Here is a 72,089-nt window from a genome sequence, read left to right as displayed (position 1 = left end):
ATCAGAAACATTTGTTTCTTCTTCTATTTCATGTGCGTCCGCGAACCGCATAACCTTGACTCTTGAGCACTCATAGCAACTGGCGAGTAACCGGAATCCGATGCTGCAAACTGAATACGTCTGATACTGAAAATTGCCGTTCAGATGAGTAGTAGAGAACAATCACCACACGATCTGCAAACAAGTTGCCGTTGTCTGTCTCCTCGTTTTTCCACTTTTGTCTCCTTGCGCCTATTTTTCCCCCTGTGGAATTTCAATTCGTTTTCGTCACCTGCAAAGTTTCAGAGCGGCACGTTCGGTTCAGAACCACTATGCTGCGTACTCTTTCACCGGCTCGAGGCGTGATCTCTAGTGTCCCCCACCCGTTTATGCCCTGCTGTCGCCGCCCTCGCACTTTTGCTCAGCGAGCACATGTAACACCTTGTGTTTTCTCTAATTCAGAATAGTAATAAGTCTACTTTAGAACCTTCGATTATGTCCTAAGTCAGTTTATCAACCTCAACTTTTAATCCATTCACATTTCAACCCTCAACATAAAAATCGTTCACTTCCCAACCCTCAACTATGAATACCGTTCACTTTTCAACATTGAGCTAAATTTAGAGTAGATTTGGATGATGTGGCACTGATGTGGTGGCACTAAAATAGTTCTAAAATTTTGAAAATTCGCAAATGACTTCAAATTACTCTATGGGATATTTATAACTTAAACAAATTTTGTACAAGTGAAGTGAAGTATAACCAGCCTGCAAAAAAACTTAGCGTTTAAAACTAAATCAAACCATTTTTGGCATGCCCAATCAAACTTTAATTCCACCCATATCAAATTGATTTATATTCTTAACATTTTCAGCTACACACGGAGTATTTAGAACATAAATCAATTTTTTCCGAAGGAAACAAAGTTTAATCAACACAAAAATATTTTATTTAGTTTTACACACTTTTTTTTTGCATTTCGATTATACTTTATTTCAATCATACAAAAAAATATTTACTTTACAAACACTCTACAATGCGAGTGATTTTTTTTCAAGAATTTTTGTAAGTCATTTACCAATTTTAAAACTGAAAAAAAATTAGACTTAGGTCACGTCGTCATGTGAGCGTCATATCACCCAAAAACCACTCTAAATTCGAGTTGAGGTTGAAAGGTGAACTGTTTTAATAGTTCAGGGTTGAAAAGAGAGCGGTTTCACGGTTGAAGGTTGAAAACCAGACTTAGCTCATACTCCCTCTAGTCTAAAATAAGTGTCGTTTTGGGTTGTGTATAATTAACTATTTTAATTTTTTGCTACAAATTACTTTTTATGTATTCCGTTTGGATGCTATGTTTTATCAATATATTACAACAAAAAGTAGTAGTTAAAGTTGTATTTTAGGGAACGTGCAGATGGCCAAAACGACACTTATTTCAGACTGGAGGGAATAGTTGAAGGTTGTAAAGTGGACCTTTTCCTTTAGAATAATAATTTAGTCTATTTTCAGCCCCTCAACTATAGCTCTGTTTGATCTTCGTCCCTCAACTTCAAAACCAGAAATCTTACATTCCTGATCTATCAAAACTGTTTACAGCTTGTCTTGGGGCACTTTGGATAGTTGTTTTGCACACATGTTTAGGTTGACTAGGCGCTGACTCAGCACCCCCTCCCTCTCTCTCTCACCCTCTCTATCGGCCAAAGCACAAAACACAGAGTAGCACAGCACACGCCACCACTGTCCAAATCCACCGCGCCCAAGCCTTGTTCCTCCATAGCCCGGTCATGTGAAACCTCGGAGAGGACTACCCGACGCTCTCCACTATTTCCCCAGCCTGATTTTGTCCTCTTCACCACTGGGCTGAGCCTCTTCCCCAACTTCGGCCACCACCCGATCCAGTCGCACGTCGAGCCGCCGCTGTAGTGCACCTTCTGGCCAAACGAGCACACGATGAGCTTCCCCTGGCCCTCCTCCTTCTTTTACACACACTGCTTTTCTTTCAGCCCGACGTCGATGTACCTGTCTACATGACCACCAGCCGCTAAGTCAGCGTATTAAATGGGTGCTGAATCATCGCCTAGTTAGCCTAACAACGTGTGCAAAAGGCATGGCAACGGGTCGAGTTGGGGCCGGATGCTGCAAAAACGCACTCAACCCAAAACCCAAAACTAAAAACTCACCCCGAACCGGAACATGCGATGAGCATAAAACCACCCCCGAACCTGAACCCGACAGGGACCTGAAACCCGACAGGGACCTACGGGTTATAGGATTTTGAAGTTTGAACAAGCAGAACATCAAACAATTTGAGTATATTACCATTGAAGAACAGCATAATAGAACAGCAGAATAGCAAATAATGAAGAACAAATAATACTTCAGTAATATAATTTGACAAACAGTGAAGAACTCATATTACCATTGAACCAGCAAACAGTGAAAGAGTTCTTCTCAGTTCTCATCTTCTGTACTACAGCAGCACTCATATTCACATAGTTCTAATAGCAAACAATCTGACCATATGCCCATATTATCAGACAAACAAACGATCATCAATAGGCCTGGCAGACTGGTAGTGTAGCAACATGCCAACATGGGTACATGAAAATATAACAACATCCACTAATCAAACCTGATCCATAATTCCAATTTCCACACATGACTCGACACATGACAGACAAAGCTGGGAGGCAACAATAGAAGTACAGAATGAGTAATATATTCCTAGTTTATTACAACTCATGTCTTGCAATCTTGCCCAAAGATCAAATAACAGATTGAAAGAAAAGCAAGTAGCCACAAGCAAATTATAGAGCCTTCAATTCATCATCCAATCATATATGCATCCAACATTGATAATCATTGTTCAATGTTTATCAATCAACAATAGTTGAATCAGGTTCCTCCTAAAGATAGTGAGCACAATTAGCACACTCATGTGTTAAGTAGTAAGTCATAATTTACAAGAATAATATAATTATATTACCATTTCTTTCTCTTCATCCTCAAGGCAAGTCATCAATGCACTTGAAAAGGTGGATTGATGCCCTAATAACACAATGTTCACAAGTTAGTGCATACACGTGTCAGTTTGTCAAAAGTATAGAAATATAGAATTGCATGTACACTATTTTGACCTAACATATCAGCTCGAGACCAAGTTTGTATACACATAAGTGCTTCTACTATTTGTGGTGCAATACTACTTTAAGATGGACTAATTACCCTCCCGCCGGTTCTAAAAACTGACTCGGATGCTACTATTGTCATGGTAATTGTCATAACATCTCGTGCAATCTTTCGCAAAATAGGACATTTGAGCCCTGCATATTGCAACTAGTGTATGATGTCCAAATATTGTGTTCTAGGTAGTAGTGGCTCCTCCAAATACAAATTCAACTCTGTGTGTACATAAGAAGACGTCAAAACTGGTTGCTTTGCTATGTATTCATCGAACGTGCCAATCCAGTCATCATCTTCGGTCTGAGCAGCAATAATAACTCCAGTATCAGCACCATCTGTTGTTGCAATACCATCCATGGTATCTTGGTATTGCAACAACAAGTTGTACAACAAATCTCTAACTTTTTCAAAAGAAATTAGGTGCACTTTCTATCCCATTAATTTTGAGGAAAAGAGCATTCAATAATTGTAGTTTGTACCTAGGATCTAGGACAACAACAACATCCATCAAATTATGAATATCTAACCAATATTTTTTAAATTTCTCTTTCATCAACTTTGCCATTTCTTCTACCTTAGGGTTGCTGCTAGCTTGCCATTTCCTAATAGCCAAATAAACATTACATATTTTGGGAAAGAAAAAATTTGCTATGACATATCTAGTGCATAACAATAAATCAGTGACATCGTAGGACATTTAATCTATCATAAAGCTCTTTAGCAAATTTTCAATCATCCTTAGTTGGACAACAAGGAGTAAATAATTTATCATGCTGAGCAAGACATTCAAAAATACCTTGGTACCCTATTGCAATGCTAAGCATCAGATAAGTAGAATCCCATCTAGTTTTACAATCAAGAGTAATTTTTTTTTTCATATTTTATGTTCATTTGGGAAGCCATTTTTTCAAACCACTCATGCCTTTTTGGTGTGGCTTCCCAAAATCCAACACTATCTCGAACCCTTTCAATCTCCTTATCCAAGACAGACATTCTATCTTTCACAATCAGATTTAATATTTGTGCAACACAATGCATATACAACAATTTGACCTTCAACATACAAGTGGCAAGTGACAACTTATCTATCATTTTCTCTATGAGACTATCGTTGGTGCTGCAATTATCAAGGGTTATGGTGGACAAATTCCTCTCAATATGCCAAATTTAGGAGAACTTCATGAAAAACATTTATCACTTCAGTAGTATGAGGGGCTGTAACATAAATGAACCTACAAATTACAAAATAGGTAACTTTAGTTGCTGTGATTGACTATTGGAACATGTACTAGTGTCTCCAATTGCGCTGCTAAGCCATATGGCTGTGCAACAATGGTAGCATGTCACACCCAGTTTTAACGAACAGAACCAGGTGCGGCTTATGTGTGCTCAGGAGGTTTAACATGCACAAGGATGTCACAGGTGAAGTAACAAAAGTAATACTTTAAAGAAATAAACGTTTAACTCTTACAATAATTGACATATATTATTTTTTATGTAGATATATGCAGCGGAACAGAAGCACTGGTGCCCAACAACACCGCAGACAACCGACCAGAAGACACACATTCTAGAACGTCACAACCTCATATTGATAGTCTTCAACATCTTCACTCACTGAGCAACACCACACATGTCGCATGACATAGAGAAAATAGCAAGTGTGAGCACATGGCACACTCAGCAAGTATACAGGAGAATAGTGATATGCACGCTTATAACAATGACAGACTAACACAAGGTTTATTTGCATAAATACGAGCAAAGAAAATAGTAGTGTAATTGAAAAGCGTTTAAATAGTTATTAAGTGAATGTATCCCAAACGACCCAACAACTAAATACAAGACTCCCCACCTTGCAAACGTAACTATTTAGTACCATCAGTATTGTCATACCATAACCATAACCATTCCACCACTATATCCAAAACCAACTAATCATGTGAGTATCCAAGTCTCTCATGACCATGAGCACGGCTGATATAGCAGATTTTACACTCTGCAGTGGTTGTTCGGTTTTCCCCACGAGTTAGTGAAGTCCATGTTGCCATTTTCGCAAAACACTTAACACACATCAGTGGTGCGCTGCCAAGAAATCATCGTACAATATTTTTCCACTAACCAGAGCCTAATCCAGCATGCACATGCCCACTAGGTTTCACCGTCAGGGATTACAGAAAGACCGCAGCGTTTCCAAACCAGAAATCCACTTTTGTGCCAACCCGACACACACTGGATAAAACTCTAACCAGTATATCACGCCTTAGCCATATCAGTCTTGTGGTTGGTACGTTAATTCTTGGTTTGTCGCTCCACGAATCGATCCTTAATTAGGTCACTTGAGCAAATACTAAATCAATAATATAATCATGATCACCATCCCAAACAGAACCCACTTTGCTCAAGGCCTAAGATTCCATGTTGTTATACCATTATCAAATTAACCATCATCATTGCATCTGTTCATTAATCAAGTATATGACACTTTCCAACATTTTGATAACATGGATAAGCGAATCTACCCACAAAAGACACCTAACCATAAACCACTGAGGTTCCAAGGGATGATAAGGAAAAATCTAGGTAAACTCTAACATAGGTGACTACCCATCAAATTGATATTGCATGTAATTTGTAAGACAAAATAGTTTAATATAGGAGCAATATGATCAAGAAGTACATTTGCCTTTTACCTAATGCTGCTTAGTGTTGTTAAAATCTTGGTCTTGAAATCCCTCGTACAGATCTGAAGCGTTGTTGATGAATCACGAATTCTATCGACAAACAAAAGCAACATCGAATAAACTCCAAATTATGGGAATAACAGGAATAGAATGATGGACTGAGATCTTTGATTGGGCTGGACAAGAAAACATGATTGACTGGACTTCTTTTGAAGAAAGGGATAGGAACTAGGACACCATGAAATGATAGAAAGGATTAATTGAAGCATTAACATGTGTGACCTAAAAAATAATATATTATTTTAATATAATAAACTCATGTTTGTGATACAATGACATGTAGTTCATGACCTATATGGCATTGTGTCAACCACAAATTTACTAATCAAAATAATATCCTCATGTTGTAGGGATCTATGTGTTAATGAGGAAAAATTACTATAAAGATGTGAGAATTCATACTTGAAATTGGCATGGTTGGATAGATCATGATTTTAGAAAAATTTGAGCGCAAGAATCACTTAAATCGGAGCTAAAACGAAGAAGTTATGGCTAAAATAATTTTAGGGTTAAATCTGAAAAAGAAAATGACTTATTTGGAATAAAATGGAAGTTTAGGAAACTTTTTGTAAAAATAGAGGGACCTATTTGCAAATATGGAAAAGTTTAAGGCTGATCTATAAAAGGACAAGGGCTTTTATTTAAAAATAGAAAAAGTTCAAGGGCTGATTCCAAAATTGCCTTTTCCTGGATTTTCCAGATTATTTTTATACTGAAATCCTCATTTATTGTGTTGGTGTTGACTGGGCATGACACGTGAGCGAAATTGCTATTGTGGCACTGATGTGGCAAGATGACGTGGCAAGACTGCTGAGGGATTAAAGGGGTGACACGTGTTAACTATCGGTTGGCTACCCAAGGGGTATGTTTCTGATCTAATATGGGCGGCGCACTTAAGATCGGACGGCATAGAAGAGGAGGGGTGGCTGGAGGGGAACAGGACAGCAGCGATCGAGGGGAATGCGGCGGCGCACGGCCGGAGAACATGCCGGACGGCACTTCGGTGCATGGCGAGCGACGGAACACTACAAGGGTGGCACATGGAACTCGATTTGGGGCTTACCAAGGTCGGCGAGGCTCGGGAAGGGGGTTAGCGATGACAAAGGCGAATAGGGAGGGGGCCTTGGGTTATATAGGCAGTGGAAATGCTATCGAGGTAGGTCGGGACTCCTTGGCGATGGCGGCTCGTGTCCAACTCAGACTCGGTAGCATAGGCGCATTTGACTTAGAGACGAATACGTGGCGCGAGGGTGAAGGCGGGTTGGTGCCGAGGCGTGTTCGGCAGGCGACAGGCGAAGCGGGCGCAGGAGCATGGCTGGTAGAGGCGTGCAGGCAGGCTGACGCTGGGCCAAGAATGCGGGGCGCGGCCTAGGCGGGTGGTGGGTTGAGCGAGAGGGAGAGGTGGCGGTAGGCCGGGCTTGGCTGGACCGAAAGGTGGGAGGGAGGTCTGGTAGCTATAGGTTTTCTTTTTTTTTTCCTTTTCTTGTCTAATTCTTTTGAAATTCAAATCGAAGCAAACCAAATTCAAATAAAAGCTACAAACCAAATCCAACAAAAACAAAGGAAAACCTAGATGACTAATTCCAGCAAGCTTGAAATCATTTAGAAGCCAATAAAAATATTTTGTGCTCACAAACATTTTGGCATTTTAGAAATAAGATTTAACTCAAATAAATTCTAATAAACTCCAAAAGAGCTCAAATAAAATCCAAAGAAAACCTATATGTCTATATTCAACATGAATACATTCAAACAGTTAATAACCTAATTCAAATTTGAATTTGAATATAGAAATAGGCTTTTCCCTATTCTAATTATTGAAGCTACAATCAAATCTTGGAAAGATTTTAGAAAATTGAAAATTAGGGTGTGACATAGCACCACCAGCGTGAGATCCACTAGTACCAGGAGTTGACATTTCGAATCAAACTGACAAAAATAAAACAAACACAACCAGAGATCAATTGCATTATGACCAAATGAGCAGCAGACACAAGACAACAGCTAAAACAATGTTATCATAATATGTGCGTGTGAGTTCTGGACATACAAAAGAAGATTTTTCTTTTTCAGGATGCAGTGTATGAAGTAGAAACAAAGGATGACAATGAATAAACTAAAATTACCATGAAGCTACATATCCAAAGAATGAAATGGGATAACATAAGTACATGACACTGAATACTTATGCATATCCCATTGCCTCACTTTGAAGTCTAGCCCAGCATGTCAATGAGAGTATGAGATAATGAGTTGCATGTAGAGGACAAGACAAACAACAAAACACACAGGCATGCCAATCAGAAATATGTACATCTCCATTGCTACAACTTCAATAACATGATTTTCCATGAATTTTGAACTCTGCAGGTTTAATCCTAGTATGAACAAAGCAAAAGACAAACAACAGAACACACTTACACACAGGTACAACTTCAACTAAAACAGCAGGTAGAAAGAACATCTAAGTTTAGTGGCAGAGCTTGGTCCCAAAATTAGAAGGAATGAACACTCGATAACTCGAAGCCTCTAACAGGCAACAGAGAAATGAAGTGGACAGGTGGTGGACTCACTGGTCACTGGCACCGACGGGTAGGATCTGAGGTGGGCGACGACAAGGGAGTGGCGCCCTGGAGTGGGCATGGGCATGCCGTGTGCGGTTTGATGGCTCGTGCTATCTGCACAAAGGAATGAACACTTGATTACTCAAAGTCTCCAATAAAGAAAACCAAAGTATTGAACTGGATCTGAGGCGGACATGTGGTGGACTACTGGACTCACCGGTCACTGGCGTCGACGAGCAAGATTCGAGGTGGGCGGCGTGCAGGGGGTGGTGACCTAGCGCAGGCGTGCGGTTCGACGGCTCGTGCTGACTACCGAGACGGGTGGCACCAGGGCGAGCCGTGGTCTGGTGAGCGGAGGCTGTACCGACGGACCTTCTGGGCGCCGGAGGGAGGCTGGTGCCATGGCACCTGGTTTGGAAGGTGGCGGTGGGTGTGGAGCGGATTGTTGGAATGCTGGAGGGAGGTTGGCGCCATGGCGCAAGCCTGCGGGCGCCTGGTTTGGAGGGTGGCGATGGGTCTAGAGGCGGGTCTTAGCAACTCAGCGTCTAGGGGCGTGGTGGGACTTGGGAGTGCCCGAGTGGGACTTGGGTTAGCACTTAGCACTGTGCTGCGCCGATGTAATGGGCTACTGGGCTCTTGGGCCGTCGGGCGCCCGTGGTCCGGCGTGGGTGCATTCTTGCCCCCGAACTTGACCCAACTCCATCTCGGGGCCTCGACCCCCGCACGGGTAATTTTTGCACTGCCCCCTCCCCCGCCAAGTGCAAAACCTGCAGAGACCTGACCTGTTGCCAGGCCTATGCGCAAAACAGCCGTTTAGAGTGACCATGGATGAGTTGTAAATGGTTTTGATAGACCAAGGACATAAAATTTCTGGTTTTGTAGTTGAGGAATGAAAATTGAATGGAGGCCATAGTTGAGGGACTGAAAATAGACTAATTTTCTTAGAATAATAGCTGTACTTTTTATAAATCAAGGCAAATCCAAAGGGAAGTAGTTTAAATTGAGCTAGGTATCTCAAACTCACCTCAAATTTAAAATTTAAAATCAAATATGCATTAAATTGGCTCATGTGCATTCTGGTTTTCTTGGAATTTTTTTGTGAAGGCTTGAATTTGAACAAAGTTCATAATTCAAACTGTGGTCTAAATCCCTCTCAAAAGTAATTCCAAATTCTGGAATCCAATAGGCCCAGTGTCTCTTTCAATCCCTCTTTCTCAAACCTTTCGGCCTAGCCTGTTAACTCTCAATCTCCCTCCCTTTTTTTTTTATCCTTTTTACCTCGGGCCAGATCTCCCTCTCCTCTCTCTTTCGGCCTAGCAATGGCCCCACAACACTTTTTCTATTCTCCCGCCATGATGACACAGTCAACTACTGGGCTAGCACATCTCCACTCCACTGCATCGCCTCGGCCTTTTGGCCCGACCTTACCGCGCTGTCTCTCTCTTGTGGACACATGGGCCACACTCTATACCTCCCATTTCCCCAATCTCACGTCGCCTCTCTCTCTCTCTCTCTCTCTCTCTCTCTCTCTCTCTCTCTCTCCTCTACTTTGTCTCCAACCCAAGCGAGAGCGCGAGGTCCGCGCCTCGGGTGCCCTGGTCACAACCGCATGGGCACCTCCTGTGCAAAGTTGAGCCTTTGTGCATGGCTGTATCGTCGCGTGTCCCGACAACCGAGCCGCTACAAAGCCTCGGCACCTCTCCGTACTGAGCACTAGGGTGACCTCCTCGCCCTGTCCGATTGCCACGTACTCGAAGCCCCATTTTTCCATGCTACCGACCTTGCCTGCCATCGCTCTGTCGCGCCGTGTGTGTGCTCGATGGTCTGACACAGCCAAATGGTCAACTCGCCAGCCGAGCATGCTGAGCGCCCATCGACACCCCACCCTGAGCCATGTCATTGAGCTATACCACGCCAAATCCTCGTTCCATCTCTGCTCCCCGTCTGTCATCGCTTTGACCGTGTGTCGCTTGAGCTCTTGAGCATCCTGGCACCTTTGCGTGCTCACTCAAGCCCTCTCAGCCCCACGCCGTGTGCACTCGGTTGCCGCACCTCATGCACACCAACATTGTGCCATGCACGCTTATGACCCGGCCACCACCAAAGAGCACCCGAGCCTCCCTTGGCCTATAAATAGTCTTGACATGCTCCCCTCTCCCCATCCCAAGTCCGAGAGCAGCAAACTGCCCACTAGAACCTCTCTTTCACCTTTCTCCTCCTCCTACGGTAAACTTTGCCACCAGTGGCCCTCGTTGTTAGTGAGCTCTTCACCTCGGCTTTCCCCTCCCTGTGTGTGCCTCGATGAGATAAGCCTAATGATGTGCTCGTCTTGGGCTTGCAGGGAATAGAAGGGTGGGAAGTTGAGCTCAACCGAAGGCTGGCAACCACCTTTCGCAGCTCCAATGATCACCGTTGGAATAGTTTTGTCAATTGGTTCTTCTTTCGTGAGACCTTTTCGACAATGAAGAACATTGTCTCCCTCCTTGTACGGTAAACCAGAGCCCAGAGGCATAACTTCATCCTTAGGACCAAGCCGTTGTCGCCGCAAACATTCACTTCCTCTTCTTCAACCACCTCTGGCCATGCTTCTTCACTTCGTCTAACTTGGGGAGCACCGCATGCCTCCATTCAACTCTCTAGAGCTCTAGATCCCTCTCTCTAAGGTCACACTCCACACCATGCACACTTAGAGCTCCTCTATTTTCATCGTCGCTCTCATCGTCGGCCATCCTCTGGTGGTCATTGCAGGCTAAGAGCGCTGTCTCTAGCTTTATAGCTTCATCGCAGAGCCCATGTGCACTGTAGTTGAGTGTGCCATCACCCAGTTCATTTTGTTTTCACGCCGAAGTTGATCCGTCGCCACCGTTCCTCTTCGCTGGCTGCCATTGCGACAATTCCCAAGCCACGTGCTGTGTAGGGTAGCTTGTATCCATCGTAGAGATCCATAGAGCTTTCACGTGCTGCTCCTTGGTCACTGGATCCCTCTTCGCACTGCAAGCCACCACTTCTACAAAACATGTCAAAACTAGAGGCTCATCAGTACCGGTTGAACAGAAGCTGACAGTGCAAACGTATCACTGCCGGTTTTTAATCTTTTGCGTGCGAATCATGGTAGAATCATTAAGAACCAGCACTGATACAGACTATCATTGCTAGTTCTAGCCGCGAACCGGCATTGATGCTTCGAGCCTAAATATTTTTTTTCAATCTAACTTTAGCTCACGATTGTCACGTCTGGCTCGGACTTATCTCTTCCGACTCTCGAGCCCCTCTCTCCCCTATCTCTTTGCTCCACAATGCCTCTCTCTCTTATCTCTTTCCTTTCCTCCACAAGCGACGGGTGGCACATGGGGATAGAGAGAGGGGCAGAGGATGTGAGAGAGGAGCCAGGGAGAGAGACTGGTCGAAGGGGGATGGGCTGAGCTTGCTGGTGGCGGGGAGGAGCGGCGCCGCATGTTCGTGCTTGAGTGTGGCTAAGTGGGCTGTTAGTTGTCGTCGTCGTCCATGGAGGTGCGGTGGTACGAGTTTGGGTGTTGCATTTTGGCGCTGGTCTATGATTTGAGGTTAGGCTTGGGTTTTGATTGTATTTTAGGAGCTTGTTGATGAGATATGCTCGGGAGTATGATTTTTGGAGGTGATTTGATGTGGCATTGGTTCATTTCGGGCATGGTTTGGAGGAGAGAGGTGGCCATGAACAAGGTTTTTGTAGAGTGGAAGCAGTAGTAGTCCTTCGCCTCTATGGGAGCAGCAACGTGGGAGCAATAGTAGTCTGCCGCCTCTAGGTCTCCGGTTTGGAGAGCTCCAATGTTGTACTGTGTCAATGTGGAGATGGAGGTTTTTGCAGATGGAGCACCTTCATGGAAGCAGATGATTACGCAGAAATTTTGTTTATTTTGATTTTACTTTAATTTCTTCTTCCTCTCTCGACTCTGGGCTGTTTGGCTCTGATTGTGGTGTTCAATTTGGGGCTATGGAGCAGCGGAGGGATGGAGCATGTCGGCGGTACCGACAGCCGAGCCGACTGAAGGTCGGATAGGAGCCCAAGCCCGCTCGCAATAGAGGGTGTCCCGGTACAGAGGATGCTCGCAATAGGGGCCTCCCCGGCTTGATTTTGAGCTGGCTTGTCCCTTTTTCCTTGGCTCTTGATCCGCTATTACTGTTGGTTTGAACCGACAGTAATAGTGAGTTTTTGTGTCGGTCCTAGAACCGGTACTGATACTAGCTGAGTATCAGTGCCGAGTAAAAAGTGCTGGTTGAAAAACCGACAGTGAAGCTATTTTTAACTAGTACTTTTATGCCTTGTTCCTGCCACCGTCACTCATCACGATGCACCAATGATCTCTTCTAGGGTCACGACAACCATCGGTGAATAGGGATGGCAACGAGTTGGGTCGGTACTAGATTAAGAAAAATCACGTCCGACCCGCAACCTGTTAGCCTCAGTCTGAACCGAACCTGAAATGGCTAACGGGTGAAAACTGGCACCCGAACTCGCATCCATCGGGTGTTTGTTGGGTTTTGGGTGATTATTATGTGAGAAATCATCCAAATAATATTCTAATTAATTATTAAGTTGATTATTTCTATAATCATGACTACAATGATTAACCAAAATACTATTTCGGTAGTCCCGGCATGTGTTTTGTGCTTAAAATTGGAACACACATCTTTCTAATATATATCATCACAACAAAGCTTAATAAAGAGTGAACAATAAAATTAGATTACAAGTCTTTAAGTATTAACAATTTCTGACAATTTACAATAAAAGAGAGATAGGAGGACAAATAAATAGATCATCACATCTCTAAAAGAGAAACTACGCAGCGAAAGATATAATCTATTAACAATAAAGATAGGTGAAGCCATATGCCCTTAGGTTCTACCCTAAAATAACATCACATAAGTAGTTTGCACTACTCATCTCTGTCACTTACATCGGCGGTGCGAAGTAGCCGAACACTACCTCCTCCACGTCTGTAGCACCTGAAAGAGCAGCATGAGTACGAAGGTACTCGTAAGACTTAATATATATTGGATACATATAATTAACTCGACTTAAAGGATTATGCATTTGGATAAATTAGTAAGGAACTGCCACAAGGTTAAGTAAAGTTCATATACAAAAGCAGTTTTGACATAATTATGTGAGCATCTATTCTTAACCACATGTACCTTTTTACCCTGCAATCCTTAACATTAACATATATGTAACTGGAACCATCATAAATATATCCGTAACAGAATCATCTCAATCACATCCCAACATATCATACTACATTATCCCACATTCGTGACTCTACGACTGCTGCAAATGGATAGAAACATACTCACGATCGAGAGCGAGACAATTTGAATTGTTCTTACACCTTGTAGAGGTACATCTTTATCCACACAACTTGAGGACCATTCAACTTGCGTGATCACACAGGCCCACGCAAAGGGGTACTTGTGTTAACCTTTCTCATACTCGAAACTACCCACTTGCACATGTCACTATAGCACAGGGGTTACCGCGAGCGTGTTTCGGACACATTCAGCTTTCTGCCACCTTGCTTCTTATTTTCTTTTTTCTAACGCGCCATAGGGCCGCAAGGCAAGCGTCAGCACAATGTATGATAATCGGCTTATCTTACCATTAGATCGACATGTGGTTAGTACGGAAAGTGTAGATCCAACTGTAACAACGGTCGGTACTTAAATGATGCAAGCAGTCTATGACATCCGGTTTACTCTTCTGACCTACCCCTAGCACCGTCCACATCTCGCCTTATCCTCACAACTCATCCATTCTAATTTCATTATCATTGTGAACCATAAGTAAACTCTAAGCTCGCGAGCAATGGTTGAACCACCACTCGACTTCTACCTAGGACCTATGTATTGCTAAGCATTTCAGTTAACCTTTGAGGTTAGACATCGACATTATCATACCCAGGTTACAAGGATAATGATCAACAATAATATCAAGGTTAAGATAATACATCAACATAGGTTCTGCTCATATCATTCGACTCTAGAACGCTAATCATGAACACATATATAAAGCATAATTTATCATATTAGACATAATTGATGCAAAATAGTGTGATGAGTATGCTTAGATGTTTCTCTTGCTGCTTCGGTGCTTGCCTGACGCTACCTGCGCAACACTCATAGAACTCCGATAGTCCAATTTTATCTTCGACTGCTTTGACCATCGGCGCGATACTCTCTAAACGAATAAAGAATGCTCACATAAACAAGTGAACGATGGAAAAGTGTGCATATGATACATGCTCGAACAATAATAAAGCGTCATGTTTTGAAAATATTTGCAAAGGAACGCTAAATAATATGGGTTATAAAAGGTTTGAACCTCGTATAAGATAACCTAAGTGTATAAAGCTTTGAATAGCTGTCAGTCAGACCGACGATGGATCGGCGGTTAGACCACCGGCGTGAAGAGAGATTTGGACTTGGCGGTCAGACTGACGGCATGATGGCAGTCAGACCGGCAGCTGGCGGTCAAACTGGCTCTAGTGGCGGCCTGACCGCTAGACCCTACCGGTGCCACCTCGGTGAGGTCGTCGTCGAAGGCTCTGGCATTGCCTTCGACCACGAAGGGCACCAAAATACTCTATGGGACTAGCAAAGTGCTTCTAGGGTGGTTTGGATGACACACACCGAGCCAAACTCGGGAAGCTCTATGGACAAGCTCTAGGCTAGGATTGAGGTTGGGCCTAATCAGGAATATGACCATCTAGAGTTTGGGAATGACGGGGTAAGGGTAGTGGGTGTCTCACCTTACTATAGTGGAGGGTCTACTCCAGGGAGGCTTCAATTTGGAGATCGAGCTCTGGAGTGGTGCACGAGCTTAGGGTGGATGAACTCATGCGGAAGACGTCTCCGACGAAGAGTATGAAAGGGATGAGCTCGGGGAAGTCCTCAGGAAGCTTGGTGTGAGGAACCGTCCAAATAGTATTCGAGCTAATCATTAGAACAAATATTTTTTATAATCACGCCCACAATGATTAACCGGATCACCATATGTCTTTATAAGACACGTGTTTACTTCCAGGATCAAGACACATGCCTTTACAATAAGCACATCATCACAAGATATAATAAAGAGTGAGTAATTAAATTAAGTTAGACTTTACAACAAATACATAACTCAATCGTTTGCTAGAGTAGCTATGTAGAGGAATAAGTTACATGACGACAAAAGATGGGCAGCACCATTACCCTAAGGCACCACCCCAAATAATAACACTTGAGTAGACTGACACTACTTTTGTCCATCACCAACATTGGTGGGGGTAAAGTAGCCAAAGACTAAACCTTTCTCACCTGAAAAACAAACGAAACACGTGACACGAAGGTACTCGCAAGACTTAATCCATAATGGGCACTTATAAATAGTCCGACTCTAAGGAAAATGCAATTTGGATAATTATCAAGGACTCAACCACAGGGTTAAGTGAATTTCATATGCAAGAGCAATTTTGACTCAAGTGTAAGCATCTATACCTAACCATAACCAAACTTCTATTCTTAGATCATTATCATACCATAATTATAACTTCGACTATATCAAAACTTCAACAACATCACCATACATTTCCCAACATACCATCACAACCACAACCGGAACTCTACAATTGATGCAAATAGACAGAAGCGTGCTCATAATTGAGAGCATGACAATTCGAATTGTTTTAGACCCTGCAAGGGGGGGGGTACTCCATTACCCATATGACTTGAGGACCATACGGCTTGCGTGATCACATAGGTCCACACAAGGGATACTTATATAAACCTTTCTCAAATAAGCCATAACCGTTTGAACATGCACCTTGGCATACGGGGGTCTTCTAAAACTACTCCCAGGGCAAACTAGATACTCCTTCCAAGCCTATTATGCTGACAACATCTGAGACTAGCACGCCAAAAGATCACAACTACCAAAGATATTTGGCTCATCCGTTCCATATACGGATACGTGGTAAGTATGGAAAAGTGCTAAAGCCAACTGCAACAATGGAGAGTGTTTAATCGATTCAAGCGGGCATATAGCATCCGAGACTCCCTTCTCGAGCCATCCCTCTTGCCCGCCCGAATCTTGGCTCATCCTCACTAACTTACACCATCCCCCATCATCATTATCTTTGTGATATAAAGTAAGCCATAAGCTCACGAACGATGGCCGAACTACCGATCGATTTCTACCGAGGACCTATGCCATGATAAGCATAACACATTCTTTTTAAGTTAGACCATTATGTGACATGAACAACCTAGATTACAAAGGATCAAGTGATAAACAATGTCAATGGAGGGTAATGCAATAAATAGGATTTAACCCAAAACCCGACATAAGACTTACTGACATGCAAACATACATAAAGTATAACTTATCAATTGACACAATATATGATCTGATGTAATGGGATGAAAATTCTTATATGCTTACCTTGTTGATCAGCTTCACAAGCAAGGGAACCAACTTTCGGATCACCCTCGATCACGCCCGTGTTACCCTCCGGTCCTTCGTTCACTAAGAAGAGTGCATGCAATGATGAGTATAAAAGAGATGTTATGAAAATGCTATAAAATTTTAATGAAGATGTGGTACTGGGTATGAACATAATGCAGCAAGAAACACTCGAATTAAAGCACATAGGCTCATGGTATAAATGATTTATTTAAAGGCTATCCAAAAAGGACTGTGACTAAACTAGATATCAAGATTAAATGAACTTCAATAATTTAAACAACACTTTCATACCAAAGTATATTTTTCCTAGATAGCTGATCAAAAGATGAATATTTCAAGTGGTTTCATAATTTTAGGACATGGTATTAATTAACCGTAATTTAATTAAGCTAAAAAACATTTAATTAATTAATTGTCAAAAAGTATTTTTCTTGAGTTCTAACTTTTTAACATTTAGTTCGTACTCATATGAAGCTAACACAACTAGTTTCATGATTTTTGGAGTTCGTATGAATTAATTATGGAATTTACAAGCTATCAACAAAGTAAATAAAAAGAAAAACGCCTAATGAACAGTACAATCCGGATTCTCCAGGTTAAACTCGGACCCTACGGGTTTCGGAGTCTCCGGTGAACCTCTGGGTGGGATTTCTCAGGTATTTTTTGTTAGGATCACCTGGAACCTCCGGGTTGAACTCAGATCCTCCGGGTTCTAGAGTCTCCGGATAAACCTCCGGGTGGGGGTCCTCAAGTATTTTTTGTTAAAATCACCTATAACCTTCGGGTTCCTATAGAAAACATGTTTTTGTGACATTTTTGTGACCTATTCAACTTGCATGTCAAATTCCCAACCACTTAAACTTGCATAGGCACTAAACCATGGGTTCTAGACCTATTTTATCCACTCCACAAACACGAATCACTAGCTCTAACTCATCCAAACCTTCATTCTAGCTCTATCACCTCAAGAACACAATGTTACTTCGTCATTCCTCGATTGCAGCCCACAAATCCATCCAAAACCAAGCTAAAACGTTCATTGCTAGTAAGGAACACTAGAGACTTACCCCAGGTTCTTTTGCCAAGGGTTGTGACCATCGATTTGAGGAAGAATCGGAGGAAAGAACTTGGAGAAAGCAAACCAAAGTACTGCTGAAATTTTAGAACAAAGGTTGTGACAAAAGTGCTTGCAATTTCTTCAAAACTCCATGCATGCAAGAGACTCTTGGATGGAAAGGAAGCTACGAAGGAGGGAAAAACAATGGTAACACATGCACACCTTGCTTCTTGCTTCTTGCTCCTTGGGTGGGATTTTGGGGAAGAAATGAGAGAGAGCTTGAGAGAGAGGGAGATGGTTGCTGCTGCCTTGCTCCTTAGCTGGTTGAGGGAGCAAGAGAGTGAGAGTGTGAGGCGTGAGGAGAGGGAGAAGGGAGTGGGGCTGCTATAGCCCAAAGAGAGGTAGTGAGGTGGTGGGACCGGCCAGCTCATGTGGGCCCACATGCTAGAGACAAGATGATTTTCAGCTGCAAAATATTTTCTTTCTCTCCTCATTCCACTAACTCAAAATGAGGTGCTCTAGAGCTCCAAAAAAATCTACGATCTTTTTGTGCCAGGTTTACAAAAGGAGAGGAAGCCTTTCTAAAAGGATTCACCCACAATGCATAAGTAGAAGTTAAGCTAAAGAACTTTTACATCAGGTATTTTCAAAATACATAGCAATTATCAAGCACCACTAGAAATGACAAACACTCAACAATGCTTAACAAATAAATATGATGCTCATGATGCATGATTATGCTTAATGACATGCTTCTGTATTTGGGACATGACAAACCTCCCCCCTTAAAAGAATCTTGTCCCGAGATTCAGGTGAGCTTAGGGGAGAGTAAGGCGAACTAGGAACTTCATGATTTGCGTGGTAAAGAAATGACATGGATTACATCAAGACACCATGCTGTGAGAATTGGAAACTAATACAACACTCACATATTGGAGAAAAACTCAGGATAATCGGCACGAAGTCGACCTTCACGTTCCCACGTCACTTCATCTTCAATATGATTGCTCCACTGAACCTTGAGGAACTTAGTTGATTTGCACCGTGTCTTCTGTTTGGCTTCATCAATAATGCGAACAAGATGCTCACAATAAGAAAGATCGAGTTGAAGTTCTTGGTCATCCACAATCACAACTTCGGTTTGAACGCGGAAACATTTCTTCAATTGCGAGACATGGAAGACGTTGTGCAAGACAGAGATGGATGAAGGTAGCTCCAGCTGATAAGCCACCTCACCACGTCAGGCAATAATTTAAAAAGGGCCAACATAATGTGGCGCTAACTTTCCCTTTATCTGGAAACACTGCGTTCCTCTGAGGGGATAGACCTTGAGATAAATGAATTCTCCAATCTTGAACACAAGCTTACGTCGACGACGATTGGCATAGCTTTTCTGGCGAGATTGAGCTGCGAGAAGATTCTTGCGAATGGTTAGGACATGCTATTCCACTTCTTTGACCAAACTTGGGCCTAGAAAAACTCTTTCACTAGACTCGGACCAATTTAAAGGTGTTCAACACCTCCGCCCATAGAGAGCTTCAAAAGGCGACATATTAATACTGGATTGGTAGCTGTTGTTGTAAGGAAACTCGGTAAATGGCAAGTAAATCTCCCATTTCTTTCCATATGTGAGATCACAAGCTCGCAACAAGTCCTCAAGTATTTGATTTACTTTCTCTGTTTGACCATCTGTTTGAGGATGGTAGGCGGTGCTGGAATAACTTGGTACCCATGGCTTCGTAGAGGCTTCTCCAAAAATAAGAGGTGAACTGAGTACCCCGATTGAAAACGATCTTCTTTGGAATCCCATGAAGGCAAACAATGCTCGAGAGATATAACTCCACATACTCCTTGATACTATAACGGGTCTTGACGGGAAGGAAATGTGTGGACTTGGTAAATCAATCAACGATCACCCAAATTGAGTCATAGCCTCTAGGGGTCTTAGGTAGCCCAGTAATGAAATCCATACCGATATCTTCCCACTTCCAAGAAGGAATTGATAAAGGTTGGAGTGCTCCAACCGGCTTGAGATGCTCGGCTTTCACTCTCCTGTAAACATCACATCCAGCCACATACTGAGCGATCTTCCGCTTCATACGAGTCCACCAAAATCTTTTCTTGAGGTCTTGATACATTTTGGTGCTCCTGAGGTGAATATACAACAAGGAGCCATGAGCTTCATCTAATTTTTTTTTCCTTAACTCATGTACCTTATGGACCACAAGTCGCTTTCCAAACCACAACACGCCTCAGTCATCCTCCGGAAAAGCAATAGCTTTGCACTCTTTCTTCATGTCATGAATTCGGGCCATACCCTTGCCATTCTTCCGTGCTTCCTTGATTTGGTTGAGGAGGGTGGATTTGGCCTCAAGATTTGCAAGAAATCCCTCTGAGACCATTTTGAGTCCAAGTCTGCTGGAGATGGTGGTGGCTATGTGGGAGGCAGTGATGGTGGGCTGTTAGCACTATTTGATGCCACAGTCGGCTAATACCTCCTTCCTACGTCCGCTTCCCAGGTCGTCGTGTCACATAAGCTCCACCGTTGGCTTTGCGCCCGTGAACTCCTATGCAACTGACTCACACGCCCCATCGGCACGACACTCTACCTGGCCGAGCTTAGGCCCCATTGGTCGCCACTCACTCGCCCCACCCCCCAAGCTCGACCGTGCCGGACCACCCACTCCGCTCCCCACCAAAATCCAACATTTTTTCGTCAAGTCACCGCATGCTCCTATGGATTTGCGGATGGTGAGTTCTGATCTATGGCAGCGTGTGGGCGTGTTGCTGGAGGAGGCTAGATTTGCGATGACGTGTGGTCGTGTTGTCGGAGGAGGTATGAGGAACTGGTGGTCAGCATATCCAGTGTGGCCGAAGGCCGATTGGGCAATCGAGCCATCAAAACTCGAAAATGGGCTGACTATCTACTGTTTGAGTGACCCGATGGGGCACCCATGGGCAAAAATTGAAACCTGACCCGACCTAACCTAGTTTTTTGTACCTAACCCAACAATCTCGTGGGCAAAAAATAGAACCCAGACCCATCAGGCACCGAACCTGTGGGTACTCGAACGTAGGGTCCAATTGCCATCCTTATCGATGAGCTCACGACGTCTCATAGGTGAGTTTTCACATGTCAATTTTATTCGAGGACCCACTACAAGAAAATCGTTCTTTTTTGTGACAAAAATTCTCGTGACAACAACAATTTTTGTCATGTATTATACCATTTTATGACAGTGAAACACCATCATGACAAAATTAGAGTCGTCACAAGTATATATGAAGAAAACTTTAAAAGTGTCACAAAAGGTGATGAGTGTCCATCATAAAATCCACTATCCTGGTGTCGATCTGTGGGAGGAGATTTTATGACGCTAGTTATAGTTTTTGTGACGACTGTGTTGATGTCATATATTGTTTGGTTTATTATGACGACCTTGTTTGTCACAGAAGGCGGATGCGGTGACCCAGTATTAGTGTTTTTTATGACGATTGTTTGTTTGTTGTCACAGATTGTCAGCGGTTCCTCTCGCAGAAATTCCCCATCCTTATCTGTGGCTGTTCGATTCCCAGTCATGATGGCACCCCTATTCCCCCTAACTCGTGTGGGCTTACAGCAGGTCCAATCTTTGGTGCTCTTTGCTCCTCTTAGCCTCTTATTTTAGTTGGTTGCAGGCATGGCAAGACGCATGGTTGAGGGATTGGACATCGGAGGTGAGTTCGTTTGTGCGTTCCATGTGCAAATGATTTGATAGTTCATTAAGATTTGCATGAACTATGAAAATTGGTGTGTCTTAAGCTATGCTTTGTGGATTCTCATTTCTTAAACCATGGCTTCGTTGCTTGCTTGGTTAATAAATCGATTTGAACTAGCTATAGCTGCATGGCGCCCACAGGGTGGCCAATGAAATTCCTTAACAAGACATTCATGTTGTGTTAGTCAAATATATAACTATGAACTCATTATTCTCAGATGAAATGGATAGGAGCTAGATTTATAATAGTTTGCCATTTACTGCTCCATTTTTGGCTGGTGTGGATCAATTTATGCGACATGTCAGAGCGCATTTCTGTGAAAATGAAGAAATAAAATTCCCTTGTTGCCGATGCCTTAATCAGAAATTGCTATCTCAAGGTGAAGTGGAGGATCACATTAATATTTCTGGTATGTCAAGGACCTACACTCAGCGAATACACCATGAAGAATCAACTAGTGATGAGCAATGTGATGGCAATGATGATTGCCATGGTTATGGTGAAGATCAGCATGGGTTTTATGGTGAGGGTCTTAGGATTGGTGATGGTGAAGACGACATAGAAGAGAATGGCTTTGGAGTTCAAGGTTTAATTGAGGATTTGTACACAGCTCCAAGGCATGTCACTAGTGGAAACATATATGCAAAATTGATTGAAGAAACAAAGCAGGAACTTTATCCAGGCTACACAGAATTCTCAAGTTGTCTTTCCTAATTAAATTGCTTCATATAAAGGCATATAGTTGGATTACACACTCAGGTTTCAATGCATTGCTTCAGTTGCTTTCATTGGCCATTGCCAAATGGTACCGCTCTCCCAAAGTCCTTCAATGAAACAAAGATTGTACTCCGACAAGTTGGGTTTGGATATGAGTCAATTCATGTTTGCAGATATGATTGTGAATTATTCTAGAAGGACCATGCAAATGATATCCAGTGTCTAGCATGTGGTGAGTCAAGGTGGAAAGACAATAGTGAGGGGAAAAAGAGAGTTCTCCACAAGGTGCTTTGGTATTTTCCAATAATCCCAAGACTGCAAAGGCTTTTTCTATCAAATGACAAAGCTGAGTTTATACGATGGCACAAGGAGAAGAGGGTGCCCATTGAAAATGAAATGATACGTCCTGCATATGGAGAAGCTTGGAAAGATTTTGATAGTACCTTTGAGTCATTTGCACAAGATCCTCACAATTTAAGGCTACATTGCTACAAATGGTTTCAACCCTTTTGGTAACATGAGCAACGCATATAGCATGTGGCCAGTGATAGTAGTACCATATAATTTTTCACCATGGATGTGCATGGAGCAATCCAATTGTATGTTGGCTTTACTTATTTCAGGACCAAGAGCACCAAGAAAAGAGTTTCATGTATGCATGCAACCTTTGATAGAAGACTTGATTCATCTTTGGAATGGAGTTCCTACATACGATGCATATGGTAGAGAACAATTTTCACTATGTGTAGCGATTGTTTGGGGAATTCATGATTATCCTGCACTAGGCACTTTGTCAGGGAGAAGCACAAAGGGATACTTCACATGTGTGCACTGTGACGATGATTCGTGCTCGGAAGATTTGAGAAACAAAATTGGTATGTTGGCCATTGTCGATTTCTACCGCATAATCACCCATGGAGGAAAAAATAAAGCTTTCACTGGGAAGATTGAAAACATGGATAAACCAAGAAAATTTTCTGCTGATGAAGTGTTGAAGAGGTTGGAGAAAGTTCAAGACATTCCAGGTAAGCATCCTGCACATAAGAAGAGAAAACACACAAACAAGGATGAACCAACATGGCATATTAAGGTTAGCTTGTATGATTTTCCATATTGGTGGAAACTTAAGTTACAACACAACGTACATGTTATGCATATAAAAAAGAACATATGCAATATCATTGTTGGGACCCTTCTTGACATTGAGGGCAAGTCAAAGGACACAATTAGTGCTAGACTTGATTTGGAAGATCAAGGTATAAGGAGAGAGCTGCATATGCAAGAAGAAGGTAATTCCTACTCCAAGCCAAAAGCATGTTATATTATGAACAAGGAGGCAAGGAGAAAGTTATGTCAGTTTCTTAGTGCAATTAAATTTCCAGATGGATATGCCTCTAACATATCAAGATGTATGGATCTTAATGGATGTAAAGTGCATGGGCTGAAAATACATGACTCCCATATACTCCTTGAACGTATTTTACCAGCTGGCTTGCGAGGATTGGTGCGAGAAGATGTATACGAGGCAATAGCTGAGTTGGAAACCTTTTTTAAACAAATATGTGCTAAGACACTAAAAGTTGATGTTGTGCATCAGTTAAAGGATGAAATCATACTTATCTTGTGCAAGCTAGAGAAAATTTTTCATCATGCATTCTTTGATGTCATGGTTCATTTGGTTGTGCATTTACCTGATGAGGCCATTCTAAGGGGCCCGATTCAATATGGATGGATGTATCCCATTGAATGACGGTTGTGCAAATTCAAGATATTTGTGCGAAATAAAGCAAGACCAGAAGGATCTGTTGCAGAAGCATATACTGCATACGAGTGTTTGTTACATTGCTCAAGCTATTTCAGTGACATTCAAACAAAATTCAGCAGGGAAGAAAGGAACAAAGATGGGCGAGAAAACATCTTGGCTGATGAGTTATGATTTTTTTGCACATGGTACTAATGTACTGGGATCTTCAAAATTGAAATACATGGATAGTGAATATAAATTGATGGTTTGATTTGTGCTTAATAATTGTCCTGAGGTTGATCAATACAAAGAGTAAGTCCCAATTTGCATAAATTTGCAAAGTTATTCAATGTCATTCCCATTACAAAGTCACATATGTTCTTTGTTTCATAGGATGTTTAGAGATACACTGGAGCAACAAAATGTAGATAATATTGAGAAAAGAATGGAGAAAGAATTTCCAATGTGGTTTCAAAACCATGTAAGTGCAAGTCTCAGTTTGTTTCTGATTTTTATAAAATGTCACAATTGACAGTTTGCCTTACTTGCCTACAGATTTGCAGGTTACATCATGGAGGGATAGGAATGTCGATGATGATATTTATGCACTCGCATGTGGTCCTGATAAGCGTGTGAGATCATACTCTGCATGTGTGATAAATGGTGTTCGATACCACACTGTCGCTCGTGAGGCAGATAGGAAAACTCAAAATTGTGGCATTAAGACTGAAGGTACTTACGATAATGAAACTATCGACTTCTATGGGATCCTATCAGAAATTATAGAGTTGAATTATATTACAAATAAGAATGGAGCTAGATGTGTGATTTTATTATGATGTGAGTGGTTCAATCTGGAGGGAAAGAATAACTGTATGAAAGATGATGGTTACTTCAAAAGCATTAATGTTGTTCAAACATTAATGTTGGAGGTCGTTGGTACAAGAATGATCCATTCATTCTTTCCACACAAGCATCGCATGTATTTTACTTGGAAGATACAAAATTTGGCAAAGGTTGGCGAGTTGTGCAAGATTTGATCATAGGCACATATATGACGTGATTGAATTTGAGAAAAGTCAAAGTAACAAAAATGAACTACATGTGAGGTCTAAAGTGGCATATCAAGTAGATAATTCTTCATCAGAAGGTTGTGTTCTAGGAGGCATTAATCCTGATATGGATTTGTTGCACCGTGCTGATGAGACTGCAACTAATATCGATTCTCAAATTGTTGACAAGATCCGCAACTGTGAAGCACCACCTCATGGCAACTAAACTGTTATTGAAGATGAAGATGACACATTAATGGAGTATTGTAGTACTGATGAGGCCAATGCCTCAGATTATGAAAGTGATGACAAGTAATGTATGCAATTCATAATATTACCAGAACTTTGTAACTTTAACATGTACTCTTGTACTTTGCAACTTTTTCTCTATTTCTCTGGTTTTGATCAATGCCCAATGCCCAATTGCATATTCACAACATGGCTATGTTCAGATCATTTTTATTTTTGCTTCTCAAAGTTTCTAAAAATTGCAATACCTGTCCTGACATTGCTGCATATTACCACTGAAATATGGCATACTCTATTGCTAGCCTGCAACTAGGAGACCAAAAATACTTCTTCTGCTCACAGGTGATCAGAGAGAGTGCAGAATCCTACAGATGTTCAACTGTTCGACCCCGAACATTTACTTATGAAGTTGCACTAAGATGGACAACACTACAAGAACATCATTCATCAAACCCAAGATCAGTATAGTTTTTCCCCATCAACCTAGCTCAAATGCACTACATGTTACTGCATTCTTCACTTCCTATGTCACGTTTTTCACCTCAAACATAACCTTCTCCAATGCTTCCACTCGTTCCTTCAAGCCACATGTTGCTTCAAGCTGGTTAGGTAACAGCTCATCTCCACACGAGGCAGATTCAGCCTCCAGCTTGGCCTTGTTCAACACAATCATTTTGTATGTTGCTTCCCACTTGAAAAAGGGGCATTTTTTTGGCAACTACAATATATAAATCAAATGACAATTTTAGAAATTGAAGAACCCTAAATCAAGAACACAAAATTCGGAGCAATACTCACTTCACGATCATTGGCAGGGCACTTGAAGATATCTTCCCCTTGTTCTCACCAGTTGTACATGTAAGCTCAATCACGTTGTACTTCTTGCAAGTTGGGCACTAGATCAGAGGAAGCTCGATGGTCGATCCCATCTCCGGTGGCACCCTCAAACTCATGATGTGCGTGGTTGATGAAGAGCCTCGCATCCCTGGAACTAGGACACAAGCACCAGCTGCAGATGAGGTAGTGCACTATAGCCTACATAGAAGAGCACCAGCCAGGAGGGAGTGCACGATAGATAGTAGCAATGACGATGTAAGGGAGATGGGAAAGGGGAAGAAGAAAAGTGGTGGCAAAAGGAGAGGCTGGAGGACGACGCATGGCTGGGGGATAGTGCACGGCTAGGAAAACGGTGCACGGGAGAAAGGGGAAACTGGGCAGACGGTGTATAGGAGAATGATAAGATCGGCTCCCCTCATGATAAGATCGTGTGGCTAGCAGGTGGGCCATATGCTTACAAGGCCCACCGATCAATCAAACATGATTTGCACAAATTCCAAATACTATTTGTCTAAAATTTACATGAATGAATAGGGATTAGGTGAACAAATTGTGTAGGGATTAGGTGTAAATAGGTGAAAATTTTGTCCGACGGATCTAGTTGACCTACGTGGATGACTTGAAACAAGAAGCTCCTTTTATCGGCTATTAGTGATCACCATCCGATACTTCCCTCAATAACTTCATGTATGTACCTGTGAACCCTAACAATGCATGTTGACGCATTTAGGTCATGAGTTCATGTATTGGTGTTATCGATCTCGCCCTACTAAAGCAGGTTCAATGCTGGCGCACGAGAGAATGATAAGATCGGTTCCCTTCATGATAAGATCGTGTGGCCGGCAGGTGGGCCATATGCTAACAAGGCCCACTGGTCAGTCAGACATGATTTGCACAAATTTAAAATGCATTCAAATTCAAATAATTTTTAACCAAAATTTGTCCAAATTCCAAATACTTTTTGTCCGAAATTTACATGAATGAATAGGGATTAGGCAAAAAAATTATTTAGGGATTACGTGAAAATAGGTGAAAATTTTGTCTGACGGATCTAGTTGACCTACGTCGATGACTTGAAACAAGAATCTCCTTTTATTGGCTATTAGTGATCACCATCCGATACTTCCCTCAATAACTTCATGTATGTACCTATGAACTTTAAGAATGCATGTCGAAGCATTTAGGTTAATGAGTTCAAGTTCATGTATTGGTGTTATAAATCTCGTCCTACGAAAGCAGGAACAATGTTGTGACTTACGTATCTTTGAACTATAACATATTCATATACATATTTTCTACACTACAATCGCTCTACGTACGAATGCCGGTGAGGTTAGTGGATAGGGTTTGGGGGGGTTTTGGGCTACTGGGGTTGGTTTTTGCGTTGCTAGACTTCAAAAGGGGGCTTTGGGGAGGTGGTCGACCTTGCGAGGGGTGGCAACCGGTGGGCGGAGCTACGGTGGCCTGCGAGGTTGCCAGCTACGGAGGAGCACAAAAACAAACGAGCACATTTTCAGTCGAGTGAAGGATAGCACGACCCATTCTTATAACCTTACCGTTCATTGGTGAACCCTGGTCGTTGAGACAGACAAATCTCAAAAAATTTCATAAACGATGGTTGTTTTTAGAACAACTTGGTCATAATGTTTATGAGATAAACATGGAAAGTGCAATTATGTCAATTTTTGATATTTATTTTATTAAATATAACCAATTGTATCTATTGGAACCAATTTTTTAATCTCCAGAAATCTTTTCTACTCTTTTGCTACTACACCACACACTCTCGTGCCCGTTTTCATCTCACGTGCATCATTCCGCTACTGTCCCTGCAAAATTGGTGAACCAGCACACTATTCCACTACCAATGACAACGTGGACCCACTACAGTCTCTCCCCCTACCCCAAAACCCCCTTGTCTCCTCTAACTGTAAATTGATCCCCATTCTATCCTATCTACCTCTGCCATTTCACTCTCCGCACTGCTCTCACCCGCCCACATCCTCTCCCCAGCGCCCTCCACTCACCCATCCGTCCCGTGGCTCTGCCGTCGGCTGTTGCGCCTTCATCGACCCAGAAGCCGTCACTCTTCGCATTGATGGTGTCGCCGTGACATTCGCGATGGCCGCACCCTCCTCACCACTATCCCCTAAGAACAACACCACCTCCTCCCACGTCTGTAGGTGATTCAACCCTGACATATATTTTTTCGGTTTTTACTCCTCTGACCTGCTTTCACCTGGAGACATCCTCTTCCCTCCACCCTCCACTCACACAGCCACCCCGCCGCTCTACCGCTTCCTATTATGCCTTCGTCGACCCAGAAGCCGCCGCTCATCGATGGTGTCGCAGTGACATTCGCGACGGTCGCGCCCTCCTCTCCACCATCTCCCAAGAACACCACATCTTCCTCCCAAGACCCGATATGATTCAAACCCGGCATATCTATTTTGCGGTTTTTACTCATGTATTTCACTTTTTTTCCTTTTGGAAAGTTTTGAGTTGATAGTTTGGTAGAGCATGATGCTTTGGTACATTTTGAGTTTTAGCATGATGCTTTGGTACATTTTGAGTTCTTTTCTCTTCTTACAGAAAAACCATGTCGGTTGCCAATAGACTACATTCCAATATATCATGTTCTAAAGAATCTCTTGAACAAGACCTCCAACATCTACACCAAGCCTAACTACAAAACTAAAACTAAGAGCAACCACTACAAGCTCAAGAAGAAGAGCAATGGTAAGGTGGTTGCACATATGGTTAGGAGAAAGAATTAGGGGTGGAACCAAACCATTTGGGTGTTTAAGGAAGTCATCACCAATATGAACAGGCCCCAATCGGTTTCGGTTTCAAAGAAGACTTAAAGCCTAAGGCGGCTATGAGGATTTAGAGACTTGGCTTATAAAATAAAGTGAAGGTTCAAGTAAAGAAGACAAGTATATAAAATTGGACACTTTGATGAAAATCATAATCATCATATAACCAAATCCCTATCCAAAGGTAAAAAAAAGGTAATATAGCTAGATGTAAAAAATTTCAATTGTTGTAGCTCATTTTCCTTGTCTAGGATTGCATATGCATATTTTAATTTATTATCATGCCTAGTATAGGTTTTCATATGGTAGTTTGCTTGTGTTTCTTTCTTTCTTATGAACAATCTACATGTTTTATTAGTTGTAGGTTCTTTTCATGGCATTAATTTCACAATTGGTATCTTTTATTTGCCATGAATCACTCTATAGGGTTCCCTTCCTATTGTTATAAAAAATAAGTGCATATATATTACAAGTATTCAACACTTGTATGCACACATTCAGGGAGAGTATATCATATGAGTTGTGATTTTGATACTAACATGTATTACTAGATGTATCTTTTGTAGTCTCATGGAGAAATCAACACGTCCCCAGAGGTATACAACACTTAAAAGCTTCAATTGGTATCATTGTCAATCCATTTCTATATTTAGGCTACCTCCATGCATGATACGACTTAAACTTTCTATCTCTACTTATTGTCTAGATATGCATATATTGCTACATTCTTATAAGTGACATTTACAAGTGAGTTTCATTATATGTATGCACACATAAAAGGGGGAGTTTAGATTATATCATGTGAGTTTCATGAATTATAATCTTTGTTTGTCTTTTTCAATTGATATCAATACCTCATATTCTTATAATTAGTATATCTTTTTAATTGGTATTATTTTATATGGATCATGATTTATGAAGCTCTCTCCCATGTTCTCTAATGTTCTTTCTTGAGTTCAACATATGTTTGTAGCCCTTTTTGAGATTGTTGACAAAAAGGGTGAAGTTTGATGACCAAAGCAAGAAGCAAGACACATGATATCTAGGAATGCCGAAGTTAACAAAGGAGGAGGAGAAGAAGATACAATAAGAAACATGAGATACCTAAGTTGACAAAGAGAAGTTCTTGTATGGGTCGATAAAGGGAGATAGTGGCAATGGAGAACGGAGGAACCGCAACATAAGGGGACTAAATGGTAAGAACATGCATGCAAGCAATGTGGTAAGGTTTTGTGCTCTTTACGATTTGTATCATTTATTATTTATCATTTGCTTTGGTTGTGTTGTCATCAATAACTAAAAAAGAGGAGATTATAGCGAACAAGACCCTATTAGGCCATGATTGTGATTTTAGTGATTAATGATAACATAGTCATTGGGACTAACATGTTTTTCAAGAATATATGTTAGTAGGTCTCATGGATGCAATACATCAAGAAATCACCGCAGCTGGGACAAAGTTTTATTGAATTGGAGAACTCCCAGGAGAATTTATCTCACTAGAAAGTCTGATGTTTAGGAGTTTGTACTTACCGGAGCATTGTACATAGAGGCTAATAGCCTCACCGGATAGTCTGGTGAATAGGACATGAACTCATCGGGGTATTTCTGACAAAGGAAAAGAATGTTGAGGACCTCACCGGATAGTCTGGTGATCTGCACAGAGTAACACCGGACCATTTTTTGCAGAGAAGAATGCAAGTGCAAAAGACTAAAGATCAACCCACCAAAAGGTCCGGTGCTTGGTTTGTGCATACCGGAGTATAGCACCGGAGCATTTCTTGCAGAGGCGACTGTAAGTGTTGAAGAATGAAGATCAACTTACCGCATAGTCTGGTAATCACAAAGATAGTTGTAGGGCGGAGCATTTCTAGAGAAAAGAAGAGAATGAACACCGGATGAATATACCAGAGCATTTTACGTAGAGAGGCTATAAAGGCTCGGATGGCTAAAGATAACTCACCGGAAGGTCTGGTGATGGATTTGAAGGCACACCAAAGTATCGGTGTTCACAGAGACTTTGAGTGGAAGTTCAACGGCTAGTTTCTGAGATTTTACTCACCGGATGATACAGTGTTAGTACTATTGTTCTCACCGGATCATCTGATGTTAACAAATTTTTTGAGCTATTGGGAAAATAGCTAGTTGGCGAGTTTGAGGCTATAAATACCCGTCCACTCAGTTATTTGAAGGTGTGGCATGCTGCTGGAGTCTAGAGGAAGCTCATACATACTTGAGAAGACATCCAAAGTGCTTAAAGTGATTATCTAAGACAATTAAGCACAGGATTAGAGAGTGTTTAGTGTTTATAGACTTAGAGTGAGTTGTAGCTAGGTACTGAAGCTTGAAGAAGGGATCAATGAGTGATCCTAACTTGTATCGAGTGGTATGTCAGTGTCTTGGAGTCTTGGTGACTCGCCGGCATCTTGAACCTTGGTGTATCAAGCTTGTTGACACTCCGACTTGGTGTGGAGCGGCGACAAGACATGTGTGCGGGGACGCAGAGATCCTTGCCTTGGTGGCTCAAGCTCCAAAGTGATCACGGCGGCAAGTGATCAGAAGAGAGACTAGTGGTGAGACCTTACCTTGGTGGCTTGTGGCTCATCGTGCTTGAGACCTTGTCTTGGTGACTTGGTAGTTCAAGAGCCATGATCGGAAGGGTCATGCCGACCAAGAGCATATCCTTTGTGGAGCCCCAACGTGGACTAGGGTTGACATTCATGCCATCGATACCACGGGATAAAATCCCTTATGCCGAGTTTATCTCTCTACCTTATTTACATTTCTGCATACATACTTACAATTTACCTTGCTAGAGCAGGTTGCAATTATCTTAAGCGGTAGAGTAGACACATAAGATAAACCTAGATCATATTTAGATAGAGATTGAGATAAGTTTATCTTGTAAAGTTTTTGAAGCTAATTTGTTTTAGATTTCTAAGTATCTTAATTCATCCTTCCTCTTAGGATGTCACCGTTCTTCACACCCCAGCTAGATGCACAAGGTCAGTTGCCTCCTAATTGCAGCTCAGCCTTGGAAGATGCAGAAGGTCAAATGCCTCCCATTGCAACTCAACTCTCCAAGGTGCACATGGTCCAGAGCACCTGAGTTGCACACTTTGGATGATATAAGAAGGAACCCGTCGATCCTTACGGACAACTCACCAGGAGGACGGAGTTCCTGACAGAGCAATTAGATCACTGTGGAAAACACTGGTGAAGAAAATGCATTGCTTGATGTTGCTAACACTGGTGAAGAAAATGTATTGCTTCATGTTGCTCTTACTCTTGATGCAACACACAATTGCTCACACGGAAGCTCTTCATTGGATACTGCAGGTACATAGTGCCAATATCCATGCAATCACATTTTCCCTTTTATGACTAGAACATGTACCGTAGATATAACATTTTTTTTCTCGGTATATGCAGCTCCCACCAAGCCTAAAGAGGTTCATAAGAAGATCATGGGTCATGGGCTAGAGAGGATGAACAAAAAGGAAGCTAATTGAAAATTCATGTGCCTGAAGGGAAGATAAGACCAGAGGTTATAGTACAACCTGCAAAATTGGCTTTAGAATGTGGTGTTGCCCTTAGAGATAACCTACCTATCTATCCAACATGGAAAGACTGCAAAGATGGCAATGGCAAGAAACTTATAACAACAGTACTAAGAAAAGTTGCGGTGAGTCACTTATTTCATTGTTCATAATACTTTCTGCTTTTGAAGTTTCATACGTGACAAATCTGATTACAAGTATTATTTGTTATATTAGACAAGACTGGATGTTGAGGTTAGACAAGATGGACCTACCAAGGATGCATGTATAGATACAATTAAGAGGGGAGTAAGAAAACAACAATATTTGCTTAAAAGGAAGTAATTCAATGCATCACTTGCAAAGGAACAGCTGCTGGCCCCAGAACCCCCGCCTAAAATGAAGAGTGGGCCGGGCTGGTTGAATATTGGTATCAACCAAATATTCAGGTCATACATGCAACAATCATCTTGTTTTGCATATGTGTTGCAAATCTACAATTTAGTTTATATGTTTTTCCTGTACCTATTGGCAAAGAGCAAGACAGTGGGCATAGTCCTAAAGGCTAACGCATTAGTGTATTATGCTTGCTTGTTTTAAATATATTCCTTATGCTTTCTATTAGTTAAAATGTGCTGCATAGTAAATATTGATTGTTTATTGTTATTAAGATCAATTTACACCAAATAAAAGGAAGATTGAAACTATGCTTACTTTGGAGTCTCAATTCTATGAGAAACTCACTTATTATTCAATCATTCAATATCATCATTTAGATAGTTGCATGAAATGCCTGCTAGATGATCTTGCTCCTATCATTGCCAACATCTGCTATAAACCTTGCCATTAGGAATTCTAAATTTAAACTGCTTTTTGCATCTTTATTACAGGAAAATGTGTTAAGAACAAAGAAAATAGAGGCTAAGTCCAGCTTCAACAAAGAACAGTATCTCGGTCTTATATTGCCCATTGCTACTCCCTTGTAAGCATATCTGTGTATGAGTACCATCATATATGTCTATACTTGTCTTTTTGGACCATTTTGTAAGTCATAATGCATTCATCTTGCAGAGGTCGAAGTACAATGATCGAGACCCATATCTTGTAGAATTCTTTGAAGAATGTATGACTAGTGCTCAAAAAGGTCGAACTGCATTAGCAATTTAGATCTTTGTAAGTTACTTGCTGAGATCAAGTCTAAATGATTTGCATGACATATTTCTAAATTGCAAACATGCTACTGCTGATATGTATTTCCTGCCCTTGTTGACATCTGTATTTCTTCTCCTTAGGACAAGATGACCTTTGTGAGGAACCGTCCAGATAATATTCTAACTAATCACCAGGAGGATTATTATTCATAATCACAACCTTGATGATTAACCAGAATATCATCCTGATAGTCCTGGCACGTGTTTTGTACCCAAGATCGAAACACATACCTTTCCAACATATACATCACAATACAGCTTAAGAAAGAATAAATAATTAACATTATATTATAGTTCTTAAGCATACAACAAGTTATTACAATTTACAGCAAAAGAGAACTAGAAGGAAACTAAAACCTGCTTAACTCCTAACAGCAAAAGAAACTAAGCAGCGGAAGACTAAAAGCTATACAACAAAAGGAGGATGGAGCCATATACCCTTAGGCTCCATCACAAAAACATGCCAACTGAGTAGGATGCACTACTCACACCCGCCATCACCCTCGACATACATGAAGTAGCCAAACACCACAACTTCCTCACCTGCAAAACCTGTAGAGCAGCTAAGTACGAAGGTACTCGCAAGACTTAATCCATATGGAATACATATAAATAACCCGACTCCAAGGATCATGCATTTAGCTATTAGCAAGGTTAAGTACATTTAATATACTTAAGCAACCTAGACATATGTATGAACACCTATACTTAACCAACATAAACTGAAATCCAACAACTGGTACATGAGTGTAAAAGGAACCAAAGTAATGTATCAGAGCCAACATCAACATTTTCCAACCATCACCCATAGCACCATTAACCCATAACAAAACTCTACGATGGTGCACATAGACAAAAAGCATGCTCATGACCGAAAGCGCGGTATTTCAAAATATTTTTACACCCTACAGGGGATACTTCTTTACCCACATGAAGTAAGAACCATTTGGCTTGTGCCACTCGCTAAAATGCACACAAGGGGTACTCGTGATAACCTTTTTCAATAAGTCCTAACCATTTGATACATGCATCGCTCGGCACGGAGGTATCCAGAACTACTATCAGAGTAAACTAGATACCTTTACAAGTCCGTTCGTTCACACCGTAGATATTTAGGCCCAAATGATCACAGCTACACAGGTATTCGGCTTACCTTACCATTAGATCAGCATGTGGTAAGTACGGTAAGTACTTAAGCCAACGGTTGATGCTTAACCGATGTAAATCAGTCTACGGTATCTGGTTCATAGTTAGGCGTTTTTGTTTTAGTCTTTGTCATTTCTTCCCATTCTATCTGATTCATAGTTAGGCGTTTTTGTTTTGGTTCAACCGAGTTGAATTTGTTTACTTTGGTGAATTGTATGCTCTCTGCTGTTTTAGAATTACACATGAGTTCTCTTATCTGAGTAGCTTCCATTCTACTACTTGAACTGCAGTGACTTCTAACGCTATTAGAACCAATAAATTGCAATATGACCCCAGCAGAAATACCGATGAAATCTACCAATCTGCTATTAGAACTAAGTTCCTCTGGAAAATAATTGAAACGGACATTAGAGCGGGTACATTTAAAGATGTTCTCTGTTGCTTGTGCGGCCTAGGAAATAATTGTTTTTTATTGAAATATTTCTGAGTTTTACATTATGTTGAATAGCAACGTGTTTGAAAACCTCAAGGAAAAAGCTGCATTTTCCTTTGGTGGAAAATTTATATGTGCTAAGCAAAACATTGGTGTCTGGTACTAAGAAAACCACTCTGCTGGGGTCATGTTGCAATTTATTGGTGATAATGGCATTTGCAGTCACTGCAGTTCAAGTAGTAGGCTGGAAGATTCTAACCCGACTTTTTTCTCTTCCCTTTTCTAATAGTTGCTGCAAGTGGAGGCGGCAAGCTAGAGGTAGCAACTGCATACCTTGCAAGAAAATCTTAAGTTACTTTATTACTATTCCTGTTATATACCTGAAAAAAATGTTACTGTTATGTGTAAGACCTGAATGTTTTTGCACTTTGCTTACATATACATGATTTGTGTAGAGGTACTCTGAATTCAGGGCATTATAAATTTGCCAGAGATCTAAGTGTCTATTGCGGCCGCTTAATTTCTCTTTGTTTAGAGCCGCTTTGTCTACATTCGTGAATGCTGTTGAGAACCATGTGGATTCGGTAGACACCCAATTACTTGATTATAATGGAGTTATTTACTTTAGAAAAAGTTGATGTTGTCATAGAGTATGGTAGTTCCTTTTTAATTGAGCAGTGACCGTAAATGCTTCCTCCAATTCATTGCTCTCACCATAGTGATGTTTTGGACATTGACCAAGTCTCTGAAACACAAACTTGATCACGAATTTCCGCCACAATATATTTGTAAAACATAATAAAATTGTAACATCGTGAAAGTACCTATCGACACAAATCCATGCATATCATTTCCATATGTCCAAGTCCAATTCTAAATATTCATAAATATACCAATTGAAAGTTTGACTACATGTCTACACACATTCCAAAATGTGTTATTTAAGAGGTATAATTGGAGGTTCGGCCATTCAGGGACCCATGTCTTGGTATTCAGGATAAAATCATTTTGTGCTATACTACTAGTTTAGCTATCGAGCTTCAGCCATTCAGGATAAAATCTTTTTGTGCTATACTACTAGTATATTCATAAAATCATTAAGGTAAGAAGCTTAGTTTTCTGAGTCGTTGGAATATGCCAAATATTTTCCTGTATAAGCTTAAGCTTGTGTAGCTGTCTTGTGTTTTGTCATAGTACAATTCGTTGCTTCCATTATCTTCTTTGTAAATAATTAAATGTCTTGTGTTATTATCCTTTGGAACATTTCAAACATGATTAGTGAACAACCATATATTTATATTGATCCCTGTTATGGTACTTTCTTTATTCTGGAATGTCTGTATGGATAAACTTGAAACGACATTTCTGCTCTTCTGCCATACACAACATTCAAGACAGAAAAAGCAGTACTTGAATCTTTCCGATATACAAAAAGCAGTACTTGAATTTTTCCGATATACACTTTACACGCTATATCTTTTTGTCAATAAGTTTGCATGAACATTTGTAGAATTGTAGCTGTCATGTACTCATGTTGGTGAACAAGCTTGCAGAACGTGGCAAATAGTTATAAGACAAATCATTTGCTGCATTGTTCAACAAAATGCATCTTATTTGAAATAGATTTACACTACCATTGTCAATCGTCCATGGCATGCATACTTTGTCTGTCTTGCTGTGTTTAGGCTCATTACAATCAATCGTATTTCTGGATACTTTGAGTTGCAGCCTCTGAGAATAATGAGAACATAAGCAATTCCATACCGCATGTCTTCATGGATTTAGCTGTAACCTGCAAGTTTCAGTCAATCATAAATGAAATACCACTAAAGAACTGAGAACGGAGTCAATAGGTCCTATCCAGAAAAAGAAGGGTTACCCTAGTTTAGGAGGTGCAGTTTGCTCAACATCGTTTTCTTGCGGTGGAGTATTAAGTTCAAGATGAACAGGAATGTTGGCATTCTCGACAACCGCAAAGTTGTATGGAGTTGTTGAATCTCGGATGACTTCATTTGCTGTTTCTTTCTCGTAGAGCTGAGCATAGAATAAATCGTAGTCAATTATTTGATGGGGCATATATCCTGCGAGATCATCTTTCACGATTTATCAAATACCTTCTTGTATAACTCGACATTTTCCTGACGAATCAGGTTGACCTTTTTGTATAGTTCCATGCTGTCTTGTTGGATGAGACTTCCCTGCAAATGAACCAGTACAGAGTCAGCTTGCTGAAATCCACTGATAGACATCATATTTCGTAGTAATATAATAACAGATTTTTCCAGAACCTTTTGATTCAGTTCGTGAATTTCATCAACCAAGAGTTGGTCCTGAAAATAATTATCGTGATCCTCAGTTGTATTCTTGGATGAGGCAATCTGGTAAAGGAAAAAATGGTTAGAATGTTTACCTTTTTTGTCCGGATGCAACGTAGGCTCGTTTCTAGCTTATTTTCTAGATTTTGAAGTTCCTTGACGCCCAATCCAGAAAGATCTTGTCCCATCAACTGCCTGCAGTCAATCAAACCGCTTTATTAGTTATCGTTTGATGTATCTTAATGTAGTAGTTATGGCTTCTGTGGGTATGTGTGTACTAGTACTGCATTGGTTGGGACTAAACTCTAAAGCAATTACAAATCAGAGTGCTCTAAATAAACTACTAGGTAAAAGAACAGATGATAATATCGTTCCTTTGGTGTGTATCTGCTTCTTTGGATGTTAATCAGGATGCATAAATGCTAAATGACTAAAGGTACAGTTTTTGACTTATTCATTGTTTGGCATATGAATTTCATAAATCTTTTACATCCTTTTACATTTCTTTTGTTTGTGAAAACTGATGTCTGCATACATAAAGGATTACCCTATGGAGTCAGTATACCAGTATATATCACCTTAAATTTAGGTATTGCATGCTTATGCATCTTGTATGCTAAATTCATTCTTATCTTTTTTTTGAGAGCTAAATTCATGCTTATCTATTGTTTTACTAATTCATACACTGTGCACAACTTTGGTGCTGGAGGTGTTCTTGTTGACCTAGAGTCCTTAGATTTCCTCACCAAGACCTGGATAGTCTGTATCATGGTGCATTTGGTTCTTGATTGTCTCTTCAGGGCCTAGTTTTTACCTTTATAAACGAGACTATGAGTTTTACTAATTCTTACACTCTGCACAAATTGGATGGTGGTTTGTTACCCCACAATCCTTAGATTGCGTTACCAAGACTTAAGGATGATCTGTATCATGGTACATTTGATTCTTAGTTATCTCTTCAGGTTGTAGTTTTACCTTTATAAACAAGACTATGAGCTTTTGATTGCACATTCAGCCGTAAACTGACTATTTTTGCATGCTGAATATTGTAGTATCTGTTGGTCTTATTCTGTTGTGTTTTGAATTTCTGTATTATTTTTAAACAAACATCAGGAAGGATTTCCTTGAGAGCTACCGAACTCAGAAGTTGTGCACTTGTGCTCATGCTGACAATTCCTGTATTGATCTTTTCACATTAGGCAAATTTTCTGATTCATACATATGTAAAACTTGCAGAGTTTTCTAGCCATACCGATGATTTTCTTGCAAGTTGTGCAGCTGTTGTCTCAAGCTTGCTGCCTCCGTTTGCCAGAACTATTGAATGTGAAAGCACAGTTAAGTAATGCCACATCCAGAATTGCCATAAGGCAGCATTGATATAAACATTTTGCACAGAAGCATGGTGGAGCTATCAGCTGAATAAATTGTATATTCTTACGAATAACTGAATTACATATAATGGCATGCCGCTATTTCGATCGTAAATTTATTCAGCATATAAAGTAACAAGAGTGGGGAAACAGTGGTTGTATAAAAGCAAAATAAGGCAAAAACAAAACCTTTTCGACTTGAACTTGAGATTCTATTTCATACAAATACTTAAATGAAAGAACTTTGTTATGAGGGTGAACTATCAAGCTGGACATATAGGCAGGCTACACTTGATGTATTGTCTTTTATGCTGTTATCCACACTTCTCGCACACAAGTGCTCTGACGTCTGAATTGAGCTAAATTAACCTCACAGCATGTGAAATCTAATGAAGCATGTGCTAGGTAGGGGCTAAACAGAACAGGTCAGGAAATTGGTGACGATCTTGCTGGAACAAGCTTAGCCACCAAATTACAGGATTGTGGACTGTTTCAACTTTTTTCAAGATTTGTTAAAGGTTATATCATCTTGAAAGGTTCAATATAAACTGAAAAGGATTCATGTGGCACTCATCCTTTTGGAATATGAACTAACACATTTTATTGACTGCTGATATTTTCATCTTGTCAGAGGATGGAAACTTGGACCAGGTACACAAATTTTTTGCTTTGTGTTTCATATGCTTTATCAGTTCTGTCTTTTGATGGTTTCATCTTTTTGAATATTTGTATTCCGCGGTTGAAAAGGATCATTCAGTTTTGACTTCCTCCAAAGAAGGGAAGTTTGGATTGAAGAGCAGCTGACTGCATTTGACCTGTCACCTGTCTGTATGTTTAACCTTCGATTTCTGGTATCGTGTTTACTATTCTTTCAGTAACAGTTTGTATCAATTGCAAATTTGCAGTCTATTTCCTCAAACCATAGACTTTGCTCTTTTTTTGCAAATGAAATTCTACTGTACTTAGGTTCCGTGCATTGGAAGCGTCTTCTTTCTTTGTAGCTGTTTTACAATTTACAGTAATGCTAATTGGATAATTCACATAAGAAATCCAGCTTTCTGATCTATAAAGTGGAAATACATCGCCTTACTAGTTAATGCGATCTGTCGCTCGATATTTTATCTTCTCTAAATAACTCAAGTCATTTGGTTGTAGGCCAGATGCTGTGGACAGCACCAGCTTCAACTTTCTGACATGCTTCAGGGCTGGCTAAGCAGGGCTTATTCTCAGGCTGGAACCATCCAGGTAATCATCTGGAGTACAACTCAAGAGCAAAGGGTCTGTCGGAACTTCAATCGAAGGGCCTCTGTTTAGCTCCTATCGAGGATGCTCAAGTTAATTTACTGCCAGATTTGTGGTTAAGAACAAATTTAGAGACACAAAAGGTCTTAGCAGCTTCTGTGATATGAAGATTGATGAGTAGGACGGGTAAAAGTTTGGCATTCCTAGTTTCCTACCCTACCTAGGAAGCAAAAGTTAGCCTCATTTGGTTAAACTTGTCATTTGGCCAATATTACATGCTGTTAATTCAGAATGGCAATTCTACCACGCCATTTATGATAATTCTTTTTTTAGAGGGATTTACAACAATTTTTTTATTTTACTTTATCTGGTCACAAATACTTTACATTTCAGACAACAAGGTGTTCAAGTGTAGGTTTGATTAATATTTTCTATGTGCTTTATATTTCCGACAACAGTTATTATATTATGAAACTACCCTATCCATATGATGAAAGATATTAATAGTCAAGTTTTAAATGTTGGATGGAAACATGGCCAAAACATTATGTCTTTGTGGCATGTCTGTGTGGGATGGTACGACTCCAAGAATCAAATAATCAATAGGGTTTTTTTTTAGAGAAAAATAATCAATAGAGCTGTGGGCTCGCTCGTGCCTTCAAACGAGACGAAGGGTCAACGACACGGCCCAATCCCAAGCTACTGTTGCTGGGCTTGGTCGAGTGTACTTTCAGCTGGGCCAATCTGGCCAGGTTTAATACATACTCCAATCGATAATTTTTTTATATATATATTTTAAAATTTTCAAGATTACATATCCATTTAAAAAATAACCTGTTGAGTGGGCGACACTTTATGGACCCCAGCTGGTAGCACATTTAATAATCTAGGAGAGGAAGATCTCGACCGTTGACCTTCGGCTGCGACACCGTGCGGGCCCACCCAAAAGGTATCGCTCGTTGAGCGGGCAAGACCTTTTGAGTATTTAGGCTGGCCGGGCTGGTCCTGTCGACGTTAGTACTTCATTTGACACATTCAGCTGAGAGAGGAGAGGAGAGGGAGGAGAAGGGAGGGAGATTTGTGCGGCGAAGCCCTACTGAGAAAAGAGATGAATTTTTCTCTTTTTTTTAATAAACCCGGTAGGATAGCAACTAATACTAGGTTTTGACATAGGTTAGATATTAGATCTAGATTTTGTTTTACATACTTGGTAGTATAGCCACTAGAAGTAGGATAAAATGTAGATCTAGATTTAGAATTAGGGTTAGATTTAGTTTAGCAATTGTATGATATTTATACGTATATTTTAGCAATTAGAAGTAGTATTTATACATATTTTAGGTATTAAATGTAGGATTTAGATATAGTGTAGTCATAATTGATATGATAGATGCATGATATATATGTGTTTGATGTAGCGAATCAGGAATATGTTGTTACAGTATAGATTACATGTTGGGCTATGCTTGTAATGAATTTTGCATTGTAGATGTATTTTAATATGATTCTTTCTATTATGTCGCAATAATGTCATAGTTTTTATCGATGGTTGCTAGGTATGTGGATATGTGGTAGTTTAGATTTTTTTTATGAAGACAGTGAAATCTTATATGGTCCGAAAGGGATAGTACTGTCCGTATTAAAGTCAATAAACAAGGGTATATCCAGACCAATGCATAAAAGTATTGGACACTTGTATGCCTGGTTGATGCGGAGTTTCAAAATAGACCCCGTGGTTCAAGAGATGGCCATTAGCATTGTCAGCAATCATTGCAGAGAAGGTGTGTACTGTGAGGTGTTCTTGCTCTGGGAAGATGAATTGTGGAAGAGGTACCTGCATGATGTTGTGCACAGAGGTTGGCCTCCTATGTTGCTTGTGCAATAGAAGAATAAGGAGACAGTTGGGAAGACGTAGGGTGAAGCATACGTGGAGGAGGAGGGTGATGAGGAAGAGTATGATGAAGATGTCGATCCGGATGGTGCATATTCATCGGATTATTCGACTGAACCGACTGATGAGGCAGACCGGTCTAACTTAGTTAGTTTGTACAGCCGAGTTGGTCCAGCATGAAGACACACCGCTCGTACCCTAACTTTGTTCCCCAGTTCGATGAGCTCGGTGGACTGTGTGCACTGGTGGCCGTATGAGGTATTTTGACGCACTCCGTTTGGACTTTCGGTGCTCTGCCTACGTGACCAGGAGTACTAGCTCACGACTCGCGCCCTCATCTTCGACATCTGCATCAAGGAGTACTCACCGCATCGCATGATGCGGCAGTTTGGAAAGTTTCAACCGTGGCCACTACCGTTGACTAGGTCAGTGCCTATCAACATACACATGTGCATAACATTGAAATTACATTTTTATACGACCCACATGTACACCTTCTATTCACGGACTTATGTTTCTGTAGGTTGACACGGAGGGGGCTTATTCATTCCACTAGCGCATTTGCGTTGTGTGTGCAGAGATGGGTTGAAGAATGTGACATAGCTGTCGAGCACGTCGTGGATGAGGAGCAACCACACTCGGAGGAGGTGTACATGGAGTACCTCTCGTGGTTCGTGCGTCGGACGCGGGTCCGAGTGACGTACACACCAGCCGAGTTTCAATGGCATGTGGCGGACGTGCACGACACGTACCCTACGCACATCGACCAGGTTCGTTCGCTTGAGGTACGAATAACCCTACGCGATTCATCATTTATCTCAACTGTTAACTTAAAAATTGTGAAGTGAAATGAAGTATATCTTTGCATAGGGACATACTACGCCAGATTGATGTCGAGGAACATGCATCGAGACTGCGGCTCGACAATGGGAGTGAGGTCCCCAGGGCTGAGATGAGCGCGTTGTTTGGCTAGATTATCCAGAACATGGCGAAGGCCTTAAGATCGTTGAGCTGCAGTTAGTCCTCGGACGTTACGACGGGATCACCCTAAGACCCACCCTAGTATCGCAATAACTCTCCCTCGAACAGTTCCTTGCAGTATCCCCCACTTCTGTATATAAGGGTGACCCAACCATGACTACTTCATTTCTAACACAGTCCAACGCAATCCCTTTCATAGCGTCCGGGTGTGGGTCTAACAAGGGTAAGGGCAAGATGGGCCCTTCCGAGTTATGGCGTGACATCCATGACAGATTCAAGCATGAGGATTAAGAGCGAAGGAGAAATGAAGACCCAGATCAGGAGAAGAGGAAGCTAGAGTTGGACATAGAAGTGCACAATACACGCATGCCACAGTGTGACTGTGGTAAAATAGCAAGCCTGAAATCATTCCTGCTTGCCATGGTCACTTGGTTTTGATGTGGGCTAGGTGTGCATGACATCCTATCATGCTACGAATTTCATCTAATTCATCTGTTTTCCTCCAACAATATGACAAGCTCAGGTGCAAGTACGAATGATACGCGAACGAAGAAGAGTACACAAACATCAACTATGACTACGATGAGGCTGCGGCAATGAGGCGAGCAGATGTTGAACGGCCGAAGATAAGGCTACAGGAACTCAATGAAGAGTGGTGGGATAAGTACCTCACTACACACGACAACATGCAGGTTCCTCCACAATGCATGTGCAGCCTTTTGGCTATGTCGGGGCTTGTGGTACATGGAGTGGCATAAGGGTATGTGTGCAGTAAGCCCTACCCCCATGGATGCAACTTCCAAAAGATCTGCTGGGAATATCTGGATGAGAAACCTCCATCTTTTCCACCAACCCAGTAGATACTTTCTTGCACCCGATAATCTGTCTTTCCATAAGCCATGCCTCGTTTAGCGATGGAGTACTACATGCCATTGTATCTTGTCGAAGATTGTGTACTAGTAGGGTACGAGTCGGTGTATATTGCCTTACGTACTGTAGCCACATACAAGTAATAAATGCTTACGATGACCGTTATATGTGATGTACTTTACTTTCTTTAATAAAATGACAGGGTTATCATTCTACCAATACGTTTTTTTTCTAAGACCAATGATTTCATTGGATTCCCTATCTTACATTAAGAGGCAATAATAACTACTTGTTGGCCTTTTGCAGAATGAAATGACCACACCGAGCAACAGCTTCCTCAGAAAATCTCTGCCAAGCATCAATGCCACAACTTTTTCAGCTTTCACAGAGAATTATATGCTCTAGCCCCCAGCCAAGCCCGTGCACTCAGTCCATGCACCAGCCCCAATCCATTATAAATAACCCCACCCTCATCCGTGGATAGGCTACTCTTTCCTTAGCTCTCTTAACTGCAATGTCTTCCTCAGCTCCACCAAGCCCACCTATGAAATATTAGGGGATTTTCATCCCTCAAGGGGTCGAACCTCCGATGTGCTTCTGTGACGACCATTGTAGGCTTCGCAAGTCCCATGACATATCCTATACATATGGCCTATGCTTTTTCATGTGTGCCAACTACTAGTACGACAAGTCTCGACATTGACCATATGAGTACCCACCAGTATAGCGACATAGATCACCCATGTGACACTTTCCACATGATTTCATGCACTCTTTTACTAATCTCCCCTCTTGTTTCTTTTTCCAGTCTCCTCCACCTATCTGCGATTTCATGCAATGGCTCAACATGGAGCAAAATGAGCATCAGAAATGGTGGGTGGATATGGAGATGCGGTGGAGGAGGGAAGCTTACCAACGCTGCGATTATGAGCAACATCAGGAGGAAATATGAATGAAGCGGCTGAAGGAGGAGCGCATCAGGCATACCGTGAAGGAGCGCGTCGTGGCTCAAGCACGTGAAGTAGAGAGGGAAAGGAAGCGGGAGAGGGCCCATCGCGCTAAGGCAGGCAGACGGGGGGGGGGGGGGGGGGGCGATGCCCTAAGAAAGGGCAAATATCCTAGGTACATTCAGTAAAGAGTATCTATTGTATCTCAATCTATTTTCATTCCCTAAAATATGTTAGGTTTAGCGGCGGCACGCTATTAGGTTAGTCTTTATGCGTACCGTACATGCCAACGTTTGTTTTCATCTCTTTACGGTTATGGTACATTTGTGCAGCGATGAAAAACCCCATATCCCATGTAATGTTTATCAGCGTATGTAAACTTCATGTTGGGTTATGTGATACTTGTGCTTCATAACTACTATTGTTCGATAAATTAGATTTTGTATTATCACAAAGTCACTTCGTACAAAAAATTCCACACACTTTTACACCAACTAAATAAAAAAATTTGAGAAAATTAATGTGTAATATTTTTCAATTTACCGAATACAAACCCTATTAAAAACTAATTATACAAATAGTTTTGCAGTTGAATTAAATCGAATGAAGGCATCGCTTGTTGAACGGGCGAGACGAAGGTCTCGTCTGCTGAGCGGTGACCTTTCTCTCCCTAATTATTAAATGCATTGCCAGCCGAGGCCTACAAGGTGTTGCCCGTTCAACGGTCGAGATCTTATTCTCTCCCTTGAACAGACGATTATAGGTAGGCTTCATTATTTTTTAAACGGATATGTAATCTTGAAAAATTTAGAAAAAAATATAAAAAAATCCTCCTCCAATAGTTCTCTGAATGAACTCTCGCTAAGAATAAACCCACAAGTGAAACCTACTGTTTCACGATACAAGACCGACCATGCATACAGGCTAAGGAAACAAAACATACTACTAAGAGATAAATTAAGAGGAAAAACGGACCAAAGTTGCACTATTAAAGACACACAGCACCAATTAGCAGTTTCAGCACTAAAATTATGGGATAACATGAAAAATAAACATAATGACTAGACCTGTATTAAGCAATGAAGTTATATTGGAAAATGACTATACTCAAGAAAATGGACCGTAATGTAAAACAATGGTGTATCGTATTCTTTTTTTCTCTGTGTGAGAACTGCATGCCTGCATGAGTTGGACAGGCTCTAGGATGCTTGGAAGTTTTGGGTTGCTCGGGCGGTAATATGAATTCGAGTGAAACACAACGCCTAGTTATTTGCCTTTCAATACCCCAGAACGGTTGTTACAGATAGATTTTAAAGCTTATCATAGATGGATATAAGTTTCGCTTCTGCAAAAGTGTCTGTAATATACTTACAAACATACGGATTTTCTAACTATATGTGCATAAGTAAAAGTCACATACGATATTTGTTTAAATCCATCTACGTTAATTGTCACATACGGATTTTTAAAACCATTTGTCTCCCTTCCCCCTATAAATAAATTTGCTTATAGGGGAAAAAGGTCACACAAATACACACTTTATTATTCTCAAATTAAATGCATTGACATATTATTCATAACATCGATCACATATTATTCAAAACACAAAACACATGCATTTATATATCACAAAGGTTAAGAATATCACACAGATGCAAATCACACATTGTTCAGAACATATAAACCTAACTAGCTATACATCATTAGTCGATCGACGCCATCTTCCAAAAAGACAAAAAAATTATTAACAAACTTGGGTCAATCAACACCGTCTTTCAAAAAGATGAGACGATAGACATCATCTCAGCCTCCCACGTTTCAGCACAATGTCAACCTAAACATCATCTTCAATTAGCAGCTCGCAGTCATCCGGATATGGCTGCACGATGACTATCTCACGCATGGGCCAAAACCAAGCTACGTTGCTATCAAACTATCAACCATGGTCCAATAAGAAATACACATTCAAGGATGTCTTGTAGTTGACCAAAATATCTCCATTCTAACGAATAACAATGGAGGAATTTTCATCCGGTAGAATAGAATGGAGAATGTGGTTGACGGCATACATATGGTCAAAGAAGGGGGCCTTCACAGCAGGGTTGAAATAGACGCTAAGCATCCGTGCCGCCAAAGCAGCCATAGGGACAACCATCCTGCCACCTCCTAATTGCCGCAAATTGCACCATTAAAGATATAAGATAGAAACAAGGTTGTGCCATCAGTTGCACAGATCGAAGCAATAAAAACCTAACAAACTCTAACTAAACTGTGAATGGAACTATATGCTCACCTTGGTACAGTGAAAGAGATTTGGCCCCCGCTGAGATCTCGCTTCTTTGATACTGATGGGGAGTGAGGATGCTTCTCAGTGTAGTGGAATACTTAGATATGGTGAGTGAGAAAAAAGAACACAACTCATCGTTTTATATTGAGGGGAGACGAGGAGTTGTGTAGGGAGAAGCCAAAAGAGCCTAGGGAAATGAGTGAGTTGTATGTGTGAGAAGCCAAAAGAGACAGGGAGATAGGCAGTCAAATTTGAAAAAGTTTGCGGGTCTTCAAATACAGACGGGTGCTTATAAAATCTATCTATATCTACCGAATAGATGAAGATGAATCTTACAAAAAAACTGCTTGTGACAATATCACAGATAGATTTTTCTAAAAGCTGTATGTGTCTGTATGATAGAAATAGACGGTTATATAAAATCTGTTTGTAAGTTCATTCACACTTAGACATATGTCTTGTTAAGAAATTTGTTTGTGACAGGTCTTAAGAAATCGTCTGTGACATACCGTCTGCTTTCAACGATTCTGTGATAGGTTTATAGCTTGTTTTAGCCATTGCGTATAGGTACTCCCTCCGTTAAAAAAAATACATGACATATTTATTTTAGAAAAGTTAAACTTTATATATTTTAACAGATATTTAGTTAAATTATAATAATGCTTAGTGTATAAAAAAATATATAACTAGATTTATATTTCAAAATAATTTCACACTATATTGGTTGTATAGCTATAGATGATATATTTTATGGGAAAACAATAGTTAAAATCTAAAGTTGAAGATCAGGCTACAGTAAAATATGACTTGTATTCTTGAATGGGGCATTAAGGAATGACCTAAAATGGTCACGGTGTTCATCTCATTTGAAATGCTACGACGCTTATTTCACTTGCAAATATGTGTGCACTTTGTCAACTAATTTCAATTGCAATATAACTCATAAAATTATAATATATTAAAGTATTCTTGAGACAAATCTATCATTTTCATATGTCCAATCTAAATATTCATACATCTTGGATAGCTCAAGTCCAAAAGTTTGACGGCATACAACAAAAAACATAACTTAAGTATATATATCTACACAAAACATCACTATTCTTTTTGTCTGGAACGTGTATGACCAAACATCTCTATTTAGTATGAATATTAAATACAACTTATTATCTGTAACGGCCCAATCTAAGCTTATTTAGCCATTTTTTTCCAGAATTTAAAACTCAGGCCCAAAAATCATCATTATATTCCCCTACTTTTTCTAATGTTTTTCTTGAGTTAATCCATGCACGCATTGATGGCATCACTTACTAGCTTCCTTTTATTTCTTTGGCCGGAACGATCTCCCTCTCATCGGACTTACAAAAGCAATAGCCTCCTCACCCATGGCTGCAGGCCCACAAGGTGACATCGCTCACATAATGTACTACTCCCTCTAGTTATAAATGTAGGTTATTTTAGTCTCTTTAACTATTCTCTAAATATAAGTCATTCTTAAACTTCTATGTATTATTTTCTCTTTTGTTCTCGTCTTACCCTTGTTTAATAAATACTACAACTCTCACAAATAAATGAATTATCTTTTCCAATACAGAATAAATAAAGAGTAACAAGATCATTGAATCTACTTTCTTAATTCTTATGTATAAGTTTAAAACGATCTATATTTGCAATCGAAGGGAGTAGTATACTCGGCCACATTTGGTGCTTGATGCATGGATAGGAATGAGCACGCCACGGCTCCCGTAAATAAAATTCTTCCGGACAACTTTAAGTGCATGTGATCGCAATTCGAACGTAATATACCTATCGTTTGTAGAGTCGAAGGTTTTGTAAATTTTTTCGGTAGATGTGTATATAGGTTATATCTTTAACATGTGAATTAGTGTGTATGTGAGTGTGTATACGTAGGATATGGTGTATGTTTAGTTATATGTTCAAATACTACAGTTTATCCTCAGTGTTGAGGCTCTCTACGCTCCCGTACTGCCGTGCCCGCTCGGCTGTTGCAATATATGCAAGCGCACAGGTGGCTTGCATAATTTCTACCCTGTGTGCTGCACACTAATGCGCAACTTGGCATCTCATTTGGTGACAAATGTAACCTTCAGAGCCAACTTAGGAGGGAAATGAGTCAATTTGTACAACTTTTAGCGAGTGGGTGGTATTTTTATCAAAACAAACAATCAGGAGTTTAATCATGCAGAATCTTCCTGTTGGGAAGAGGAGGCCATTGTCATTTTGCAAAGAGTGGTGCAGATCTCAAGCATCGATGCGTGGTTAGGCATTGATACTTGGAATGACTACGAGTTGCACAACATTCCCAAGTGTTATATGCAAGTGGCCGACGGTTTTCGTTCTTATTTAGGATTGTTCTCAAATTGCCGAGGGTATTTCTAGTAGAATTTGGTCATTTGCCGAAAGCGAAAGCAAATTCGAAACCAAAAATCATGGACTAGTAATTCCCAACCAGAACGAGCATACAAAAAATGCATACAAAATGTACTACACCTTCGGCCATTAAAACACTCGGGGATTGTTGATTATTTTGTAGTGAGGATTCAAAAAGCGATTTTGATCAAGCAATACTAGACTGGCCTGTTCACACTACTATAGATAACATTATTACTATTGATTTTAGAATCAACAGTGAATAAGCGACAATGATAATCGTTCCCAAATCCAACATTTTTGGGATAAAAAAAAATTGTACTCGACAAACAAACCCCCTAGCTTCCCGCGGGCTTTTCTAACTTGTGACGACCCGTGTGGCTTGTGTATTCTCTCACTCGAATATATCAAATTACGAGCTCATGCATTTAATGGGATTCAAACATATTTCCTCGACCCTTGCGTGAAAGCTTGCTTACTATCTCACCTCATAGTCTTATCTGATGACTATGTAGAAATTTATTCTTTTAACCTTTCCTGATCAAATCTTTGGATGATTATTTGGGTATATAGAGTACTTCAAGTGAAAATATTGTCAACTACAAAATTATACATCTCACGGAGATCTACAATTTTCATATAAAGATTATCTCCATCCGACTCGTATGAAAAAGTTTGTCTCCAATCTGTGCACCATTCAGTAAAACAATCATAACTTTTGCATACGGAGTCCGATTTCGACGTTCAACCTCTACTTTCGAAGCTAACGAGGAGACTCATCTGAAAAAATAAATATGTTTACACTAGTAACTTTGTTGACTTTCAAACTAGTTACTTTGTAACTTTCAAAAAAGGCTCGAAAGACCCTCGACAGGATCTCTGAAGTTTTTGATCAAAAATTACATTGTCCAATTTATCTTAAAAATTTTGGAGACATAGTGCTACATCTAAAAGTTAGTACTACGCAGACTTTATATCAATTCGAGTTACCAAACTCGCGATAAAAATCTTTGAAGTTACAGTTTTTAACTTTAGTGTGCGACTTTTTCAATCATTTATACTAGTGTTACACCAATTCTAACAATTTACTTTATGGTCTAGTTCATGGTTTTCCTTTAAAAGTTTTTAGATGATTATTTAGGTATCTGTATGACTTCAAATAAAAAAGTTATCTACTACAATTTGTAGATCTCATCGAGTTCTACAATTTTCATATAAAGTTTGTCCACATCTGACCCGTATGAAAATATTATGAATTACCAAATTGAGCTGCATTTAATAATGAACCCGTAGTGATAAGAAAGTATTGTGCCGGTTTTTTAATTGAATCGGTAGTGATATTTGATTATCACTGCCAATTTTTGTCAAATGTGCTATTACTATCGGTTTTTAAGAATTGACAGCGATAAAATAATACTTTATCACTGCCGGTTATTTTTGAACTGGTAGTGAAAAGAGGTGCGGATGACCTTTTTAGTAGTAGTGTCAGTATCAATCATTCAGATGATTTCAATTACATACATATTTAATATTTAAATTTGACTGGCTAGTTGATTAGCACCAAAGTTTTTCGGTCAAGCAATAGCAATACTAGACTGACCTGGTCAGTGTTTGACTGACCTGGTCAGTGTTTTCATCTAAATTTTAGGTTCCCGACCAGTACCGACAATGTTTCTGCTCTTATAGCTTTGTTTCCGATATTTCTTACTTTGTAACCATATCTGACATTATCATTTTTTATTCCTATTTTGAGACAAATATGAAAGTAAAAGTGGTTTAGGGCACTTTTTGATCGTTTTCATCCGTACTACTTGTGATTAGGGATGGCAACAAATATAATACCCGTGGGTAGAAGCTATACAAACCCGTACCCATGAGCTAATTCCCAAATCCACACCCACACCCATTACTCGCCATGGGTAAGTACTGGCACCTGCACCCGCTGCTTGTGGGCATCACATACTCACGGGCATGCCTGTATGAAAGGTGGGGCGAACGAGAGTGGCCGACGAAGGCTTGTGCGGTGGGGTGGACGAGAGTAGCGACGGCCGACGTGGTGGGGCGGACAGGGGTGGTGGGCGCAGCTGCTAGTTTATATACCACCAAATGATTTGAGCCTATATATCAGATTCTTGAAGTGGGCACACGGGTGAAGCAGGCACGAGTACGACTATATCATGCCCGTTTCTCTCTACCCGTTGTGTTTAATATTAAACTCACACCTAGACCCACGGATAAAGAATACATTCTAAACCCACACCCATTAGGGTTTTTACCCTCTGGCACACGGGTAAACTATGCCCATTACTATCCTTACTTGTGATGCTGTGCGAGTATATAACAACATAAAAAAAGATGTGCTTGCATTGCAGGGTTGGTTTATTTCCTACAGGAGTGTTTGGTGATATGACAGGCTAGCTCTCTCAGTTGGAGATGCCCTTTTAGAGGAGTGATTGATGTTTACATTGATTTCTCTCAAGGTTTAGAGGGATTAAGCTATCAGTTAGGCCAAGTTATTAAAGCTAGCAGAATCAAACATGCTACTAGCCTCGATCTCCGTTCTAATACTATTCATACTTACATCACTAACTTATTGTCACTACTACAGAAAATATCATCATTGTCGGTTCAAAAATCTGCAGTGAATAAGCGGCAGTGGTAATCCATGATTATCTTAAACATTCATGCATTAATTTAAAAGAGATTAGCATTACTAATGATCATATTAATATATTTTATACTAATTACAACAAAACCTCCTGTCAAGCAGTTGGTAGCGTAAAAACCCTAACGCACAAAAACCCTAATGTGCATGTTGACTAACCTAGCTATAGTCGTGATCGAGTTGAAACTCGACCCACGAATGGATGTCCATGGCCTCGTCGCCATCCTCATAGCTGTCGTCATCGTCGCTGTCATCATCGATGTCGGCGTCGTCTTCCTTCTCATCCTCCGATGAGCTCGTCCGGACCTTCTTGGCCCTCGCTGGCTCGTCTATGAACACATACCACATATCGTTGTCCGACGAGGGGGATCCCAGTGAAATACCGGAATCGAAGGTGGGGGTGCCTCGTCCGACGGGGCCTCCTCCTCCCTGGACGAGGACAATGGTGTGGGAGGTGTCCTCAGAGAAGGCGGTGGAGGTGGCAGCAGATCCAAGTGGATCATGCGAGAAGGGAGGTGGTGAGAGAGAGAGAGGAAACATTTAAAGTTGCTAGGAAGACGATCGAGAAGCCGGGCACGTGAAGCCTGGCAGTCACGCACGTGAAGACGTACGTATTTTGAGTATCACTATCGGTTATTGTTTGCACATCTTTTTGATGAGCTAATATCATTGCTGGTTCTCAGATACAACTGGCAGTGATAATTTGAATATCACTGCAAGTTCTTACTGCTTTTTATATGCGGCTGAAGTTTACGAACCGACAGTAATATGTTATCCCTTCCGATTATTTTTAAACCGATGGTGAAGAGAGGGCACGGATGACCCTTTGTGTGACAGTGTATTCCACCAGTTATGTCATCTATATATGCCTGCTGGTCAATGTATATGCATGCACCTTGAAACCAATCAGACTGCCCTCCTATTTGGCACGTGGCATGCCTCTCAAGTCACCTAGATGCATCTGGCCATCTGCCATATATACTTTTGTGCTTACGTAGGGCATTTTGATTCCATACAGTCTTGTGTTAAGGTGATTATTATCAGCGTCACAAATAGTTGATGACCGGCCACATTTTTTTTTTCATTCATGCGACACATTATTATATACACGCAAGCAATCAATGTTTTAATCTGACTACTTATCCAATAAGTTAGGCCTCAGAGTACAGAGCATGAAATAAGATGTTTTACATACAATAATGGATGAAAGATGACCACAATTGGCTTGGCTTAAAAAACTCCGGTGATAATAATCAGCCGTGCCAGCCCAACCGTTAAATAAGTATCATTTGAAAAGTTTGAAATTCAAACTTTGAAATTGAAATCCAAAGCAAATAGTGGTCGCTAAGTGCAAGATGATGAAATTATACAAGTTAAGCAAACGAAGATAAATGAGCATACTGAAATAGACAAAGAGAAGAAGATGCCTTCGTTCTCAGCCCACCGTTTTGTGCCCATTTGATTTCATAATTGTGAATTGATTATATATTTGCTATCTAGGCAACATATGGATCAAATAATATTTGTGTTTTGTAGTGAATTAACTTGTCGTTTTTCTAGTAAGCGGCAATCTGCTAATTACCTATCATATATTCAAATTTTGGACAGTGCTATTTGGTATATGCAAAACGTAACTGTTAACCTTGTGGTAAACTGGTAATGGGTAAGCGGTACCAAGCAAGATCTAGTATTTTTCTTTCTATTTTTTTAAATACTTGAGTATATATATAGGGGCTTTTGGAGCCTAGCTTGAAGGCAGGCTCTGACCATTCGATAGCCTAGCACTATGAGAACCTCAGTTTTGCAATGTGCATGTGAGATTTCAACTGGCAATGAGATACCAATGTATATTCCCGGTCATAACTAATACCATTTTGAGATAATAGAAGTATTGCACTATGAGAAGACATGAAATCGTTTACCGATACAGATGCATATGGATGCTGCAGAGTAACGTCCTTTCAAATATTAATTTAATGATGGCTCAGTTCTTTAGATCTGAAAACAGTATTAATAGTATCATCTAGCATAATATAGCATGCAATATAGACCAACTCTTATGGCTCAACAGACTGTTAACTTCCAGTGTTTACTCTCTCTCTCTCTCTCTCTCTCTCTCTCTCTCTCTCTCTCTCTCTCTCTCTAAGAAGCCTTCAGTGTTATATATCTAACTCTTTCTTGAAAGGAATTGCAGGTTATAAAGTTTACTTTCGCAATTCACTATTTGGGATTTTTGTTATCTAAAATCAATCTTATAGGAATTCTAAGAAATACAAAAATCAGCAGAAAACCAATCTAGCGCTGCTTCAAAAAGACATGATGCAATAGATGTACATTTAGCTAATGCCTGTTGATATTAGTTATAAAGGCACACCTTAAGCTCCGAGTTGGGGTTTGCCACAAGCTGCTGCTCCTCCTTGGCTCTGCCATATCGATCAATCACTGACTTCATGCTGCACAACATAACACCATACCAATAAGACTCTACTTGTGTATATTCTAAAATAGGTTATCTATACTATACAGGTACTAGAAACCCAACCTGGATCTATAATTCTGGTTTCTAACACATCGAGTAGAAAACCACAGGATAAAAATATGTCTATACATAATTGTTTCCCCAAAAAATTTACTCAAAATTTTTCAGTGAATCTCGATCTAATGGCCTAGATCTCCCTACCACCGCCTGAATATATTCCTCATCCCATCCTCCTCTCTCATGCCAACATATCCCCACTCTCATGTGCGTGTTGTCACCGCGAACCTAGCCAGCTCCATCGTGGCTCACCAACCAACCATCCAACGCTTCCTATTATGAAGGATGGTGCAACCTACCTTTTTCGTGCGCCTATGCCCAAGTTCCACCTCCTCTGCTTCGTCCCCTCTTTACTGTTCGAAATAACTTGTTGCTGCCAACTTTCGTCCTTTTTTTTTTTTACTTTTGTGTTTGAGTCAAACACACATTGTCATGCTTGCATCGAGAACATGCGGGTAGTTATAGGACTAAGACGTGGGATATGATCTATGAACATGTGTGCCCACGTTGGCTACGACGTAGCATAAGTTGCGGAGCATGGGTCACATGTAAAAGCCGATCTGTAAAGAGTCTATAAATAAGAGAAGAAAGAAACTTGAAAAGCAGCGGTGGTTGAGTGGCACAAAAACCTACCTCTCTCGCATCCAAGTGTTTCTGTGTTCCTGCAAGCAGTGCTCGAGTGGGCCTGTGTGTAGTCACTAGCACTAATCGAGTGGTCGTTGAGTGTTTGTGAGTGGTCATGGGAGTGGTCGAAAGGCTCAGCGAATAGTGCTTGCGTTCGCTTGACAAAGATCAAAGGGCCAACAATTGGTATTAGAGCTTATTTCTCCGCTCTTGCACTAGGTTGGAATCATGGGCTCCAGGAGGCTCGAAGCTTCCAGGACTCCGCCACAATAGGGACGTTGTGGGTCTCCTTCTCCCCCTCTGCGCCGAGGACGGAACCGTGATGACGGTGTCCGTGTGCTCATGGTGCAGCAGATGGTATGAGAGGTAGGAGGCTCGGCGGCGTATCCAACACTCATTCGGATGAACTATGGTGATTGGTTGCTATTAAATGAAGGTGATGCTCCAAGCTCGCGGGCTCCGGGACACCATCAACATCGGTGCCACCGAGGAACAAGAAGACCAGATGGGGCTAGAGGCCATTCTCCGGGTGGTTCCACCGGAGATGATCTCCGTGCTGGCAAGCAAGTCCACCACCAAGGAGCTTGGGATAGCCTCAAGGCCATGCGCGTTGGGACCAATCATGTGCGAAAAGCGAAAGCCTAGCAGTTCCGCAAGGAGTATGAGGCGATCGAGTTCTATAACAGTGAGGCGATGGAGGATTTTGTGCTGTGGCTGAGCTGTCTGGTGAACTAGATGGCGACCATCGGTGAGGTCATCGATGACACAACTATTGTCAAAAAGTACCTGTGCATGGTGCTTCCCAGGTTTGCAAAGTCACCTTGTCCATCGAGACCATGCTTGTTTGTCCACATTGAGGAGGTGGCCGGCCACTTAGAGGCCGTTGAAGATCATTGCATGCAAGCCGCTCTCACAAATGTGAGAGGGTAACTCCTATTCATCGAGTCAGAGTGGATGGCGCAGATAAAGGACCAGCAACCAGGGGAGGGCTCCTCCAACTTAGGCAAGGGTGATGGACATGGAAGCCGTTGTGGCAAGTCGAGTCGCAAGAAGGGTGATTCCAATGGGTGGAATGGAAAGCAAGAGTTCGGGCATGACGTCAGCAATGACAAGTGCTGAAACTGCGACAACTTGGTCATTGGGCCAAGGACTGTCGATAGCCGAAACGCGACCAGCGAGCTCACCTCGCGCAAGGTGACGATGATGAGCCAGGCGTGTTGATGGCACAGGTGTGCGCCATCACCAACGCAATAGAGCTAGAATGCCTCGGGTGCGTCGAGCTCGATGAGACGCGTGCACAGGTGAACCTTGGCCATGAAGGCGAGAGACTGAACGATGTGTGGTATCTGGACACTAGCGCCAGCAACCACATGACCGGCAACGGCGACGTGTTCATGGAGCTCAACACCCGCATTGTCGGCTTGGTTAAGTTCAGGGACGGCTCCATCATCAACATCCGAGGCCGTGGCACGATGCTGTTCAAGTGCAAGAACAGCGAACATCGCACCATCAAGGATGTCTACTTCATCCCCAAGCTAAAGAGCAACATCATCAACATTGGATAGCTTGATGAGCGAGGCTGCCAAGTGGTGATCGATGGAGGAGTATTACGGATCCGGAATCGGGAGCGCTACCGTCTCACCAAGATAATGCGCTCTAAGAACCAGTTGTATATGACCAAATTGAACATCACACAACCGGTGCGCCTGGCCATATGGCATGATGACGAGGTGCAGCTCTGGCGTGCTCATTTTGGTCATCTGCACTTTGACGCACTGAAGAAGTTGGTGCGCCATGAGATGGTGTGCAGTCTGCTAGCGATTGACCATGTCGGCGAGATTTGCGATTGCTATCTTGGTGGGAAGCAACGATGTATTGCGTTCTCGCGTGAGGAAAACTACCTCATCGAGGGTCTTTTGGACCTCATGCTTGGTGATATGTGTGGGCTCATCGCTCCGGCGACACACGATGAGCGGCGCTACTTCCTGTTGCTGGTAGATGACCACAACAGCTATATGTGGTTGCGTCTACTAACCAATAAGGATGAGGCGCACGGGGTGATCAAGGAGTTCTAGACGCGCGTCGAGATGGAGACTGGGCGGTAGTTGCGTGTGCTGCAGACTAATCGGGGTGGTAAATTCACCTTAGTTAAGTTCAAGAAGTACTGCGCTGAGTAGGGAGTCGAGCACCACCTCACAACACCATACTCCCCATAGCAGAATGGTGTTGTGGAACGGCGCAACCATACCATTAATTGTCAGGATGGCACGCTGTCTGTTCAAGGCGAAGCAGATGCCAGCGACATTCTAGGGAGAGGCAGTGACCACATCGGTTTTCCTCCTCAACCGTTCGTCGATCGATAGTTTGAGTGGCATGACCCTGTCCGAGGCTTGGCATGGGAGGAAGCCGGATGTCTCATTCCTGCACATGTTTGGCTACGTGGCGCATGTCAAGGTGACCAAACCGAACCTGCAGAAGCTTGATGATCACAACGTTCCAATGGTGTTCCTCAGGTACGAGCCGGGGACCAAGGTGTACACGTTGTTCGACCCACGAGCACGCCACGTTCACATCTCCCATGATGTGGTCTTCGACGAGAAGAGGTGTTGTGAACGGTCGATGACAGACGAGCCAGTGACCACTGGCCTTGACAACGACTTCACCATCGAGTACGCAGGGTACCGGAGGTCGGAGGCGGTGCCGAAGGCTCCATCTCGCACCACGACCACATGTCCGCCTGCCGCGACCACATGTTCGCGTTCCATGACCACATGTCCGCGTGCCACGACCACATGTCCACCTGCTATGAAGCAAGTGTGACCAGCATCGACTCGTTTTACCACGCCACCAGCTGATGCATTCCAGTATCTTGACATCAAGGATAATGACAGGCCACTTTGTTTCCGCACCGTCGAGGACATCTTGAGCGATGCCACACCACGTGGGCAGGTGGCCAAGAACTTGACAAGCACGAGCTGCACTTAGTGAGTGCAGAGGAACCAACCACCTTCACCGAGGCTGAGGGAGAGCTATCCTGGCATCGCATGATGCTAGAGGTATGGTCGATCGAGGACAACGAGAAATGGGAGCTCATCGATTCGCTGATTGGACGCTGACCGATCAGGTTGAAATGGTTGTTCAAGGTGAAGCGTGATGAGAATGGTGATCTATTAAAGCACAAGGTGCGGCTCGTTGCAAAAGGCTACGTTCAGCGTGAGAGTGTCGACTTTGAAGAAGTTTTCGCACCCGTCGCACGGATGGAATCGATCACGCAATGCTGGCATTGGCGACGCATGAGGACTGGTATGTCCACCACATGGATGTTAAGTCTGTGTTTCTGAATGGGGAGCTCAACCGAGGAGTTTTACGTTCAACAGCCACCGGGTTTCATCATCGAGCATCAAGAGCACTAGGTGTTGCGACTGAGAAAGGCAATGTATAGGCTGCGCCAGGCACCTCATGCCTGGAACATCAAGCTGGACGCAAGCCTCATCTCACTGGGCTTCATCAGGTGTGCCAACGAGCACACTCTGTACACACGTCACACCAGACTGGATCTACTGATCGTCGGCGTGTACGTTGATGATTTGATCATTACTGGGTCAAGCCATGGTGACATTGACAAGTTCAAGCATGAGATGATGTCAATATTCCACATGAGTGACCTTGTGTTGCTCATTTACCATCCCGGGATTGAGGTGAGTCAGGGTGAGAGTGGCATCATGCTCTACCAGAGCGCTTATGCAAGTAAGCTCCTGGAGAGGAGCGGCATGGAGGGGTGCGACCCTTGTCTTGCACCGATGGAGGAGCGGATAAAACTCTCCAAGGTGAGCACGTCACCATCAGTTGACATGACGTACTACCGGAGCATTGTCGGCAGTCTGCGTCATCTAGTGCACACACGACCAAACATCACGTTCGTTGTGGGGTATGTCAACCAGTACATGGAGGATCTATGGGAAGATCACTATGCAAAGATCAAGCATCTCCTTTGCTACGTGGCTGGCACTCACAGCTACGACGTTGCTTATAGGAAGGAAGGAGGAGCCACACTGGCACTGACATGGTACAGCAATAGTGACATGGCCGACGGTCTTGATGGCTATAAGAGCACTACCGGTGTTCTCTTCCTCCTCAGTCATAGTCCCATCTCATGGTAATCACAGAAGCAGAGAGCAGACACACTCTCCACATGTGAAGCAAAGTACATAGCTGCGACTACGATGGCTTGCCAGAGAGTTTGGCTTGCTCAGTTGCTGCATGAGCTCACCAGCAAAGAGCTCTGAGCACTGACATTAATGGTGGACAACAAGTCTGCTATCTCACTTAGCAAGAATCCAATCCTCCATGACAGGAGCAAACACATTGACACCTGTTATCACTTCATATGTGATTGTGTCGATGGAGGATAGATCGACCTCGAGTTTACTGGAACCGAACGGTAGCTCGAGGACATCCTCACCAAGCCACTCAGCTGCGTTCGGTTCCAAGAATTTCGTTCAAGAATCGGCGTGATCGAGATCAACAAGGCTCAACAAGATTAGGGGGAGTTAGAAATAACTTGTTGCTGCCAATTTCCATCCTTTTGTTTACTTTTGTGTTTAAGTCAAACGCACGTTGTCATGCTTGCATCGAGAACATGCAGGTAGGTATAGGATTGAGACATGGGACATGATGTGTGAACATGTGTACCCACGTTGGCTGCGACGTTTGATGCAATACAAGTTGTGGAGCATAGGTTGTATGTAAGGGTCAGTGTGTAAAGAGTCTATAAATAAGAGAAGAAAGGAACCTAAAAAGCGGTGGTAGTTGAGTGGCACAAATCTCTCTCTCTCTCTCTCTCTCTCTCTCTCATCCAAGTGTTTCTATGTTTCTATGAGCAGTGCTCGAGCACGCCTGTGTGTGGTCGCTAGCATTAGTCGAGTGTTCATTGAGTGGTTGTGGGAGTAGTCGGAGAGCTCAGTGAGCAATGCTTGCGTGTGCTTGACAAAGATTAAAGGGCCAACACTTACCTATTTCTGTTGCCGTTGTTGAATCTGTCACCCTTGACCGCCATCACCCATATCAATGTGCATGCCTTAACTCACTACCACTCTACACTCGACCTCTCGCCCCTTCCATCTCGTCGCACACCCACCACGGCAAGGCGCCACCCCTGACTCAGGAGGGGGGCGTGAACTCTAAGGGACTGTTTGTTTCAGGTTGTTTCTGGGTTTGCTGAAACAAATGAGTTTGCTGAAAAGTGGCTTTTGTAGAAGCAAGAAGCCCAAACAAATGGATTTACTGAAAAGTGGCTTATGTAGAAGCCAAAAACTTGCTTCTGAGAAAATGAACTAGAAGCTGAGAAACTATATGAGAGTAGCTTTTTTGAGAAGTAGTGTGCTGAGAAGCTAAACAATTGTTGCAAAATTCAACAGTTAAAATCCAAAAATAGTTTTTTAGAAAAGCCAAACGCACAATTTTTCAGAAAAGTCAGAAGCAAAAGCTAAAACAAACAGACTCTAACTACGACGATGACTAGAGCCCTAATTAACCTTAAAGCAGACCCAAAGATGAGAAATTCGAGTGATATCCTAAAAAAGTGTACTTATGCAATGAATACCAGATCCAAAAAGACGAGGGAAAAAACCTGAATAACAAGCGGAACCTGAAGTTAAGAGGTCAACATAAACCAATATGTCGATTAATATTCTTGTTAAACACTCTGTTTGATTCGAGTTAAGGATGAACAAATGCTTTTCCAAAAAGAAGGAAACTTTACGAGCTAATTGAAACATAATCCTCTGGAGATATGCAAATCAAAAGGAAGCATAAATTGAAGATGAATTATCTGGTCGGTAAACACCAAGAAATGCAGGCAAATTAAGGATATGCATAACTTCCATGGAATCAGTTATAACCTGGTGCTGGCGTACTCGTAGAGGCGGCTGGTGCTGGAGAAGATGATCAGTCCAACCTCGGCGTCGCAGAGGATGGCGAGCTCCTTGGCCTTCTTGAAGATCCCGCTCCGCCGCTTCGAGAACGTCACCTGCCGGCTCGTGGAGTTGTCGATCCGCCGAATCACTATCTTGCCCCGCCCCATCGTCAAGCTCCGGCCGGTCTTGCACACACAGGCCAGGCACGTATGGAGGGAGAGAGAGAGAGCACCGGTGATCCGGCAGGAGCTCTGGAAGGAGAAGGCTCCCAGTTGGTTTCCCAGGTAGGCAAATTATTGGAGGGGGAGAGAGAGGAAGAAGACGCGAGAAAGATGAGTCTTCTGTTTTGCAAGCTGTCTTTCCTCTAGATGTTTTCCTTCCTTTATTTAGCAAGGAAATCGAGGATGGGGTTTCTCTCCTGATTGGCTAGGGTCGCCGGATGGGTTAATTTACTGGAAAAGATAAATTAGTGGTGGTAACCAAGGGGCTTGGACTTTCTGGTAAGAGAGGAGATGCCTGAAATTGATTTGGGAGCATAAAATTGAAGTTAAAGTAAGACTACTCTCAATAACAGTTTCATTTTTATTTAATGAGTGTCATATCATCATTTTTAATGATATGGTAAGCTAATTAAGAAGAGAGATCAAAGTAGTTTTATCTAGATGAAACCACTGGACACGAAGTCTAACACCTCATGAGTCTTGCATAAAGAGAATATGAAACAAAAAAATAAACCTATACATTAAAAAAATATTTCAACTATTAATTTATTGCTGTCTTGTTGATGTGGCACTTTGAAAATAACATTACGAAACTCCCTACTGGGAATAGTCTAAGGGCTTTGCCAAATGCACCACACCTTATGCTGTACCTAAACGTCACCACAGCATCTACACGTGTCTTATGTTCTCACAATATGCATGATACAACCTCCTTTTCAATGCATGCATTATTCTATGCATGGTAAAAGACGCCTAAGTACCACCAGAATATTGGATCGGGGTTAGCTCTCTTTCATTAGAATGCTCATAAGCAATAGTCATCTGCGCCTGATCTGAATGAACCATTCCATGACGACAACAATTGTAACTGAGGTAAGCTACGAGTACAAACTGATGGACTCACCCTCGCCCTCCCCCATGGAGTCTGGGACCACCATGCAGTTGCTGATGGGCTCTTTCTCTTCATCACTCTTGTTTATGGAGTTCTCGTTGAGTTATTTGTGGTTTATTTTGGTGATGGTTCGATGGAGTCGCTGTCTGATTGTTAGCTTCATATGCATTCATGCACCCAATTAAATTAAGTATGAATATGAGGGAGCTAGAGACATGCAGCGGTTGGAGTTAATAGGGTATTAGTGGCCAAAATACACAGCTTTGTATGGGGAAGCCAAATACGCCTAACACTTCTGGACAAGCTCACAAGCAAAAGACGCATTAGAAAACTGGATGGAGTGAGTACCTTAGATGTTGCCTGTTGGTCCGTGGAAAATGTTGTTTCTCATGTAAAATACTCCCTCTAATCTAAAATAAGTGTTATTTTTTGGCATCGATACGGTTCCTAAAATACAACTTTATCTATTTTTTAATATATTAATAAAATATATATCGAAAGTATACTATTGTAAAAGTATTTTTGAGACAAATTTACCTATATCATTTTAAATTATTCAAATTCAACACATAAAAAATACGCAACCCAAAATAATACTTATTTTGAACTAGAGGGAGTGGACTTTTTCTAGCTCTACCAGCTTTGTAACTCCCTCCCAATCACATTCTTCCATCAGACAAGGCTCACCAACAGGGGCGGAGCCAGGGCCCGTGCTGGGGGTGCTACAGCACGGGCCTAGCCCAGTGAACTAAAGGTAAACATGTGTAATTTAGGCCCAAAAAACTAGAATTTAGTTAAATTTTTACTGGCTCAGCACCTGTCTATTGGGCCAGCACCTGTCCATGTGCCATCCTGGCTCCGCCACTGCTCACCAATGTAGCCATGTAAGGTCTGTTTGGTTCTTGCACTTCCCAAACCTAACCTGTATCATTGAGGGGAGGCAGGGGATGGCTGTGAAGGTGGGTGGTGGCGGTGGAGAGTTTGGCTAAACACGTGAACAGTTACTATTATTGATTTGATGTGGAAATGCACACTAACTAGTTTTTTCTTTTCTCTCTAAAAAGTTACTATCATTACATAGATTTGGAACTTGTAACGGGTTAGTTCGAACATGAGAATTTTATAAGACACTAGAATTCATCAAAATTTCACACTATGAACCTAACATATATAATGCATGCCATCAGGTATCAGCGAAATGAGAGCTCTCGCTCCTAGCCAGTGGTTATTTGCTTCAAGCTCAATGAAGAAAGGAAAACCTGTGGTAAATTTATTCTAAACAAGCAAAGCGATAAAATGACCAGCCCCTGGACTAGCCACCCCGTTGAAAGTCAAGACTCTTCTTCTCCGTAAGATAATTAGCTACCTGATCAAGCTACGAAATATGAGTGCGACTGATTGATTATGAGTAATAAAGTTAGATCACTTAAACTTAGCCAAGCGTGTAGAGAAGTACAGATATAGTACTCGTCTTTCTGAATAGAGATTTTTCTGAATAAGGAAACAAAGGGGGTAAAATAATGGCACAAATCATCCAGTAACCACTTAACTAAAGCATGTTGCGATGATTTTGGCATTCTTACCACTATGTGGTTCTATAAACATTTGAAAAGATGGCTTGTCGAAGATTAGGTACAGAACACTAGCAAGATCACATAAATTATCTTCTCTCGCGCAGGATCGGATGTGCTCAAGCAACTTTTAACACACTAATTTATCAAAGTTCCTTTTCCAAGGACGTTTGTGCTAATTTAGCCGAAGCTTAGTAGATCCACCACCTTATTTGCTCCAATTTGCTTTGCCTTCTATGTCTAGTTCCTTATCCTCCTCTCATGTAAAGTTCTACAATACTAAAAGGTTACTTTTATATGTGAATGGAAACATTGACAGGTTACAAGCTCTCTAGCTAGGTCCACATATCAAAGAGTCAATTTATGGTTAATATGCTAATGTTGTATTGCGTTGTGCGGTGGAACCTAGTTAGTCAAGGGAAACATTGATAAAACCACTAAAATCCGAAACGGACCCCAATAAGCATCATGTCTATGTTTCTTTCAACCTCCATATTCTGCATGTACGTAGTGCAAACAAGAGAAGTTAACTCCTTCCGTGCAACATTTGTGAGGATTAATTGTTTATCGTTAGCATCCTGATCGACATTTTGTTCTTTCTCCGCATTAGTTCCACATTTTCTTTTCCTTCACCATGTAGCGAGAGTGTGTGCCAACTTGGCTTAGGGCCAGCTCTCTACGCCAACTTGATCGGTGAATGTGTTTATAATACTTCACACTTTCCAGCTTTTGGTTACAATTTAATCACACTTCTAGCTAGCAGCATGTTTGGAACAATAATTAATTTTGCGGAAAACATTGCAATTAAATTAATCCTCTAAGCAGTTTCAGTAGAATTCGTCATTCCAAACGAGCCTATACGTAAGCCAATACACAGTACCGATTTGCTGATAAAATTGATGGATGGATTGATTGAGGACAAAAAGCCTAGCTAGTTGTCGTATATTAGGAGAAGCATTAGATACGTCTTTTGGCGTAAAGATTTACGAGTTTTAGCAGGCCAAGAAGGCGCTCCACGTAAGGGTCAATGCCGTAGCATGAGACGACATGCACACGTACGTGAGCACGTCACCTGAGGGACCTGTCGCGTGAGCCAATTGGTAGATGGTTTTTGCAGCGCCCATTGCTTGGTACTCGTCTATCCATCTCAAACTTGAGTGCTTAGAAATATGGATCGTCTACATGCATGCGAGAGAAAAGCTCTCGAGAGTACTAGTTGCTCGGTAGCTCAGCTGCATGCTAGGCGAATTACAGGTTTTAACTGTGCATCGCTTAGGGGGTTGTTGCTTTGATGAAAGACAGTGAGCTAAGCCGGCCTTTCCAAGTGAACCAGAGTTTTTTATATGGTTTAAGTGTTTTTAAGTTATACAGATAGAATATGATAAGTTAATATTGGTGTAGAATATGTTTTATAGTTCGATAGTGTACTATATAATAAGAAATAACATCAGGTTATTTAAGTGAAACAGTTCTAACCGACTAAAATTAGTTCAAATGGTAAGCATCAATCAAATGATCACTCACGCATGTTCCGATAAGTTCTAGAACCGCTAGATCAATTAACCACATCATTGTGGGGGCCCACTGTACCAGAAATTAATGTGAATGGGCCAATGACCTATAATTTTAACAAAAGTTTTATGTCTGTTGTCTTGCTATCATTGGCTATGTAGCACGATAGACCCGGTACACTTTTGTTCATTAAACTGAACGCATATTTTATTAGTAGAAATTTAATAACTTAATGAAACTACAATGACAGACCATAGTGAGAAATAGACTGCTTCCATAGGATTATTCCAACTGATTATGGTGTTTGGTTAACCATTAATTCCTGTTGCATTAGTTTAAGTAAAGAAAAAAATTCAAATTACTCACTGAACTGTTCCTAGTGTCTGTATAACAACTCAAACTTTAAAACCGTTTATTTAACCCCCCCCCCCCCCGAACTTTAAATACCAATCATATAACCCCTGGAGTGGTTTTTCGGTGCTTTTGCTGACGTGACAACGGTTTCACTGACATGGTAGCCCACTGTGTCATTTTTTGTTAACATGGTAATGCACACGTGCTAAGTAGGCCCACATGTCATATTTTTCTCGCTCACCCCTTTTATACCGGCCTTTCTTCCTCTCTCCCTCTGATCGGCCTCTCTATGCCTTTCTCTCCCTTCCACTGACCTCTCTCTCCCTCCTATCATCCTCTCTCTCTAGGGTCGAACGACTCAGGCCATATACGACGAGCTCCACCAGTGATCATGCTAATTTGTTTCCAAAATGAGATAGATGATGCGGTAGCCACGTGGTAAAAACAGGTGACACGGCAGCCACGTCATTAAAATCGTTGTTGCAAATTACTTTAGAGGGTTATGTGATCCGGTATTTAAAGTTCAGGGTTAAATAAATAGTTTTAAAGTTCATAGGATATCTAGACACTAGAAATTAATAGTTTAGAAGAGTAATTTTGATTTTTTTTCCTTAACTAAATAAGGAGCAGCATGGAGATTGAGGAATTAGAGCTACAGGCTGACAGTTCACACTCCATGCAGCACAGAGGATCACCGGTGGCATAGACCAGCTGCTAGTGAACTGTGGCAGTCAGTTAACTTCTGCGCAACGGCTCGAAATCAGACGAAGCCCTCGGTCTGCCATCGCTGAGATGGCAAATTGGGAATGGCTGCGGCCATCCGGCCATGTCATGTGACGGCCATGGGGCCACACAGTGGCTGCACGTTGCCGGTGTCGCAAACGAGCATAGGATGCAGCCTTCCGATGTGGCAGCAGCGGCACATGGCCTGATTTAAGTACGGTTCATAACAGTTAACAGTGCATAAGAAATTATATTTTTGTAAATTTATATCGATCCTGATTTACAATTCCTCATATTAAAGATAGTGGTTGTAGTATGGACAGACTCCATCTTAATATATCTCTCCTGTATAAGTATATAAAATTATAAATGGTAAATCCATATAATTTTTTTAAAATGTACTCTCTTATTTAAAAATTACTATTATCTCTAATTATGAGAGATGCTTATCCTTTAAGAGAAAAGTAGAAAAACTCTGAAGCACATGGCTCCGAGCCTCCGATGTGGAGTATTCTTTTTCACTCGGGAGCCGTGAAGTTTTGGGCTTTGGGCAGGGTAAAGACCCGTGGATTCCAAATGTCAATCATCCGCTACCTGCGACAGGGTAAAAAAAAGATTTTGTCAACCAAAAGCCATTGATTGATTCAGTTAGGGTACAGGTGCGAAGCACAACCGTGGATTGGGTTTTCCTATGTTTGGATTCCATTTTATTTTGGGTCCTGAACCTCGAGAGACCAAAGATGCACCATAAACATGTTATCATGAGATGGTTAAGTTTGAAAATACATAATAATTTTTTGAAGTTTGAACTGTTTGAAGTAACTCTATCTAGCGAATAGTCATGACATGTGGATTTTGCGAGTGGTAATAAGCTTTGAGCTCAACAACGGTTCAACAACACGTAACCAATAAGTTGGTGTTGAAGTGAAGTCTATTGTAGGATAACTACTACACATGTGCCTCCCACTACATGCGATAAGGATAAAATAAATATTAGCATGGATTTGATTAATCATGTGTTGGAGATTCGAGTTGTCGACTACTTTTCCAATGAATTTCAGTTTCTGGACAACTAAATTTATGTTTTTATTAGGCAACTAGCGCTACGGGGGCATTGTTCCTTTTCAGGCTCAGAAAGGAAGATTCTGTAGATTAATTTCCTTTTCTTCACTACCTTATAGGCTAACATTCCATTCAGTACCGTTTACTGTTATAATTTTTAAACTCTATTTTTCTGAAATATTATGTAATATCCAATGTGTTTGCTTTATGCATTCCCTATAATATGCAATTATATTTACAACTACTTAAATTTTGTAATTAGATTCATTTTATTGTAAGATTATACATTAATTTACCTTAATTAAGCCTAGAGAGCTTTTATGCCCAAAAATGCTTAATTCAAGTAGAATTAAAATGCAAAATAAAATTAAGTGATCACCTCGATTTAATATTTGTGAAACACAAGGTAATGGAGATATGGATCTACTGCATATTTACAGATTATCCATCATTACCGTGAGATCTATATTTTATCATCTTGACAAAATGACTACCTTCAATGTGCTCTTCCAAATATTATACTTAGCATAACATAAGGTAATAGGAACATAGGCATCTACTGATAAATGTCAGATTATACCTAATACTGCTGCAAAATCTACATCATATTTGGTGATTATTTTCAACGTGTTAGCTACATAATTTGAGATCTACACTATACAATTCAAATCTCAACTTAATTTTACATATTTTGCATCATTATTACAATAAGACCATGATTATTTTTAATTTACCAATAGTAAATTAATCAAATTTATGGTTTAAATCCATGTAGGTTAAGATGACCAATAAAGAGTTCGATATACTCTCACTCGATGGTCACAACTACTTGACATGGGCAATGGACGTGAAGGTCAGCCTTGTATCTCGTAGAATGCTAGCGGCACTCCAACCTCCCTAAGAGGGAGATCCACCGCTCACGGATGAAATTAAATATGGTGCATTATACATAATAAATCACCATATCCATCAGGATCTCAAATCTGAGTATCTGATGGAAGAAAATCTGAGCATATTGTGGCTAGCTCTCAAAACAAGTATGAACAGCAAAAGACAGTAATTCTGCCTGATGCAAGTCATGAACGAACTCATCCCCGACTCCAGGATTTCAAATCCGTCAAAGTTTACAATCATGTTGTTCATAAATATGTTCCAAGTTGCATTTTTGAAAAACAGAATCTACAGAAGCGGAAAAGATAGAGAAAACTTTATCCACTATGCTTCTTGCTAATAGGGTCTTACAACAACAATATCGTCCAAGAGAATACTAAGTTTATTCTGACTTGATACATGTATTACTTCAGACAAAAAGCATGATAAACTCCTTCTAAAGAATTATCATCAGCGTCCAATAGGCATTGCTCCTTTACCAGCAGTACATTCTAATGTCCAGAATAATAGTAAGCTCAATGGCTCTTCTATAAGCCAACCAATGAACTTTAAAGGTAAACATAGACGCAACAAGAAGCAGAAATCACGTGCACCGGAAAAGGGGAAAGGCGTATGTAAACCCAAATTCGGCATATCTAATGTTGTCGCAAGTGTGACTATTACAAGCACACTACTAAGAAGTGTCAAACCCTGAGACATTTAATTGATCTCTACTTACGACGTAACCAACCTGCTCAAGAACAGAGATGTGAAGCACACTTCAATCTTCAAACTGACACCACTAAGGATGCTAGTTGTTCACAACTTGTTCCATAAGAACCAAGTAACAATCAGACTCTTCAGCTGTGAAAAACATGATCATTGAATTTGCTTCGCATGACATGTTTGGAGACCTTATTTAGTCTCCCAATTCCGAAGATCCTATGTTATCTACGTCTAAGTTGTTGTTGTAATAATAAGTTATCATCATTATGTATTGTATGTCACAATATTGTATCGGCACTTATGATACTAAATAAAGTTTGTATATATTCTATATATCTGATAAAGAATTTTATACTAAATGCTTCAATTATATATATATATATATATAGACACACACACACGAGAGTCAATCCGATAGAGGAGGAAATGTGCCTTGTGGACAGTTGCACCATAAATTCTATACTTAGGGAAACAAAATATTTCTAAACTTTTACTAAGAGATAAGAAATGTTTTGACAAAAGCAAGACGTGATGCAGTAATTGTTGGCTCAGGTTATACCATAATTACTCTCCCTATGCGTACTCAAGTTATAATCGAGAATGCTTTATTGTATCCTGATTCAACTCATAGTTATAGAGATATCCGTCAGAATGGTTTCCATATCGAAACTCATGATGATAACAAAGAGGAATGTCTCCTCTTAATGAAAAAAAAAACAAATATGGCAAACAAGTACTTGAGAAAATTTCCTCTTTATCGTCAGGATTGTACTACACACATATCAAACCCGTAGAAAATGTTGCGTACAAGGTAATTTTTTAGAATGTCAATACATTCCAAACTTGGCATGATCGCCTTGGTCATCCCGGCATATGGATGATGCGAAAAATTATCAGCAATTCAATTGGTCATGATTTATGTGATGCTAAATTCCCTCAATCTTCGAGTTTTATGTGTACTGTATGTGCCATTGGGAAGCTATTTTTAATGTCATCTTACCTTAAAATTTAAGCAGAATCACTCAAATTCCTTAAACGCATTCAAGGAGATATATGTGGTCATATCCAACTATTAACTGGACCATTCAGATATTTCATGATTCTAATAGATGCATCTACACGATGGTCTCACGTGTGTCTCTTGTCCACACAAAACCATGCATTTGCCAAAATTACGAGCACATTAAACTAAAAATCAAATTCAATCAATTCAGATGGACAATACTGCAGAATTCTCCACACGTACCTTCAATGACTATTGTATGTCCCTAGGAATTCAAATTCAGCATTCTGTACCATATATTCATACTCAAAATGGCTTGGTAGAATCCCTTATCAAGAGAATTAAGCTCATTGCATGACCTTCATTACAGAATTGCAACTTACCAACTTCTTGTTGGGGTCATGCAGTTTTACACGCTGCTGACTTAATTCAATTGCGACCTACTGCATATCATAGTACTTCCCTCTACAATTATTACGTGAAAATCCACCAAGTATTTCCCATCTGCGTAAATTCAGTTGCGCTACATATGTATCGATTTCACCACCGCAGCGTACATCCATGGGCCCACACAGGAAATTGGGGATCTACATGGGGTATCAATCTTTGTCGATCATTAAATACCTCGAGCCCCTTATAGCGGACCTATTCAAGGTCCGGTATGCTGATTGTATATTGAATGAGAACCATTTCCCAGTATTAGGAGAAGATTTCAAGTACCAAAAATAATACCAAAAAATCAATTGGAATGTCCAAGGCATTTCCGTCTCAGATCCACGTACTCAAGAATCTGACTCCAAGTTTAGAAAATCATCAATTTGCAACATATTGCAAATAACCTGCCAGATGCATTTATTGACTACAAAGGTATCACAAAATCCTATAATCCTGCCAAAAATATGCCTGAAAGAGTGGAGGTACCAATAAAAACCACTCAAATCCCTATTAAAAATAAGAAGAGGAAAAGTACGATCACAAAGCATGATACAACTTCTTGCAAGCGCCATAGAAAATAGAGGAAGAAATCCTTTGAAAAAGTAAGTGCAAGTCAACCTCAAGTTGACAAACACCCAATGGGTAGTATACACCCAGTGGATGGGTAACATCCACATCCTAAGACCACAACAGAGTGTAAACAACGCTCGGACTGGACTCAATGGAAGGATGCAATCTAAGCAGAGATAGCCTCACTCGCAAGAGAGAGGTATTCATAAAGGCAATACCTACACCTCCAAATATCTTCTCTGTGGGATTTAAATGGGTTTTCGTCTAGAAACAAAATGAGAACAATGAGGTGGTGAGATACAAAGCAATGCTTGTAGCACAAGGGTTCACGTAGAGACTTGATATTGATTTCAATGAAACCTATTCTCCAGTCATGATGGAATCATATTCCGATATCTTATCTCATTGACAGTTCAAAATCATCTATCTATACAGTTGATAGATGTAGTGACCACATATCTATATGGTTCACTTGATTCAGACATATACATGAAGGTACTCGATGGAATCCAAATTCCGAATCCAAATGCAAATCCCAACATATATTGTGTAAAGCTTAATAAGTCACTATATGGCTTAAAGCAGTTAGGACGAATATGGTACAACT

At 41.1% G+C, this 72,089-nt stretch overlaps 1 protein-coding gene across 1 annotated transcript; it reads right to left on the bottom strand.

Moving 5' to 3' along the window:
- Window positions 1-36,952: 36,952 nt before the first annotated feature.
- Window positions 36,953-61,879, bottom strand: LOC133923533 (MADS-box transcription factor 27-like). The gene is made up of 8 exons (XM_062368817.1): window positions 61,529-61,879; window positions 54,843-54,921; window positions 39,077-39,138; window positions 37,920-38,019; window positions 37,798-37,839; window positions 37,624-37,707; window positions 37,389-37,543; window positions 36,953-37,301 (listed from the first exon to the last, which is right to left on the bottom strand). The coding sequence occupies exons 1-8, from the start codon at window positions 61,708-61,710 to the stop codon at window positions 37,283-37,285; spliced, it is 723 nt and encodes a 240-aa protein (XP_062224801.1). The 5' UTR covers window positions 61,711-61,879; the 3' UTR covers window positions 36,953-37,282.
- Between the last annotated feature and the right edge of the window lie 10,210 nt (window positions 61,880-72,089).

Source organism: Phragmites australis, chromosome 7 (genome assembly GCF_958298935.1).
Source record: "Phragmites australis chromosome 7, lpPhrAust1.1, whole genome shotgun sequence".
Lineage (NCBI taxonomy): Eukaryota > Viridiplantae > Streptophyta > Magnoliopsida > Poales > Poaceae > Phragmites > Phragmites australis.
Note: the sequence above shows the minus strand (reverse complement) of the source record. Positions and strands in the feature narration are given on the sequence as shown.

What these genes read in the sequence shown, in the direction of transcription:
- LOC133923533 (XM_062368817.1), bottom strand. Translation starts at nt 61,710, where the DNA reads ATGGGGCGGGGCAAGATAGTGATTCGGCGGATCGACAACTCCACGAGC. An exon ending in ACCCCAACTCGGAGCTTAAG is followed by an intron (nt 39,139 to 54,842) that starts GTGTGCCTTTAT and finishes CACATTCAATAG; the next exon opens with TTCTGGCAAACGGAGGCAGC. An exon ending in AACTTGCAAGAAAATCATCG is followed by an intron (nt 38,020 to 39,076) that starts GTATGGCTAGAA and finishes GATTGACTGCAG; the next exon opens with GCAGTTGATGGGACAAGATC.